General features: G+C 45.1%; 2 protein-coding genes across 2 annotated transcripts; both read right to left on the bottom strand.

The window, feature by feature from the left end:
• Positions 1-2,222: 2,222 nt before the first annotated feature.
• On the bottom strand, positions 2,223-3,227 carry LOC135361887 (melanoma-associated antigen 9-like). The gene has a single exon (XM_064573643.1). It carries the CDS (start codon positions 3,225-3,227, stop codon positions 2,223-2,225), a length of 1,005 nt encoding a protein of 334 aa, XP_064429713.1.
• Positions 3,228-31,428: 28,201 nt separating this feature from the next.
• On the bottom strand, positions 31,429-46,529 carry GABRQ (gamma-aminobutyric acid type A receptor subunit theta). The gene is made up of 10 exons (XM_045882933.1): positions 46,381-46,529; positions 44,221-44,309; positions 39,427-39,494; positions 37,510-37,730; positions 35,819-35,901; positions 35,205-35,342; positions 34,516-34,668; positions 33,010-33,260; positions 31,776-32,232; positions 31,429-31,712 (listed from the first exon to the last, which is right to left on the bottom strand). The coding sequence occupies exons 1-10, from the start codon at positions 46,527-46,529 to the stop codon at positions 31,429-31,431; spliced, it is 1,893 nt and encodes a 630-aa protein (XP_045738889.1).
• Between the last annotated feature and the right edge of the window lie 25,560 nt (positions 46,530-72,089).

Here is a 72,089-nt window from a genome sequence, read left to right as displayed (position 1 = left end):
CAGGCCGTCCCCTCAGTCTCTCAGAGACCCGGATGCGGATGTCCAGACTCACCACGTGTTCCCACCCCCCCCCCCCGCCCCGCCACGGAACTGCCGTGACTGACATTGTGCCGGGGTTCAGGGTCCCACAGTCGTCCCTCTGCATCCCCACCATAAAGCCCAGTAGGGCCGGGGCCTGCCCCTCTGCCCACCAGAGGGAGGCCCTGCTCCCTCGGCCAAAGACCCCAGAGTCTCTGAGACCCGGATGCGGAAGTCCGGACTCACCACGTGCTCCTATCACCCCCCCAACCGACCTTCCCTGACTGACGCTGTGCTGGGGTCCGGGGACCCTCTGTCCTCCCTCTGCATCCTCAGTGAAGAAGCTCATCAGGACCTGGGCCCGCCCCTCTGCCCACCAGAGGGAGGCCCTGCTCCCTCGGCCAAAGACCCCAGAGTCTCTGAGACCCGGATGCGGAAGTCCGGACTCACCACGTGCTCGATCCCCTCCCCCACGGACCTTCCCTGACTGACGCTGTGCTGGGGACCCGTGTCCTTGGTCCTGGGCCCCGGCGGGAGGGGCTCAGCGGGACGACGCCGTCCCTGCCCGGGGTCTCTCGGGGCTGCCGGCATGGGCCACCTGGCTCCTGGGGGTCCCCCCACTCTGTGCTCCCGCACGGGCGGGCCTACCTGCACGCCTGGCCTGGCCCGACCGAGATCCGGCCTCGCACACACGGAGGTGCTGGCGTCGCTCACGCCTCCGAGGCGGAAGTCGGCGCTCGTCACATCCGGACCCCATAGGAAGGGGTCCCCTAGGGCTCACAGCACGTCGGGCCGACATGGGTTCCGCGCTGGGCTACGTGGGGGCAGGAGACGGGAGCGGGCCGGCCGGGGGTCCCTCGGGCCTCCCTGGGCTCCTCACCTGGACCCCGCCCGGCAAGGTTGGGGCCCCGCCCCCGGCACCCCGCTGAGCCCGTGCCTGTGCACCTCACACACAGGCTCGCACCCTGCCCCCCGCCTTCCCTGACACGGAGGCAGAGACGGGACTCTGGCAGTGTCGCCACCCAGCTTGCCGGTGACTAGCTGCACAGAAGCAATCTCGGGGACCCTCTGGTCACCCCAGCCCCCCATCCCGGGCCGGGCCGGGGGCATTTGCATTGCAGTGCTCGCCCCGGCACCCGCACCCCCCTCACCCTGCCTCCGCTTCTTCTGCGGGTCTCAGGGCACCCCTCCCCACCTTCCTGCCGGGACTGCGGCTGCTAGACACGGTCCCCTATGGCTGGGACGAGTCCTGCTTCTCCTAGTGTCCTCACTGCTCACCCACAGGGCCTTCCAGAGAGCAGAGCTCAGCCCATGTCTGGGAATCAAGGAGCCAGTGAGTAGGGCTCCCTCTGTGCTGGGAGGACGTTTCCCCCCCTTTCTGGAAGAACCAGGCCAATGCACTAGCACGCGTGTGCGCCCATGCTTGCGTTTCGCATTTGCACAATGATGGCCGGGAAGGCCTCAGAAGCAAGAACCAACAAACTTTTATTTCTCCAGCTTCTGACCCCCGTCCCCTGCTTGTTCCATTCTTTCGCCTTTCCAACCCATCCCTAGGCCAATTCCCTGTGATTTCGGTCCAGAGGCCAAACAAGTAGGCAAGGTGTCCAGGCTGGTGTCCAGGACATGACAAAACTCTTTTTTTCTTAAAGGTGTTTATTTATTTATCTTTTTTGAGAAAGAGCACACACAGAGGGAGAGAGACAAGCAGAGTCTCCACTGAGCAGGGAGCCCAATGTGGGGTTCGAACCCAGGATCCTGAGATCATGACCTGAGCCGATGGCACATGCTTAACCAACAGAGGACCCAGGCGCCCCCAGAACATGATAAAACTCTTTAACTCTTCAACTGGGTACGGACAAATGCTGGGGGGTGGATGTCACTCACACGCTCCGCCGCTGAAACGGATGAAACCTTCTATGGCAAGGAACCCCACAGGACAGCTTCCTCAAGGACACCAAGCTCTGGATGTGGGGGTCATCCTAGGGAACAAGAACTCCCACCCTCAGGAGGCTCCTTGCCCTGCTTTCTTCCCCCAACCCTCCCTGGCCCTGCACTCCTTAAAACGCCCAGGGCTCTGTCTTCACGCACACACACAAACACAAACAGGGAATGACCAACAAGTGGCCTCACTTCATGCCCAGCACTCTGTAGGAGAAGCTGCTGACCCCACCAAAGCCTGGAAAGGGCCTGGTGGACCCTGGGGCTCAGGCCCCCTCTTCCTCATCTCTCACAGCCCCTTCAGACACGGCCAGGGAGGAAGCCGGCTGCCCGAGATTGAGCCGGAGGAAATACGCCAGCATTTGCAACTTGCTGGTTTCGGCATGGGCCCTGGGACCCCACAGGAACTCGTAGCGGGCAGGGTCGCTGCCGGGCACCTGCCGGTACTCCACGTACCCTTCCTGCACCCAGACATTGGTGAGGAGCTCCCTGGGCTCCCCATAGATGAAGTGCTCCTGGCCGGCATACACCCCCATGACCTCCAGCTCTTCCCACACCTCTTCCTCAGGGGCATGGTCGTTCTGCAGGAGGATCAGCCCCAGGACCACCACTAGGAGGCTGGTCTTGGGCATGCCCTGCCCACCACTCAGCATCCCATCCCAGGTGAGGCCCAGGACGGGGACCAGGATGTAGGAGTGGTCGCCGGGGTCCACTTCCTTCACATCCACACCAAAGACCAGCTGCATGCACTTGGAGGCTTGGCCCAAGAGCACAGGGAAGGCATCCTGGTTATCCTCGCCGACGATCTCCAGCATCTCTGCCTGGCTGGTCGGCTGCTGGGTGCGATACTTGAGGAGCAGGAAGGCCACCAGGTGGACTGCCTTCATGTGGAGTGTAGTTTGCAGCAGGGGCTGGGCCACTCCTAACTCCAGCCCGGGGCCGGGCTCCTCCTGGATGGATGAGCTGGAGCTATATTCAGACAGGCTCCAGGGAGTGGGTGCCCCGGCACTGGGGGAGGGGTGGGCACTCACAGAGCTCTGGGGAGGACTCTGGAACCCAGCAGCAGACCCCTCCTCCGAGGGGACCAGAAACAGGGCAGAGCAGGGGACAGATGGGGTAGTGGACTGGGAGGAGGTGGAGGTGGAGAAGGAGGAGGGGGCGCATGGGGCCTCCTCCTCCCCAGCCCCGGATGGCTGTGCCTCCACCAGGCCCTGGGCCGGGCCTGGGTCTTCCTCCAGCTTCCAGAGCTCACCCTTCTGACCCAGGGGCATGGCGTTTGTGTCGGGCTGAACCTGAAGAAAGATGTGGGACGGCTCCTCAGGGTGCAGCCCAGGCAGCAGAGGCCTGAAGTCCCGGAGCTGACAGTGCGCTGCGTCGGGCTTGGGTGCTGAGGGGTCCCCTCTGGGCTGGGATGGGCGAGCCCCTGGCTCCATGCTCAGAGCAAGTACCTCACCTTGACCACCGGCACTCCCCTGCACCTCCCCTGCTCTGGGACCTTAGAGCCTCCTGCCTCAGACCTAGGCCTCAACTCTGACTTCCTGAAGCCCCGGGAGGACAAAAGGAGGGGTCACTTCAGGGTGCAGGCACAGAGCACGGCACACGGGCCCCAGTGGGGCAGGAGGGCTGGGGCGGACTCTGTGAGGTCCCCACCAGTCCAAGCTGGGCGGTCCCCTCCTTGGCCTCTCAGGGGACTGCTATTTCCCCTGGCAGGGCCTGGGCCCCACCCCCACAGCCTCAGGTCAAAGGGTCACAGCAAGACCACGCAGCCCCGAGACTCCACGGAAGGTAAGCGAGGGGGCCCACATCTGCCCACGCCTGCCAAAGCTCTAAGGGCTCGTCACGGAAACCCAGGGATGGCCAAGCTCGGGGTTCCATCTGTGCTGGGATGGGCGCTCCTCTCCGTCTATACCTTGACCCCACGGAAGGCCTGGGAAAACTCCCTGTGTTAACCTGAGGCCATTCTCCTGGTGCCGAGGCCTCATCTCTGGGAGACATCAGAAGGAAAAGTCAGGAGAAATAACTTGGCTCACCGATCGCCCATCTCCCCATGGCTGACAGAAGCGGCAGGGTAGGCCTGGGCCCTAAGGATTCTGCTGTGGGAGGCATGCCCTCATTTCTCATCTCCCCCCCTCCACCATCAGGGCCAGACCCAGAACCAGGGCACCTGCCTCCTCTGCTACCTGAGTCCAGACCCTCAGGCCCTGGCCCTCCCCATCCTGAGAGGAAGGATCTGTACAGGAGGAGGGACTCAGCCTGACAGGCCCCGCCCAGCGTTCCCGGGGAGGCCAGATAGGGGCTGGACAGATTACTGGGCCATCACTTCCTTGTCCCGAGGGGTGGGTTGGGAGTCACTCACTCCTCCCTCGGGTGCCCCCACATTGACTCTTGGCAGGAGCAGGGACTCCTGTGTGTGTCCAAGGTGGGCTTCCCCAGATGACCTGACCCCGACCTCTCTCAGCGTGGTCCTCACCTCCCTGAGAGCTCCGAGAAGAGGGTGAGGGGCCACCCCGTCCTCGTCCACGGCCACGTCTACAGCCCCCACCCTCAGCCCCCGGCAAGATCCGAAAGGGCTGGCAGTAGGGACCGGCCCCTCTGTCCTGGGGTGGGGATGCCCTCAGACCCCCAGGACACTAATCCTCTTTCTTCCTGCCAGGGCCTGCCCTTCTTTCAGGTCCCCAAAGTGAGACAGAAGCCATGTGCCCCACAGACCAAGACCTCAGTTCCCTGAGGACTCCCACCTTCTGGCCCATGAGACAAATGAGCAAGCATGCCACTTTGGGCCACCGCTGACCGACCCTGCCTGGATCGGGCACGGCCAGATTCCGGTGCACTGGCTTCTTTGCTGAGATGGGGTGGAGGGGGTACGGCCAGTCCTCCCCCAGGGTCCTCACCCTGACTCCCAACCGGACCTGTGCCCCGCTGCCCCCGACCCCACCCTCCACCCTCACACACACACACACAGGCCCGCTACACCCCAGGCCCGCTCCTTCTCACCACAGGCCCTCAGTCTCTAACAGCCAGATGTGGACCTCAGGACAGGAGGCATGGGCTCCTCCTCCACAGGGGCCTCCTCCCTGGCCTGAACGTACTGCGGCCCAGGCAATCCTCCCTCTAGTCCTCCCCTTCCATCCTGGCAGGCCCGGGGTCAGCCTGGGCAGCCCTGAAGCCTGCTCCTTCCACCCAGACCCCAGGCTCTGGGAGATGTGGCTGGGAAGTCCGGGCACGCCCTGTGGGATCATCTGGCCCCGGGGCCTCCCGGGACCGAATCTGTTTGCTGTCCCCAAAACCGCAGTCCGCCTTCTGGTCCTCACATTTCCGCCCAGCAACACGTGGGCCATTCCCCCCACCCCCACCCCCATGCTTGAGGCAGTGCTCCATCCAAATGGCCATGGGTTCTCGGATGCCCTGAAGCCAAAGTGGCCGTGCACTGTGTGGGCGCATCCATCCCAGGAGACTGCGGTGGCTGAATCAGGGCCGCGGTCCTGTGGGCTCCCTGGGGACTCCCTTGGGGGTCCTCGCCTCGAGCCCTAGCAGGTCCTAGGCCCCTTCGTCTGCTGTAGCCGCGGTCCTGTGGGCTCCCTGGGGACTCCCTTGGGGGTCCTCGCCTCGAGCCCTAGCAGGTCCTAGGCCCCTTCGTCTGCTGTCCCTAGGCCGTCCGCCAACACCAAGGCCCTCCCTGCCCTGAGCCCACCGGGTTACGTCTGTGGCCAACTCCTGCAGCCACGAAGCCTAGGGCTTCCCGGGGCTGAGAGCGGGGCCTGAGATGGGGCGTCCAGGTCTCTCGGGCCTTCCTTGATCTCCACCACGACTCCCTGGGTGCCTATGCCTTTGCCTGTCTCTACTGCCTACGGATCCGCTCCCGGGCACCGGGGCATCCAGCCTGTGGGAGACCCAGATGGGCAAGTGGGGGACACACAAATGCACGCACGGACACAAACGGGGTGTCCCCATCCTCCACTCGGGCCTCTAGGGACTGACTCTGGGCTGGGGTCCAGGGTCTCTCAGTCCTCCCTCGGCAACTTCAGCGTGAAGCCCAACAGGACCTGGGCCCGCCCCTCTGCCCCCCTGAGGGAGGCCCTGCTCCTTCAATCCGTCAAGACCCCAGGTTCTCGGGAGTCCCAGATGCAGAAGTCCGGCCAAACTGGCCACGTGTCCCCATCCCGCCCAGGGGGGGCCTCCCTAGACTGACGTCATGGGTGGGCTTCTAGGGGGCTCCCCTCTGTCCTTCCTCAGGGTTTATCCCTGGCCTCCCCACGCCCCCCCTCCCACCCCCACCACTGGGTCACCAGGGCCCTCCCCTCTGCCCACCTGAGCATCTGCTCCTTTCATCAGGCCCTCGCCTCAGCCTCTCAGAGACCGGGATGCGGATGTCCGGACTCACCACGTGCTCCCATCCCCCCCCCCCCCGCCCCGCCACGGACCTTCCCTGACTGCCGCTGTGCTGGGGTCCGGGGACCCTCTGTCCTCCCTCTGCATCCTCAGTGAAGAAGCTCATCAGGACCTGGGCCCGCCCCTCTGCCCACTTGAGGGAGGCCCTGCTCCTTCGGCCAAAGACCCCAGAGTCTCTCGGGAGACCCGGGTGCACCAGTCCGGCCGCACTGGCCGCGTGTCCCCATCCCGCCCGGCGGCCGTCCCGGACTCACCCTGGGGCCCGACCTCGCTGAGGTCCCCTCTGGCCTGAGCTCGAGAGTCCCTGGGTCCTGGCCGCGATCGATCCCCACCCCGTCCCCACCTGGACACCCTGGGGCTCCGTGCGCCCCCGCCGCTCCCCGACCTGGCGTCCTTCCCCGCTGACCAAGGTCCTCAGCTCCCTCTCAGCCCCGAGGCGCCTTTCAGCGGACGGCCGCCACCTGGGGCCACCCTCCCCGGGGGGCCCCCAGGGCCTGGCCGCGGCAGGGCCCGAGGGGCTGGACCTGAGCGGGGAAGAGGGGCCCCCACAGTCCTCCGTGTGCCCCCGGAGCCCGCTCCAGGGAGGGCCCGGGCCCGTCCCTCTGGGGACCCGTGTCCTTGGTCCTGGGCCCCGGCGGGAGGGGCTCAGCGGGACGACGCCGTCCCTGCCCGGGGTCTCTCGGGGCTGCCGGCATGGGCCACCTGGCTCCTGGGGGTCCCCCCACTCTGTGCTCCCGCACGGGCGGGCCTACCTGCACGCCTGGCCTGGCCCGACCGAGATCCGGCCTCGCACACACGGAGGTGCTGGCGTCGCTCACGCCTCCGAGGCGGAAGTCGGCGCTCGTCACATCCGGACCCCATAGGAAGGGGTCCCCTAGGGCTCACAGCACGTCGGGCCGACATGGGTTCCGCGCTGGGCTACGTGGGGGCAGGAGACGGGAGCGGGCCGGCCGGGGGTCCCTCGGGCCTCCCTGGGCTCCTCACCTGGACTCTGGCAGGGTGGAGCCCCCGCACTCGGCAGCCCTGAGTCTGTGCCCCTTAGACCAAGGCTCTCAGGCTCCGACATCCTTGAGCACTTGACGGATGGTTTGCGGGGCTTGTGCCTCACCTGCTCACAGGGCCCGGGGTCTCTCAGGGCCGCTGGCAGGGACACAGCAGGGTTCGGTGGCCCCCAGTGTTCTGGGACATGTGACCTCTCTATCCTCACCCAGGAGGCCCTCCTCTACCCTTGTGTGACACACACAGTCATGGGACAGATGCCTGATGTGAAGCTGTATGTTTACCGTCTATTTTCGGAAATGGAAGTTCTTACTTTTTACTATGAACTCATCTTGAATTACTTTAAAAGACTTTTCTTAGGGGCACCTGGGTGGCTCAGTCAGTTGAGCATCCAACTCATGATTTCAGCTCAGGTCATGATCTCAGGGTCCTGGGTTCGAGCCCCATCTCCTCAGCTTCCCGTGCTCAGCAGGGAGCATGCTTGGGATTCTCTCTCTCCCTGTCCCTTTGCCCCTCCACCTGGTCTCTCTCTCTTTCTAAAATGAATAAATAAATCTTTTTTTTTAAAAAAAAGACTTTTGGGCGCCTGGGTGGCTCAGATGGTTAACCGTCTGCCTTCGGCTCAGGTCATGATCTCAGGGTCCTGGGATTGAGTCCCGCATCGGGCTTCCTGCTCCTTGGGAGCCTGCTTCTCCCTCTGCCTCTCTCTCTCTCTCTCTCTCTCTCTCTCTGTCTCTCATGAATAAATAAATAAAATCTTTAAAAAAAAAAAAGACTTTTTGTTTACCCACTGATGTGATCAAATATTATTATTTCCTGTAATTTGTTAAAGTAGGGAATTACAATTGAAATTATTTTCATCCCTTAGACACAGACTGTTCATTTAATTCACTGCTGTGTTGAATATGCTATTAATTTATTTAGGATATTTGCTGCTATATGAATGAACTTGGCATAAGTATTCTTTTTGTGGTATGTCCACATTTAATTTTTGAATCAAGAATACCTAGACTGGGAGAATAAGTTAAACAGTTGCCCATCTTTGTATAGATTTGGAAGAGTTGACATAAGATGGTGATTAGTTTTCCCTGATATTTTGTAGAATTGGCTCCCAAAACTGCCTGTCCTGGAACTTTTGAGGGTGACTTCAGTTTTGAATACAGTTTCAGTTTGTATTGTTAAGGGTTCTTATTTCTGTATGCTATGGGCCAATTTGCTCATTTTTCCCCCTAAAAAGTGGTCAGTTTCATTTAGGATTTCAAATTTAATGACATAATAATTATAATGAAATGTTTTCTTATAGAAAGTTTAAAATATATACAATAGTAGAGAGAATAGTATAATGAACCCATTGTACCTGATCCTCAGCATCAAAAACCTTAATACATGGCCAATCTGGTTCCAATTATTTCCCCACCTACCCTGCATCTCAGCTGCTGGAATAATCATTTTATGTCTAAATATTTCAATATACATTTCTAAAAGATAAAGACTTTAAAAGATAAACCATAAAGTCAATACAAATATCATTTCAAAAAAATTAAATGTCATTAATATCATTAAATGTCCAGTTATTTTTCATATTTACCTGAGGGCGTTATACTTTTTCAAAAATTTGAATTGGTGTCCAAATATGGTTCACAGGTGTGATTATTATGTTCCTTAAGTCTTTAAAAATCTATAAATTCCCCTCACACATCATATCTTTTTCCTTACAATTTTTTTGTTGTTGTTGGAAAAAAGAAAAACCAAGTCTTGTGTTGTGTCTGGTTTCTTAGTGTAGATTTTACTTAATGTAACACCTTGGTGTCCTAACATGTTTTTTAGTCTCTTGTATTTCTTTTAATTAGTGGTTAGGGGTAAAAGCTTGATCAGGTTAAGATGCTTGTGTGTTTGTTTTATTGTTGTTATTGTTGTTTTGTAAGACATTAGGCATCACGTATTTTCTGGTATAGTCTCTGTGGGAGGCTGGCAGTCATTAATAGTTACTACCTTTACCAATTAATCCTTTAGGGATGGGACTTCTCTCATTCTCTCTTTCTTAGTTTATTGGCTGGAATACTTCTACATGTTATGTTAACCTTAATAAAACAACCAAGTATTTTACCAGCAAAAATGGGTTTATTTGGGAATAAAAGAGAATTGCAACTCAGGACGCGCAAGCTATGGTGAAACCATAGGCAATGCTGGAGAACAAAGCAGGGGTTGTCACTTTTATAGAGAAAAGGGGAAACTTAGGAAGGTGCTTATGAGCAAAAAAGCCTATGGGAGTAAACTGGGAGTTTGAATTATAGTGGCTTTTGATTGGCTAAATTGTGACCTTCTCTTATTGGCTGGGCTGTTGTCAGGGGATAAGGAAACCTTTCTTCCTCTGCTGGGATAGTAACGTAGTAGCTAAAGTAGAATCTACTTGCAAGGTGGGGCTCTTAACTGTTGGCTCTGTAATTGACTTAGCCTGGTAGGGTGTGAGAGCTCCCCCTACTGGCCTTCTGACTCCGTTTTAACCGAAGTTTCCTTAGTTTTCACAGGAGAAAGCTTTCCTTGTTCACATCCACCTTTGGTTATACCGAGGGAAAGGTGTAACATATTTGTAGCGTTCTCTTATAATATTTAAATCTCTTCTGCATCTATATTTTGTACAGTTTTATTGAACTTGTTTATCTGTGCTTTTTTCTTCAGTAATTGATCATATTTGCAAAAAGTATTTTCAAAGAACTGGCTTTTGTTATCTAGCTCTACTGTTATTTGTTTCATTATTTCTGCATTTATATGCATTATTTCTAACTCTCCACTTCTTTAGGTTTATTATAGTCTTCATTGCCTGGCTTCTTGAATTGCTTGGATGCTTGGATGTTTTAAATATTTCTTATTTTTTCACACATTCAAGGGTATATATTGCCAGCTAAGTATCGTTTAAACAATATCACACAGGTAGTGCTGTATAGCTTTATGTGTATTACTTAAATTTTTTACAAGTTGTATCACTCTATTACTTATGATATTAGACTTTTTTTGACATACATATACAAAAACTGGAGAGTATAAAAATTATTTTTATTTATTTATTTTTATTAAGACAATATTTTAGAGCAGTTTAAGGGTCATAGCAAAATCAATGGAAAGGTACAGAGATTTCTCATATACCCACTGCTTGCACACATGCATAGCCTTCCCCATTATCAACACTCCCTACAAGAGTGGTAATGCCCTCAGTGTTTTTTTTTTTTTAACTTCAGTTATTGTATTATTCAACTCTGATTGGTTCTTTTATATATTTTCTATCTCTTTATTGAAGTTCTCACTCATTTTTTCCATTCTTCTTTCCAGCCACATTGGTATCTTTATGATCATTACTTTTTTATCAGGCACATTATTTATCTGTTTTATTTAGTTCTTTTTCTGAGTTTTTTCTTGTTTTCTCTTTTGGAACATATTCCTATATCCCTATTTTGCTTGACTTTCTGTGTTTGTTTTTATGGATTAGGTGAAACAGCTATTTCTCCTCAACTGGAAGGAATGTTCTTGTGTATGGTCGTTCCCTATGTTGACTGTGTGTGCTTGGTAAATTTGCTGGCTGGCTGGAGCTAGGTTGGCATGGGCTGGGGGCCCTGGGGTTTTCCACATAGAGGGTGCCCTATCAGGACTGCTAAAACTGAAGTGGATGTAGGTCAGGGTGTCCCAGTGTTCTATGTGCTGAGGAAACTCCAGCAGATCATTGTAAGCTGAAATGGATGCAAGCTGGAGTGTCTCAGGGTGCTCTGTGCAGGGGGTGTCTTGGTGGAGTGGCTGGAGTGGCTTGAGCTATGTGGTGTGTGGACCAGGAGGTCCTTGAGCTGTTGTATAGAGGATGCCCTAGTAAGATAGCTGAAACTATGGTGGGTACAAGCTCAGGGGACCCAGGGCTCTATATACGGAGGGCACTTTGGCAGGATAGCTGAAGCAGATGTGGAAGTAATCGGGGATGTTTCTGGACTCTCAGCACAGAGTGCCCTGAAGGGGCAGCAGGATCTAAGGCAGGGTACAGGCTAGGAGGTCCTGTGGCAAGCTATGAAGGGGGCATCCTAGCAGTACAGCTAAAGCTAAAATGGGCACAGGCTGATGTGGTCCCTGGGATCTTCATGCAAAATGTGCCCTAGCAGGACAGCTGAAGCTGAATTGGATGCAAGCCATGGTGTCCCAAGGTGTTTAGCGCAGTCGGTGCCCCGGTGGAGCTACTGAAGCCAAGGCCAGGTGCAGGTGGGCATGTTCCAGGGTGCTCCATGTAGGGGGTGCCCTGATGGGTTGGTTGACACTGATGCTGGCGCAAGCCTGGGGTTCCTGGGGTGCTCCTCTTAGGGGACACCCTGGCAAGGTGGCTGGATTTAAAACAGACATCAGCTGAGGTGTTCCAGAGAGCTCTGCACCAGGGCTGCCCTAGCAAGCCATCTGAAGCCAAAGTGTGTGGGCCTGGAGTGTTCTGGGGTGCTTTGTGCCTGTGTCACCTTGGCATGAAGGCTGGGGCTGTAGTGAACACTAACTAGTGGTGTCCCAGTGTTCACTGCTCTTTGGCCACCGTGGTGGGTCAGCTGGGGCTGGTGTGGGCTAGGGGCCTGGGGTTCACTGAGGCAACAGGCCAGTTAGGGTGCCCAGACTATGCACTGGTCTGTGATTTCAAGGTGGAGGTGGAGGTGGAGTGTAGAATGTGTCTGTTAGCCCCTCCCACCTGGGGATTGTTCCAGCAGCCCCCGCCACTGGTGGAGTTCTAGGGCTGACTCTTAATTTTTTTAATTTTTAATTTTTAAAGATTTATTTATTTTATTTGGGGGGGAGGGGCAGAGGGAGAAGGGGAGAGAGAATTCCAAGCAGACTGCCAGACAAGGGCAGAGCCTGTCTCGGGCTTGAACTCACGACCCTGAGATCATGACCTGAGCAGAGATCATGAGTCTGTTGCTCAATGGACTGAGCCACGCAGGCATCCCAGGCCTGACTCTTTAACATGATAGTTGATATTTAAAATTGTGGCTTTTTAAAGAAAGAAAATAATAATATAAAATAATTTTTAAAATAAATAAAAGAGAGAAAAGAAAAAGAAGCAAAAAAGAAAAGACAAAACAAAACTAAAAAGAACAACAACGAAAAAACCAAACAAAACAAAAACCAAAAACCAAAACCAAACAAACGAACAAAAAACCCCAAATAACAACACACCCCATGGCTTACTTTCTGTTACCCAGTGCTACTGGGGCTGGTGTGGGCTTGTGGACTCTGAGCTCACTGTGGTCTCAAGCTCGCTGTGATGACCAGAACTGCCAGTTATGGCAGTTGGACCCTGCTCCCTTCTGGGCTTTTAAGCTGGAGCGGGAATGTAAATGTGTTTTTTTCCAGTCTCTCTGACCTGGAGAGTGTTCCCACAGCTCCTCCACCATTTGGCAGAGTTCTAGTGGTTGTCTTTTTTACATGCCAGTTGCTTTTGTTTTTGTTTTTGTTTTTGCTAATTGCTCTTTTAAACTGTGGCTTTCGATAGTATGTACCCTTGATATGATGTCATGAGAGTAGCACTTTCTCTTTGTGTTATTCCTCCCCAAAAACCATAACCCCAGTATCTTTATGACAAAATCATCAGAAGAATTTCAAGAGTGGCATCCTATAATATACCTGGCCAGTAGTCCTCAAAATTGTCAGTCATAAAAAATAAGGAATGCCTAAGAAACTGTTATAGTCAAGAGTATTGTAAGGAGGCATGATGACTAAATGTATTGTGGGATTCTGGATAGGATTCTGGAACAGAAAAAGATCATTAGATAAAAACTAAGGAAATCTTAAAGAAAAAACTAAGGAAATCTGAATAAAGTATGAATTTGTGTTATTAACATTATAACGATATTGGCTCATTAGTTGTGACAAATGTACCATGTGAATATAAGATGTTAATAAAGAGGAAACCAAGTATTGAGCATATGGAAACTCTTTATACTATCTTTGCAAATTTTTTGTAATTCTAAAACTATTCTAAAATAAAAAGCTTATTAACAAATGAATAAAAGGGAAAATTTAGCCAACTAGATAAAGGATATGTATGAAAAATCTACAGTAAACATCATACATGTATGAGGAAAAGTTGAAAGGTTTTAATTTGAAATTGGGAACTAGACAAGGATACCTGCTGTTACCATCTATTCAATATTTTGATAGAAATACTAGCCAATGCAGTAATGAAAAGCAAAAAAAAAAAAAAAAAAAAAAAGACATAGAGATCAGAAAAACAAGAAACAAAGCTTCCATGATTAACAGATGATTAGATTGCATGTGAAGAAAATTCAAAAGTACTAAAGTTAAACTATGCAGTCAATAAAAGTGTACATAAAGGTTGCTGGGTTTAATATCAATGTACAAAAAGTAAACTTTTTTCCTACAACAACAAACAGAGAAAAATGTAATTTGTAACCTCTCATACCAAAATATCAACTAACAAGAATAATTCTAGCCAAAGAATATCTAAGAACTTCATGGAAAAAAAAATACAAAAATGCTATTTAGATAAATTAATGAAGAACTACACAAATACAAAATATAATATGATCATGGATGTGAAGATTCAACAAGTTAGTTCTCCCTAAAATTAATCTATAGATTGACTGTAATTCTAATACAAAACCCCAAATCTGTGGGTGAATGTGTGTATTTATGTGTATGTGTGTATGAAACATGACACAATGATTCTAAAATTTAAACTGAGGTGCAGTAGGCCATAAATGGCCATGGCACTTTTGAGATAATAGCAGATAAGGGGAGTTACACTACTAGATATGTGAGAATTGTTAAAATGCTATAGTAATTAAGTTTGTGGTGGATGCAGGGGTTAACAAATAGACGAATGGAACTGAATAGAGCCCTGAAACAAAGATGCTTATTATAGGCCCTTGATTTATGAAAATGGTATAATTTCAGAGCAATGGGGAAAGGACAGTCTTTCAAATAAATGACAACAAAACAATTGGATATCCATATAGAAAACAAAATGCAATTGGAACCCTCCTGTCTACACAAAAGTCAATTACAGAGGAATTAAAAACCTCTATTTAAAATTGTTATTTTTTAAAATTTATTTTTATTAGTTTCAGAGGTAGAATTTAGTGATTCATCCATTGTGTACAACACTCAGTGCTCATTCCATCAAGTGCCCTCCTTAAAGCCCATCACCCAATTACCCCCCCATCTGCCCTCCAGCAACCCTCAGTTTGTTTCCTAGAGTTCAGATCTCTTATGGTTTGTCTCCCTCTCAATTTTCATCTTATTTTTCCTTCTTTTCCCCAATGTTCATCTATCTGTTTCTTAAATTGCACATATGAGTGAGATCATATGGCATTTGTCTTTCTCTGATTGACTTATTTCGCTCAGCATGATACTTTCTAGCTCTATCCATGGGGTTGTAAATGGCAAAATTTCATTCTTTTTGATGGCTGACTAATATTTCGCTATATAATATTCCTATACACACACACACCACCTCTTCTTTATTCATTCATCTGTAGATGGACATCTGGACTCTTTCCATACTTTAGCTATTGTGGACATTTTTGCTATAAACATTGTTATTATAAAAATATTCAACTGCACATATAAGTATACACAACAGTAAAATGATCCTTTATATTTCTATAATCTGGAGAGCCGGCAGTCCCGGTCAAGTAGGACATGGATAGTGCTGGAGAGGAAAAGACTAAAAGAGGCTGGGGATATTGGTCAAATCAGTAACAAAAAAGGTGGAGATTATATGAATTAGGGAGGAGGAACGAAAATGGTAGCCTCTTTTGCCCCTTTGTGGCCAATATTGATGGCTTTGCCACCTTCATGGGCCTTTGCTTTCAAAGAGCAGGACCTGGTACTTAGCAGTGGCTTGGGAGAAAGCTACCTGGGCCAATAATCTGTTTATTGGGCCTCCTACCAGACCAATCTTTCTCCTGATCTCTGGAGCTCTGGAGAGTATGTCTTGACACACTCATACATGTATGACTTGACAGTACAATTCCAGAGACTCATGGCAATGAGATGTTGGGCTGACTACAGACACCCTGAACCATCCCACTGGTCCTTTACTGACTTAGAGTCAGTGCCAGGTTGATGACATGTGATGGGAGCAGAGTCCTCCCTCCCTCCCCACTTGGATTAGAGCTCTTGCTAGGGGGAAGGATTTGGACGCCTTGGCCCCACTACTTTTTTGCTCTGGTGAAGGTGACCTGCAGATCCTGTTGTCTTGTAGAAAACCCTTTCTGTAGACCCCCACTACTGGGGCTTGGGGGACTTAATGGAGTAATGGAAGGGTCTCGCTCCTCCCTGAGGTCAGGAGTACTCTAAGTGGGGAGAAGATAGGAATCATGTAATGATTCCACAGTGGTCAGGGAGCTAGTAAGAGCACCTCCCCTTCTACCACATGAACTACCACCAGTCTGGGCAGGATGTCATGGAAGTGTCTAACAAATCCCTCCACCATAAAAATAGGATTTGAAGCTCCTAATTGGAAAGGCTTCAGGCTCACAATCTTATTGTCTAAGAATGGCATTACCCATAAATAGGGCCATAAGGTTATTAGCTGAGGGGACCCCACAGGAGGAAGGAGTCCATTTTGATTATTTGATTCACCCATGGGGAGTTGCTACTCAGAAATGAGCCCATCCCGTTGCTGCTCTACACACCTTTTTTTTTTTTTCAGCTGCTCTCACTCTTGACAGGACTCACAGAAGAATTCAGAAATATTCAGAAATCCTGAGATCCCAAAAGAAGTTTACTTGTAGTTTTGTCAGAGATTTCAGATTTCAGTGGAGGCTTGAGTTATCTCCAGGTCTACTTTGCTCAGGACCAAGTCAGCCCAGAGTGGGTGAAAAGACAAATTGGAGTCCTGTCCATAGGGAAGGGGAGGATACAACTTCCTCCAGAGGCCAGAAGGTTCTCCTGTAAGAATGGCAAACACTCGGTTGCAGGCTGCCCCTCCAAGAGCAGAGGCAGCAAGAGGATGTGTGTGTCTTGCACAGGTCCATGTGGGGAGAGCAGTGGGGACGGAGACTGGCACCACCTTCTGGTCTCCAGATGTCCAAAATTGGAAGGAGAAAGATGGTGGAGGAGTAGGAGACCTAAATTTCGTCTGGTCCCAGGAATTCAGCTAGATAGGGATCAAACATTCTGAACACCTATGAACTCAACAGGAGATCAAAGAAAAGAAGAGCAGAAACTCTCTGAACAGAAAAGCGACCACTTTCTGGAAGGTAGGATGTGAGGAGAAGTGCATCTGAGGCGATATTCGGGAAGATGGACCACGGGGGAAGGGAGCCTCTGTCGGCCACTACCAGCAAGTGATAGAGCAGCGGAGCATAAAATTGGAACTTTTAGAAGTCTGCTCCGCTGAGGGACATCACTCCAGTGGCTAAGCAGGGGGTGGAACCCTCGCTGGGACAGTGTGGTCTCAGGACCCTCGGGGTCACAGAAAGACCGGGGGTGCCTGAGTGCGGCAGAGTGCCCAGGTATTGGAGCAGGGAAGCCGGCCACAGAGACAGAGCCGAGGAGTGGGCTTTCAGCTCAGGGTTGCCATAGACCATGATCTGCGGCACAGTTGGGCCACTGCTCTTCCAGCAGGGACCCAACAAGCGGCAGATCCGGGGACACTCCCCTTCCTCCCCCGGGAGGAGTGGCACGGTAGCACACCGCATGGATCTGCTGGGTTTGGAGTCTCCACACGGGTTTGGGTGCCAACGATAGAAATCCTTGGTAACAGGCCGGGTGAGCATGGAGTGCGGCTGGAGACGGGGGAGACAGGAGTGATTGCTTTTCTCTTGGGGTGCACTGGGGAATGGGGCCCCGAGTTCTCGGCTCCTCTGGGGTGGAGATGGGGAGGCCACCATTTTCACTCTTGCCCTCCAAAGCTGTGCTGAAAGCTTGCAGGGAACAAAAGCTACGGAAACCAAACCCGAGCAGATTATTTAGCCTGGTCCCAGCAAGGGTGGGGCAATGCTGCCTCAGGCAAAGGCATCTGAGAACCACAGCAACAGGCCCCTCCCCCAGAAGATCAACAAGAACAGCCAGCCAAGACCAAGTTCACTGAACAATGAGAACGGCAGAACTCCAGCGCTAGGGGAATATAGCACATAGAATTTATGGCTTTTTTCCCCCCTGATTCTTTAGTCTCTCAAAGTTAATTTTTTTAAATTTTCTTTTTTTAAAATTTTTCTTTTTCCCTTTTTCAACCAACATCTTATCAACTGCTTTTTAAAAAATCTTTTTATTTTTCATCTTTAGAGTCATATTCTATCTCTTCATTGTAGTTATCTTTATTTTTGGTATACATATATGTTGTTCTCTCTTTAAAATTTTGGGATACAGTTTCTTCTAACAGACCAAAATATACCCTAAATCTTTAGTGTATGGCTTTGTTCTAGTCTCCTGCCTGATCACATTCTCTCCCCCCCTTTTTAAACTTTCTCTTCTTTCTTTCTTCAACCAATTTCTTATCTTATAAATTCCTTTTATAAAATCTTTTATAATTTTCATCTTTACAGTCATATTCCATCCCTTCATCGTATTTACCCTTATTTTTTACATATATAAGCTTTTCTTTCTTTAAAATTTTGGGAGGCAGTTTCTTCAACAGACCAAAATATGCCCAAAATCTAGTGTGTGACACTGATTTATTCACCAACCTGGTCATATTTGATCATATTCTTTTCTTTTTGTATCTTTTTCTTTTTCTTTCTTTCCCTTTCTTTTCCCCAGGTTTCAGGTCTCTTCTGATTTGTTTAGTGTCTATTTTTCTGGGGTCATTGTTACCCTGTTAATTTTGTTCTCTCATTCATCTATTCTCCTCTGGACAAAATGACAAGATGGAAAAATTGACCCCCCCCCAGAAAAAAGAACAAGAGGCAGTACCGACTGCCAGGGACCTAATCAATATGGACATTAGTAAGCTGTCGGAACTAGAGTTGAGAATGACAATTATAAAGATACTAGTTGGGCTTGAAAAAAGCATGGAAGATAGTAGAGAAACCCTTTCTGGAGAAATAAAAGAACTAAAATCTAACCAAGTTGAAATAAAAAAAGGCTATGAATGAGGTGCAATAAAAAATGGAAGCTCTAACTGCTAGGATAAATGAGGCAGAAGAGAGAATTAGTGGTATAGAAGAGCAAATGATGGAAAATAAAGAAGCTGAGAAAAAGAGAGATAAACAACTACTGGATCACGAGGGCAGAATTCAAGAGATAAGTGATACCGTAAGATGAAACAACATTAGAATAATTGGGATCCCAGAAGAAGAAGAAAGAGAGAGAAGGGCAGAAGGTATATTGGAGCAAATTATAGCAGAGAACTTCCCTAATTTGGGGGACGAAACAGGCATCAAAACCCAGGAGGCACAGAAAACCCCCCTCAAAATCAATAAAAATAGGTCTACACCCCAACATCTAGTAGTAAAATGTATGAGTCTCAGAGACAAAGAGAAAATCCTGAAAGCAGCTCAGAATAAGAGATCTGTAACCTACAAGGGTAGAAACATTAGATTGGCAACAGACCTATCCACAGAGACCTGGCAGACCAGAAAGGACTGGCAGGATATATTCAGAGCACTAAATGAGAAAAATATGCAGCCAAGAATACTAGATCCAGCTAGGCTGTCATTGAAAATAGAAGGGGAGATAAAAAGCTTCCAGGACAAACAAAAACTAAAGGAATTTACAAACACAAAACCAGCCCTACAGGAAATATTGAAAGGGGTCCTCTAAGCAAAGAGAGAGCCTAAAAATAACATAGACCAGAAAGGAACACAGACAATATAGAGTAACAGTCACCTTACAGGCAATACAATGGCACTAAATTCATATCTTTCAATAGTTACCCTGAATGTAAATGGGCTAAATGCCCTAATCAAAAGACACAGGGTATCAGATTGGATAAAAAAAAAAACAAGACCATCGATATGCTGTCAGCAAGAGACTCATTTTAGACCCAAAGACACGCCCAGATTGAAAGTGAGGGTGTGGAAAACCATTTACCATGCTAATGGACACCAAAAGAAAGCTGGGGTGGCAATCCTTGTATCAGACAAATTAGATTTCAAACAAAAGATTATAATAAGAGATGAGGAAGGACACTATATCCTACTTAAAGGGTCTATTCAACAAGAAGATCTAGCAATTGTAAATATCTATGCCCCTAACATGGGAGCAGCCAATTATATAAGCCAATTAATAACAAAATCAAAGAAACACATCAACAACAATACAATAATAGTAGGGGACTTTAACACCCCCCTCACTGAAATGGACAGATCATTTGAGCAAAAGATCAGCAAGGAAATAAAGACTTTAAATGACACACTGGACCAAATGGACTTCACAGATATATTCAGAACATTCCATCCCAAAGCAACAGAATACACATTCTTCTCTAGTGCCCATGGAACATTCTCCAGAATAGACCACATCCTAGGTCACAAAACAGGTCTCAACTGGTACCAAAAGATTGGGATCATTCCCTGCATATTTTCAGACCACAAGGCTTTGAAACTAGAATTCAATCACAAGAGGAAAGTCAGAAAGAACTCAAATACATGGAGGCTAAAGAGCATCCTACTGAAGAATGCATGCGTCAACCAGGAAATTAAAGAAGATTTAAAAAAAATTCACGGAAACAATGAAAATGAAAACACAACTATTCAAAATCTTTGGGATGCAGCAAAGGCAGTCCTAAGAGGAAAGTATATAGCAATACAAGCCTTTCTCAAGAAATAAGAAAGGTCTCAAGTACACAACCGAACCCTACACCTAAAGGAGCTGGAGAAAGAACAGCAAATAAAGCCTAAACTCAGCAGGAGAAGAGAAATCATAAAGATCAGAGCAGAAATCAATGAAATAGAAACCAAAAGAACAGTAGAATAGATCAACGAAACTAGGAGTTGGTTCTTTGAAAGAATTAATAAGATTGATAACCCCCTGCCCAGACTTATCAAAAAGAAAGGAGAAATGACCCCAATAAATAAAATCATGAATGAAAGAGGAGAGATCACAACCAACACCAAAGAAATACAAACAGGTATAAGAACATATTACGAGCAACTCTATGCCAGCAAATTAGATAATCTGGAAGAAATGGATGCATTCCTAGAGGTGTATCAACTACCAAAACTGAACCAGGAAGAAATAGAAAACCTGAACAGACCTATAACCACTAAGGAAATTGAAGCAGTCATCAAAAATCTCCCAACAAACAAGAGCTCAGGGCCAGATGGCTTCCCAGGGGAATTCTACCAAACATTTCAAGAAGAATTAATACATATTCTTCTGAAACTGTCCTAAAAAATAGAAATGGAAGGAAAACTTCCAAATTCATTTTATGAGGCCAGCATTACCTTGATCCCAAAATCAGACAAAGATGCCATCAAAAAGGACAATTACAGACCAATATCCCTGATGAACATGGATGCAAAAAATTCTCACCAAAATACTAGCCAATAGGATCCAACAGTACATTAAAAGGATTATTCACCACGACCAAGTGGGATTTATCCCTGGGCTGCAAGTTTGGTTCAACATCCACAAATCAATCAATGTGATACAATACATTAATAAAAGGAAGAACAAGAACCGTATGATCCTCTCAATAGATGCAGAAAAAGTTTCTGACAAAGTACAGCATCCTTTCTTGATCAAAACTCTTCAGAGTATAGGCATAGAGGGTACATACCTCAATATCATAAAAGCCATCTATGAAAAACCCACAGCGAATATCATTCTCAATGGGGAAAAGCTGAGAGCTTTCCCCCTAAGGTCAGGAACACAGCAGGGATGTCCACTATCACCACTGCTATTCAACATAGTACTAGAAGTCCTAGCCACAGCAATCAGACAACAAAAAGAAATCAAAGGCATCCAAATTGGCAAAGAAGTAGTCAAACTCTCACTCTTTGCAGATGATATGATACTTTATGTAGAAAACCCAAAGACTCCACCCCAAAACTGCCAGAACTCATACAGGAATTCAGTAAAGTGGCAGGATATAAAATCAATGCACAGAAATCAGTGGCATTTCTATACACCAACAACAAGACAGAAGAAAGAGAAATCAAGGAGTTGATCCCATTTACAATTGCACCCAAAACCTAGGAATTAATCTAACCAAAGAGGCAAAGAATCTGTACTCAGAAAACTATAAAATACTCATGAAAGAAATTGAGGAAGACACAAAGAAATGGAAAAATGTTCCATGCTCATGGATTGGAAGAACAAATATTGTGAAGATGTCAATGCTACCTAGAGCAATCTACACATTTAATGCAATTCCTATCAAAATACCATCCACTTTTTTCAAAGAAATGGAACAAATAATCCTAAAATTTGTATGGAACCAGAAAAGACCCTGCATAGCCAGAGGAATGTTGAAAAAGAAAAGCAAAGCGGGCAGTATCACAATTCCAGACTTCAAGCTCTATTACAAAGCTGTCATCATCAAGACAGTATGGTACTGGCACAAAAACAAGCACATAGATCAATGGGACAGAATAGAGAGCCCAGAAATGGACCCTCAACTCTATGGCCAACTCATCTTTGACAAAGCAGAAAAGAATGTCCAATGGAAAAAAGACAGTCTCTTCAACAAATGGTGTTGGGAAAATTGGACAGCCACATGCAGAAGACTGAAACTGGACCATTTCCTTACACCACACACAAAAACAGACTCAAAATGGTTGAAAGACCTCAACGTGAGACAGGAGTCCATCAAAATCCTAAAGGAGAACACAGGCAGCAACCTCTTCGACCTCAGCCGCAGCAACTTCTTCCTAGAAACATCACCAAAGGCGAGGGCAAAAATGAACTATTGGGACTTCATCAAGATAAAATGCTTTTGCACAGCAAAGGAAACAGTCAACAAAACCAAAAGACAACCGACAGAATGGGAGAAGATATTTGCAAATGACATATCAGATAAAGGGCTAGTATCCAAAATCTATAGAGAACTTATCAGACTCAACACCCAAACAACAAATAATCCAATCAAGAAATGGGCAGAAGACATGAACAGGTATTTCTGCAAAGAAGACGTCCAAATGGCCAACAGACACATGAAAAAGTGCTCAATATCGCTCGGCATCAGGGAAATCCAAATCAAAACCTCAATGAGATATCACCTCACACCAGTCAGAATGGCTAAAATTAACAAGTCAGGAAACGACAGATGTTGGCGGGGATGTGGAGAAAAGGGAACCCTCCTACACTGTTAGTGGGAATGGAAGCTGGTACAGCCACTCTGGATAATAGTATGGATGTTCCTCAAAAAGTTGAAAATAGAGCTACCCTATGACCCAGCAATTGCACTACTGGGTATTTACCCCAAAGATACAAATGTAGTGAATTGAAGGGGTATGCGCACCCCGATGTTTATAGCAACAATGTCCACAATAGCCAAACTATGGAAAGAGCCAAGATGTCCATCGACAGATGAATGGATAAAGAAGATGTGTTATATATATACAATGCAATATTATACAGCCAACAAAAAAATGAAATCTTGCCATTTGCAATGACATGGATGGAACTGGAGGGTATTATGCTGAGCGAAATAAGTCAAACAGAGAAAGACATGTATCATATGACCTCACTGATATGAAGAATTCTTAATCTCAGGAAACAAACTGAGGGTTGCTGGAGTGGTGGGGGGTGGGAGGGATGTGGTGGCTAGGTGCTAGATATTGGGGAGTGTATGTGCTATGGTGAGCGCTGTGAATTGTGTAACACCAATGAATCACAGACCTGTACCTCTGAAACAAAGAATACAGTACATGTTAAAAAAATAGAAGATAGTAGGAAAGGAAAAATGAAAGGGGGAAATCAGAGGGGGAGATGAACCATGAGAGACTATGGACTCTGAAAAACAAACTGAGGGTTCTAGAAGGGAGGGGGGTGAGGGGATGGGTTACCCCACTGATGGGTATTAAGGAGGGCACGTATTGAATGGAGCACTGGGTCTTATATGCAAAGAATGAATCATGGAATACTACATCAAAAACTAATGATGTAATGTATGGTGATTAACATAATATAATAAAATTAAATTAAAAAAAAGATGTCCAAAATTATAAAAAAAAAGAATGGCAAACACTCTCTCTGATGATTGGCAGTATTTTGGAATTTTAATGTATTTTGCTGGTTCATGTGTCAAAGTTAAAGATGAGAAAACTACTACAAAGGAGGGCATAGGTACCTCTGAGCGGTGAGAAGAGCAAGTAATATCCCTGCAAAGATCAAGGGAAACTCCCAATGGTTGTCATTAGTACTTCTCAGTGATATGTGGTTCACCTCTCCTGGGTACATAGCAAACTAAATGTCCTGGCTATTCATAGTTATGTCAGGGTATAATCTCTAGTTAATGAGTTGTGAGTACATGTGTATCCTTTTTGAATGTATCATTTAATCACTAGTGTGAGACCCCACCCCCAACTTTCCCTTCCTTCCACTACAAAGATTGGAGAAGCACATGCCAGTGATGCCTCTGTCAGCTTGTCCTCGAGTGGCTACCATGAGCAGAAGTTCCCCTGATGATGTGCATTGGACACACAATATGAGATGGAAGTACAGATATTTTGGGCTTAAGTTACTGGGATTTGGGGATTGTTATTACAAGCAGCACTCACCTAACCTTTCCGCATGGATTATCCTATAACTAGACATTACATGGCTAGCCATTCTCTGGTGGTGTGATGGGGTGGAGTCCCTTCTACTCATTGACTCATTGGACAGGAAGGTGGGGGTCTCACTTCCCTTAGCAAAGTATCCACATATTCCTCTATGTAGAGAGTGCCAGGATGGAGACTCTCCTGGAGCCCTGGTCTATGCCAAACCACAAACAGAGGGTCTTTGGTGAGGTGCAAAATTGTATGCTGAAAGAAGTATACCAACATTAGTAATAGTAAAATGTGTTTGTATTGTGGCCATGGAGGTGTGCCACTCAGATGTTTAGCAAGAGAATCTATTTTAGGGGGGCATAGTTACTTGCCATCCTCAGCTGCATTTGCAAGAAGGCTGCACTTCTCCTGGGCTGTTCCCATCCAATGATAAAGCATGGTAGATATAATAGTGCTGGCCTGTTTCAGCCTAAGTAGTACCAGAGGACTCAATGACCTGAGCAAATAGCTCAGACCCCCATACCACCCACTACAGTTGCACCTATAACGATATGGGATTCCTCTAGGCCCTGGCTGGTTTAAGCATGGGCTGGTTTAGTATGTGGGTGTAAGCTGAAAATGGATGGCACTTGGGGGTGGTCTTGAAAGAGTGGGAAGGGAAAATCTTAATGGGCAGAGCTTTGAGCAGAGCACCAGGCCTAGGGTAAGAATGGGATGGGAAAGGAGAGGACTGGAAGAGGCCCCCAAATGAACAGGGTCTTGCCCAAGGGCACACAGAGTATTCTAGACAGAAGGGGGACTGGAGTCCACTATCTCCAATAAATTTTTAACCTCTGTCCCCCCATGCGATATTAAAGGGAGACTTTCTAAGAGGCTGATTTGGTTTTTCTTAAAAAATTTTATTTATTTATTTGAGAGAGAGAGAGGCAGAGGGAGAGGGAGAAGCAGACTCCCTGCTGAGCAGGGACTTCCCCCCTCCCCCGCCCCACCTGCCCCACCTGCCCCACCTGCCCCACGGCTCGATCCCAAGACCCTGAGATCATGATCTGAGCTGAAGGCAGACACTTAATGACTGAGCCACCCAGGTGCCCCTAAGAAACTGATTTGTAATTGAAATAGAGAAATCTAGAGTCAAGGATGCTGAACTGCATTCTGTTGCAGCAAATCTTAGGTTGGCCATGGGAAGAGTTCATGTTCAAATTCTGGCACTTGCACATTGCGGGTAGTTTCTGAGCTGCTTTCAGACCATTGGACAGGAATGCATTTAAATCTCATGATAGTTTCTTATCCCCTATTACTTTTAAAAATATCAGTATAAAATGCACTTAAGGTTATTAAAAAATAAAACAAATCTGCTTCAGTTCTGTGTTCCTTGCTAATTCTCTTGAGATTCTGGTCCGGAGGCAAGCTTAGGAGAGACTTGGACTGGGTAAGCAGTACCAGGGCAGTACCAAGGGGCCCCTGGGAGGCCCTGCTAGGGATTAGAGGAAGCTGAGCCAACATGGGAAGCTGGGAAGACAGGCCTTGCCGAAAGCCTAGAGAGATTGTGGCAAGGGCTCTTTTACCCTAAGGGAAGCTGTAAAGGGAGAGGGAGGCCATATCCCCCTTCTTCCACCCTATCCCTTAAGGTAGTTGCATGATCAGTGGGCGGCAAGTGACAGTAGAACCATTCAAGGGCAGCAAGCTCCACTTGGGGTCGCTGGCCACCTTCAAAGCCTGACTTATAAAAAAGTATACAAAACCTGACTTGTGGCAAGAACTTAGGCCCAGAACTCAGTAGCTAACAGTAGGCTCCAGGTGTGCTGTGAAAACTCTTTCTTACCTCCACATGCATTTTCTCCTGTGTGTACCTGTAACAACACCAGGCCCCTCCCACCATGGGCAGATCAGCAAAGCAGGGTGTGAAGGCACTGCTCTCCTGGCTTGTTTGGGCACAAAAGGGACCACAGAGGAGGAGCTATCAGGTTAGGGTTCCTGTTGTAACTCCAAGGTTTTCATCAAAAGGTGGTTGAAGGTGGATGCACCAGCAGCACGCTACCTACACTTGTGAGCTCATTGGCCAGCCAGGGGCCTCAACCCCAAGCTCTAACAATGTTCAGGACTCTACAAAGTTTTTAAAACCTGAGCATGCCCTCTTTGCACCCCCATAGGGCTTTCTTGCTCTCTATTCTGTACATCCACATTGGCAAAAGAGATTTTTTTAATGTTCTTAATAAAGATCCCCCTGCCAATGGAAATAAATGTTCACTTGTTTTACAATTTCTGTTTTATTTATTTATTTATTATTTATTGACTTTTATTTTCTATTATGTTCAGTTAGCCAGCATATAGTACCTCATTAGTTTTGAGGTAGTGTTCAACGGTTCACTAGTTGCGTGTAACACCCAGGGCTCATCAAAACACGTGCCTTTTGTTTTAAATGATTAAATGATTAAAATAGCTTGTGTGAAAGTGTAAAGTAATTTCAGTTGTATATTACTACTTCCACTCTGCTTGAAAACCATGGAGTCAAATATCTTAGGGCATGAGTAGGTCAATGTGCAAAGCCTTGGGGAGGCTAAGGTGAACAGTGGAAACCAGAGGCTTCCTGGGCCCAGGTGGAACTCCTTTCCAATCAGACAGAGAGGAAACACAACAACCGGTAAGTGTATTTGCCATTATATATATTTATTTTCTCCTTTTGACTATTTATAAACCTTTATTTCAGCATATTTTTCAGAAGCATAATTTTATGTTTCTTCTTGTTTTCCTTCTTTGAAGTCCAGCCTGGTCAAGGTCTTTTTCATGCAAAAATGTACATCTAATGAAGACAAAGAGGGAACTGGGTCATCTTGGGGGGGGGGGTCTCTGCTGTTCTGCACCCTTCTGCAGGTCAGGCCAATAAGACACGTGGGTCTTGGTCCTCCTCCTCTCTTGGTTTCCTTAAAGACCTCCATGTTTGTGGTGTTACTGTATTTCATCTGCCTCAGAATGGCACGGCTTTGCCTATCTGAAGAATTCTCTGGCACTGTCCAAAGTCAGGCACCACAGCCAGTCTCACTACACTCGGGCACCTTCAGTTCTGCTGACGACTCCTGACCCCAGGGATACAGTCCGGCAAGATATAGTGGGTGCAAAGTCTCACACATGTTGAATTAACAGAGGTGGCCCTGACCAACTGGGCCTATTTTATAATTGAAATATACCAGAGAGACACTGTAACACCCTCCCCCCTCCCTACCCTGAAAACCCAACACTGATAATAGAGATTTCATATTGATCACAGGACACTACACAACAAACACAAACACACTGCACTTTCAGTAGGACAAGTCACAATTTCCTTTGATGCTCATTACCACGGCAAGGCACCATGCAGGTTGATAGCTTAGCAAATGCATTCATTAGTTAATAGCTCAAAGGGTTAGTTCTTTTATGTACAGAATAAAGAAACCTCATTAGGAATGGCCACAGTCTCAGAAAGCTCAGTTCTAAATATGCAAAGACATTACAGCCTTGCTATTAACAAGATGACACAGACTGTAAGAATACATTTTAGAAGCTCCAGTAAGACCCAACAGATCATCCGTTATCTCTGTAAAGGCCCAGGTCCTTAGAACAAAATGCCGCTCTGAAGAGACAGAGGGTAGCCTTCCTGTGGTAGTGGTGGAGAAGGAATTCTAGGGGGAAAGTTAATGGGATGGCCCATGTGAGGAAGAGGAAAGATAGGTAGAAAAGTGAAGTGAGGGTTGCTCCATCCCGGACTCAACGAGATCCTTCCTTCTGCCCGAGCTCCAAATTATCTCACCACAAGCACTCTCTGATTGGCTGGGGCTGAGAAAGTCTCTGTGGGCTGAACCCTATTAGTGCCCTGCCAGATGCTCTGCATTTCCAGAGTTATTTGGTGCGAGTGAGGAGTGGGACGGGATGTAGGCAGCTAGCTGAGGATGGGGCTCCATAATGACGCTGACAACAGAACACACAGAACACAACAAGGGGAGATCTGGCAATTTTCAGGCTAAAACAACCAAGTCCACGACAAACTCAGAAGGTTCAAATTTCAGCAAAGCTGTCATTGCCAAACCTCCACCTCACCTTGACACATAACCTCACACAGTGTGAGTTGCAGTCGAGTTCAACTGCTCTCATTGCAGCACTTTAGGGCAAGATGTTCTTTTTAAGATATAAATATTTTTATCTAGCTACATGGATCTACAGAGATATTTACAACTGGCCTCTCTGCCCCTCTTCTGTGCTTGAACCTTCCTGTGCTTTGCTGTGAGACACATCTTCAAACTTACTTTCTGGTCCCCACTGCTCCAGTCTCTTTGTATGACATCACCCCAAGTAAACCGCTCATTTCCCACGGGGCTCAAAAGCCCCCCAGGGTTCTGGAAACCCAAATCCCAATCAATCAACCAATGTTCAGGCTCCAGGAAGCAAGTCTTTCAATAGTCATGATGGGAGCCTCAGATGTGGGGGTCATTTCTCTCCTCCCAACCTGGATCTTTCTGTGAGAGGTGTCCACAAAGAGAGAGGCAATCTTAGATATTCCAGTGGCAACTTTTTTTATTTTTAGCTGTTTTAAAAGTTTGTGTGTGTGCATGCACACGAATATGAGGGTAATCGTGTGTGACTGTGCATGTGAATATATATGTGGCTGTGAGCGTGCATGTGTTTGTGCATACCTCTGTTTGGTGCTGAGCGTGAGTGCCCACATGTGTGTACATGTATGCGTGACTGTGTGGGTCTCTGTGGGCGTGTATGTGTAGGAGGCTATATGTGTATGCTGTGTGTATGGAAAAGAAGAGAGATGGCAAACTGGGCTGATCTAGGTAGTCACACCCTGGGGCTCCTTTGCCCCTCTCTCCTTGGTCAATCCTCTCACCCCTCTGATGATCCCTTTCCCTGGAGTGGGTGGGAGGAGGGAGTTCTGGACTCCAAATCCAAGGCCATCCCAAGATGCAGGATGGGTTACTACAGTGCTCCTGCCCCCGAAAGGGCCCACCCCCACTGTCCATGCCTGCAGCCCTCTCCCAAACACCTTTGGTTCTCTGCATCCAGTGCTGCAGTTGATACCCTGGGCTATTTCCTCACATCACCCACATGCTTTTGGCTGCCTTCAGCCCCCACACGTGTCGGGCTTACAATGTGATTGCAATAAGGGGATGAGTTACAAAGGCTATACACAAGTCCCTCTCTAGTTCTTTAGCTTTCCCCACCCATTGTCTACATCATATATCTGTTCTTAATGCATCTTCAAGGCAACCCCCCCCGACACACACCCAAACCCTGCCTTTGTTACTCAAACATGTCGTTTCAGGACAAAGCAAAATGCTCTACACTCCCAGCTTATCCCATGTTTGAGCACTTCCTATCTCAAGGCACTAAACTGTCACTTCCTGGGACTACATTCACTTCTCCTGTGTCTTCTGTCCAGGAGACAGCACAGATGGGTGGAGGAAGGAGGAGAAGAGTGATTGGGGACCGGGAGACACTGCCCCCTGGAACAGGGAATTGGAAAGAAACAGTCAGTTAACCAGCCCGGCCAAATATGGCCGCCCACTTAGGTGAGAACAGGCCAAAGGAATTCAGGTGGTTCTAGAAGAGCCACCAACAGGAAATACATATGCTTTTGGGTGCATTTCCTTTCACACTCATTCAAATCAGATGAATAAACATGGGTGTGCACATATGCTCTCATACACACATAGCATATACCCACGTGCATACACACAGGCACACACACTCTTTCCCAGGGGTGTGCATACACAAACACGCATCCACACGTTGTTATATATACACTCTTATACACACCGATATAGATTTACATCGATATCCATAGAGCTGTACAGCTTCTCAAAACGGTTGTATGTACATACAGAATTACTCAGCTATACACAGAAACACAAACACAGAAACACAGTTAAAAGGGTAGGTGGCTGAGGGGCTGCAGGAGAGGCTGCCTAGGCAGGAAGGAGAAACATAGGCCGAGTGCTTGGCAAGTCTTGTTCCCCCATGGCCTCCATTAAAGAGGTGGAGCTGCTAGGAAAGCTGGAGTGCAGGCTACTTTCTATTTCCCTTCGTGGCCCCACTGGGTGGGCAGTACCCACGTTCCATGTGCTTGGTTCACACTCACTGGCTGGTCACTGGCCACTTCCTGCAGAGATGTTCCAGGTGCTATGTAATGAGGTCTGGGGCCTGGCAAAGAAGCAGAACCTGATGGAGCACCCCCATTTGTAAAGAGGGGAGGAGAAAGGGGAGCACTTTCGTTGAGAGAGTTAAGAGGATAAGAAGAAAGAAGAGCAAGTGGAGTGGCTCTACCACTTACTACCTTACTACTTCTACCACTTACCGTCCTTAGGCATGATACATAAGCTCCATTTTTTCCCCTTGGAACACTGGGGACAATGTGCTTTGCCTTCCCTGGCTTACTGGGCTCCTGTGAGGGCATAACAATGTGATGGGTCAGTGAGCTTGTTGACATTTGCTATGCACTAGACACACAGGGTTACTATAGAGATTCACAATTGTTCGTCTGCTGTTCTAGACCAGGTGATGAAATAGCAAGTCAGAAATTTCCTGACCCTCGTCTTCATTCAGCAAGTGCTTGCTCTGTCACTAGTGATCAAGTCAGCATCTGACCTAGACAGACGTACCCAGTACCCAGTCTGTATTATCAAGAATTGTGAAGCAGAATTATAGACAAGAGAAGTTCCAATCCCTCCATAGATGCCAGTTCAATCTGGGAATCTCCAACTTGACCTCATCACCTCCTGCAAGCTCCTGCTGGAAACATGATCTCTCACTTACCCTGACATCTCACTCAGTACCCCTACCCACCCACATTCCACTCCCAACCCCACACCACAACACCACACTCGAAATACAACAGAAAACAATAGTGGGGAAGAGATTTCCCCAAGTTGCCTAGAGCCAGCCCCTTGCACTTTCAAGCCATGGCTAGTGCTTCCCCTGTGTACCCCTGCTCAGCCCAGCTTGACTTTCTCCTGTAAAACCTTAATCAGGGGGTGAGCAAGGACTAAATTCTTAGGAGGGAAAAACAGAATAAAAAAAGTAATGAAAAAGAAAATTCAACACATGGTCGGGGGCAGCAAAACCCTCAGAAATGTTTATGCGCAGGGCTTGGATCCTTCCTCTGTCTCCCAGCCTGGCTTTCTCCTCCAAACATTTCCAGGGGCTTTTCTGTGCTTCACAGATATTAGAAGTCTTTGAAAAGGTGATAGTCTTCTAGCAAAAAAGGAAAATCAATGTGCTATTTACCTCCAAGTCCTCCTCAATCCCTTTCCTTCCAGCTAGAACACATCCTTTTCAACTACTTCCCACCTCATGTTTATAAAGAGAAAGGCAGAACTAATTCAACTGCCCAAATAACCACAAAATAAAATGAACCAAGAAAAGAAGGCAAAATGGAATCAAGAGGAACCATGAAAGGGGCACTATGGGACTAATTGATATGAAATGCCCAGTAGACAATGTTGAACACCACAAAGGAAAGAGGGAAGAGGATCCGGGACCACCTGTCAACCTCAGGGACATAGTCAGGGTCAAAGAGCTTGGAGGAGAACCCTTCACTGAAGGAGCACCCAGGACTCGGGGGGCAACTGTCATCAGACTCTGAGTTACTGTCCTTGCCTTGGTCAAAGCCCATGAAATCATCAACATTAAGGCTCCAGGTACTGTTAAGATCACACCTGAGTTGCTTCTCAAGGTCAAGGTAGCCGCTCTCAACTCTGATGTCATCAGGCAATCTACGGATCTCATCAAGGTTGCTATGAATCTCATTAAGGTTGCTATGGATCTCATCAAGGCTGCAGCTTGCTTCCTGCACACACCTGTGACCATAGACAAGCAGATGCCTCCCACTAGGGCCATGGCCATGACCCTCATCCGAGCTCGTGTTCTCTTCAGGGTCTTCTGGGTCACGGGTATCAGCATGGCCGTGGGCGTCAGCACGGTTGCGGATTTCAGTAGGAATAACACTGTCATCAATCTCAGAACCATTAAAGCGAATGCCATAGCTGGGCAGGGCCTGCTCTGAGGTGGAGGGGAGATCACTCAGGCTTTCTCTAGAGGCCAGCCAGGCCTGCTCTGAGAGAGAAGATAGTGAGCTGAAGCTTTCTGAGTTGGCCAGTGGGGCCTGCTCTGGGATGGAGATCAAAGAGCTGAGGCTTTCTAGGCTTGCCAGGCAGGCCTGCACTGGTCTGGAGGAAAGAGAGTCACTTTCATCTTCTATGCTAACCTGGGCATCCTTCAAGGAGATAGTAGATAGATTTCTGAAGTCAGGAGGTTCATATTCTACATGAATAAGCACTGGTGGTGGGGAGGAAGGAAGAGGGAAAGGGCTTTCCTCATCAGCACTTGCAATGTGACTGTTGATCTCTTCCACTGACAGAATCATCTCTTCTTGGGATCTCCGGTGTGCAAGGGGCTGAGGAACAGGACCAAGAGGCTGTTAGCATGTAAGGGAAATCCACGGTGGCTGCCAAGCCTGGGTCTTCCTGGGGCAGCTGCTCTCTCTGGAGTGCTATGTGGTGGATGGAGGCAAGGCCTCCTCAGGCAGATGTGGCTGGGCTTCCTGGGAAGGAAGGGGGCACTGCTGGACATTAATGTACTGCCAGCAACAAAAGTCTCAGCACGGCTTTGGGAATTGAAAGAGCAAAGGAAGGAGGGGTAGGCTAACCCCTCTGGTGTCTTTCTCTTCCTTTCAGCCTCCCTGTGCTCCTTTGCCCTCTGGGTCCTTCACCTGCCCTTGAAAATATGCTAAGTGGACTGGATTTGAAGTCAAAAGGTCTGGGAAAATCTAGTTCTGCCACTTACTGCCTTGGGACCTTGCAACAATGATTTGACCTATAAAGGAGTGATGATAAATTGTTCTATTTCTTTGCTATCTGATGTGTGCGTGTGTGTGTGTTGTGCGAGGATTAAAGGAACGAAGAAATGTGAAAGGGTCAAGGGCTAAGCTTAGGCTTAAGAAGGTGCCTAATCCCTAATCAGGGAAAGCTGATTGTTAATCAAAAAGCCAAACCTGCAGCATCACTTCCCGGTAGCGGTAGCGGGCCATGACTCTTTGGGCTCTCCTGTGTCGCCTTTGGTTGCGCCGGGATCCTCCTCGGCTGTAGAAAAGATAGTTGATGTAGACATACTCCAGCAAGGACAGGAACACGAAGAAGAAGCATACGACCATATAGATGTCAATGGCCTTAATACAGGCAACTTGGGGGAGTTTATCCCGCAGATGTGAGTTGATGGCATTCAGGATGAGCATTGAAGTCAGACCTATAAAGAACATGGCGCAGGGTTAGCCTCCTCAGGTGGCTGAAGTTCTTGGCAAGCCATCAGGCCCACATCCTACGGGAAGGGAGCAACCATCATCTCTGGAGCGGGGAGGGCCCTCAGCAAAAGGCCTTCAGTTCTCTAGGCCTGGGGACTTCGCTCAAGTGCTCTCTTTGCTCTTCCTCCCCAGCTCTACACCCAGCCCATGCTTTGATGATTCCATGACTTTCTCATTGCTCTTCGGATCAAGTCCAAAATCTCCAGCCATGGTTTCACAGTGGGACTTATATCTCCAGCCTCTTTTGCCTTCCAGCACATAGGCTTTCTTTTAGATCACATCCCTCAGAAAGGTTTGTGAGCCTTTAAAAAATTACACACATATTGAAGGTTTAGTCCAACATGTGCTCCTTAAGAAAGAGGCTGAGGAGTCTGCCCCAAAGACGGTGAAGGAAAAACCAGACCTGGATGTGGGGCACACTGGGACCAGATAAACTTGGGAGCTGATTCTCTAGGCCCCTCCCTGGTACTGCTCAAAACCCTCTGGTTCTCCCCATTGCTTGGACATGAAGTTCTAACTGCTTAAACTGGAACTTCAAGGTCTTTTCAAGTCACTCCTCCTGTCTCTCTGTGACTCTCCCTATTTCCCCACAGCTCCTGCCCTAGGCACCCTTTGACTTAGTCCCCTTTTAGGGCCCCTGTGCCTTTTAATAGTGATTTCCTATTTTGGTGAATGACAAGTCTTATGCCTCTGCCTCCTACAAGTCTTGAAAATGCAGCTTGAGCAAGACTTTTTTGGTGCAGTTTTAGCCAACAAGATCTGGGTCGTTTCCTTCTTTGGCATCTCACAGTATCTATCCCAGCATTCCACCAGATACTCATTGAGGACAGCTTCTCTGGAAGTCCTCTACTGCCATTTTGATGGGCATTTTGATATGTTGCTTAATCAACGTTTGTTGTATTGCATTTCTGATCTAAATTTATGACGTGTTCATTCATGTATCCCGCAAATAATGCATTCTAATACTTTGGGTCCAACATACCAAGATCCCAGCCCTGATGTTTTTTTCACACTTGTCTGCAATATCGGTCTCTCTGCTGGGGATTGGCTAAGCCCCTGGATAAATGCCTGCTGGGCAGGCACCATATTGCTTCCTTGCCCGTGCAGTCACATACCACCCCAAGTATTCCTCTCTTACTCTTGACTTTTTTTCTGAGCAAGATGATCCAAGTTCCTCCCTGGGATGAGGACAGGACCTACCAACTGTCACCCTGGCTGCAGAAGATTCATAGTTCATCCAAAACGATATCCAAGAGACAACAGTGGTGAGAACAGTAGGCCAATAGATCTGCACAAGGTAGCTGGTGACTTCCCTCTGGACCAGGAACCTCAGTATCAGGCGCACATAGGAACCTGGCAAGGAGACATCCTGGTATTAGGGTCGCAGGGCTGAGGGGATTTTCAGGGTCAAGTACAGGATGGAGGAGGGGAAGCCCCTAATATTCCAGCCTGGGCAGCCTGCCAATCTGACCCTATTTGCCTGCCGCCTTAAGGCCCGTGACAATGGCATATCAGTAGGCCCATATGGCATGGCAAGTCTGTTCTCTCCTCCTTCCTTCCTCACTTGTTTCATGTCAACTGGAGATTCGAAATGGGAGATATAGTAAATATTTCAAAGTGACAAATGGGGGCGGGGGGGAGGCTGGCTCATGAGAGGAGGCCTGTTTTTATCAGGAAGAGCATGAACATTTTACACCTGTAGAGTGTCAAACTTGGCCAAGTGCTTCCACACCCGTTTCTTCATTTGAAGTGGGTTTTGGAAAGTGTCTAGAGCCAGAAGGAAATAGGACAGGAGGCAACAGAGAGTGTAGAGGTCAAAGGCAGACAGATGTCCAGGAATGTACCAGGGTACAAAAGAAAGACGAAATGGGAGAGAAGATCAGACCCACCTGTGTAGAAAAACACCTCTTTGCTAGTCATTATCTTTCCCAGGAAGCTGAACTGAGGAATGTGCAGCTTCTCAGTCCCTTGGATGGCATTCCCATTGCCTTCCCAGTATAATACGATGTCTTCAACCGTGTAGCCATCTGGGAGAGGGAGAGAAACAGAGTCAGTCTGAGAAAGCAGGCATAGGCAGATTTCACACCAGGGCAGGCTGTGGAAACCAAAGGATGGTCGGAACCTGCACTCTTGGGGCACCTTTGAGGTTTTCTGAGTCTGAGCACAGAGGAGAGGGGCACTTGGAAAGGGAATTCTCACTTTGGAGCTTCTTAGCCAGGAAAGAAAACAGAGCAAAGAGATGTGCTCCTATCCACTAGCTTGTACATAATTTCCCAATAGCAAAGTACAATTTCCCCGGAGGACTGACTATTCACACATGAAAGGCCACCTTCTCCCAGACGTTTTGTATATACTTCTGTCTGTTCATCTATTGAACAGAGAGAGAATGGGGAAGAAGGGAGTAGGGGAATAATGCCCTCCCTGTCACTGTCTACTCTGCCTTTGGTTTCTGGATGACTGTGACCCCAGGTAGGAAAGAAGAGGCCTTGGAAGATATACGTACAGCTCTCCACTTCCAGCTTGCAGGTCTGCTTGTCCAGAGGGAATTTTTGCAGATCCAGGGAACAAGCTGCTGTGGTGGTAAGTCTGCAGAGGAAAAGCAAAAGGAAGGGAAAAGCGAGTCAAGTCCAGGCAAGCAACCGTTCCTGAGAGAACTGAGAGGTACTCCACATACTGACCCACCTAACACTGTCCCAAACTGCCTACACTCGAACTGGGTCTTCCTTTCCTCCCTCCAGTTTTTCTTTCCCTCTTTTTCCTCTTCCTTTCCTTCCTCCTAGAGGAAAGCTGGGTCACAGTTGTGTAGGAGGAGAGAGGGAATGTGTATGTGACAGAGAAACCAAGAGGTCTGACAGGGAACCTCAGGGCAGCAGAATGGGAAGGGCCCTTGAGGAAACTGGATGGAGGGACAGAAAGTGGACCTTCTTGCTGAAGAAGGAGCAAGGCTGTCAATAGGAAATGGTGCCACACTGAAGCAGCTGAGGTGCCCGATCCAATGTGGAGTGCCCGTATGGATGTGAGTCGTAGCCCAGGCCCTCCTTTGGCTGTGGGGCCTCTGCTCCCACAGCGCTCTCTTCTCTATGTGTCTGCCCGTATGCACATAGGCCACTGGGGCTGAGCAACACGACAGTAGGAGGTATAAATGGGTAGGAAGTATTAACATATCTAAGGTGGGCTGTGGAGTGTTGGGCAGGGGCTTCAAGATGCCACATGGTGGGTCTGTGAGGGGAATCTGAAGAAGGATCTCGGAGGAGCTGCGGAAGTGGGAGAAGGGACCCACCACACAGAAGGGAGACGAGGCCTTGTCCCTTTCAACCCTTGAAGTGATTTCCATTTTGTACGCTGGGTAGGGGGTGTGTGTGTGTGTGTGTGTGTGTGTGTGTCCCTTCCATGAATCCTCCACGCAGCATTTATCAGCTGAGGCCCCCTTTAAATGAAACAAGTATGACCAGTGACCTTGTTCTCTGCAAGCTTTGTTGTTGTTTTCACTCTAGCACCTTGCACCATGGAGAAAGCAGAGAGAAACAAAGGGATAGAGCAGGAGCACCCCAGAGAAAGAGAGACTCAGAGACAGGGGCTGAACCCTGGTGCCACTACCTCTTGGAGAAATTTTCTGAGCTACACTTATCTCTTACGCTTGTCTTAAGTGATAGTTTGTAAGAGATGATGCCGTGAGGAGAGCCTCAGTGACTATAAATAAACCAGGGAGGATTTCCAGCGTGTGTGTATCCCATGTGCAGGGAACCATAGACAACAGACATATATTGCACACCCTGGGCCCCCTGCATGATGCAGATATGACCAACGACAGAGATTGGGCCCCCTCCCTCAGCATTCATTTGTCTCCCTCCCTCACATCATGGGAGAGAAAAGAAACAAAGATAAATAACAGAATGTGTACAATGCTAAGGTGGAGGGAGAGCTCTTCGAATTGAGAAAATCAAGGAGGGTGTCTTGACAAAGAGGGCATTTAAGTTAGGGACTGAAGGATGGGCAAGGTGTGGGGACAGGAGAGCCAAGGATGGCTGTGGGAAACTCTGAAGGTTTCCCTTTGACTACTGGATAGGATGGGTGAGGGGGCAGTGCAAGACAGCAACAGGGTCCTTCGTGTGTCCCTTACAGTGCATTCATAGGCTACTCAGGGGGAAGAAGGAAGCCTGCCAGGATGGTCCCCAAGCCCCTGGGGAAACTCACCGGATGCCATACCGCACTGTTCCATCTGGGTGAAGCTGAAACACGCGATTTTCCACAGTCACATCATGCACAAAATCATCCTTGCTATTTAGAAAGTAGCAGTCAGGGACCCACAACCTCTCCAGCATCCGATAGTCCAGGGTCAAGTTCAGGTTGGTCTCATGGTATGCTAAACGTGGATCTTTCCAGGTTTGATGAAAAAACATCGTGATCGTATAGTCCTGAGGAGAGAAAGGTAACTCCCAGTCATAAGTGGGGTTGTCCAGCTCTCCATCTTCAAAGAGTGTGTGTGTGTGTGTGTGTGTGTGTGCACGCATGCAGGTGTAAAAAATACATCCCAAATATAGATGAGTATTGGAACATGCAAGAATGTTAAATGTTAAGAATAAACTGAGCTTCATGTAATTAAAATCCAGGTTAAGAAATCAAATATTACCAATAACTTTCGAGTTTCAATGTGTTTCTTCCAGAACATATTCCCCACATCTACCTCCCAGCAGTATCCATTATCTTAGGTTTTAATGATAATAGCTCTGTTGCTTTTTGTTAGAGTTTTATTGCCTATGTCTGTATTTCTAGGAAACATATTGCTTACTTGGACCTATTTTTAAATTTTTCTTCCAAATGGAATTATACTGTATGTATTCCTAATTTGTTTCTTTCGCTCAAAATTCTATTTGTGAGATCCTTTCATGTTGATGTCTGTAATTAAAGTTTGTTCACTTGCACTGGAGAGAATATTCTCTCATGTGAATATACTATGTATATACTATTATGTGAACAGACAATACGCACCAAAATCAACATGAAATAAAAGTAATGACATGAACGTTCCACTTTACCCCCTCACCCAGGGCAGATGAGAGTTCCCAATACTGGTATTGTCTGACTTTTGACTTATGCCAGTCTGGTGGGATGGAATGGATTCTTGCTCTGGTCTTATTTTGCATTTCATTGATTAATAATAAAGTCAAACATATTTGCACATGTCCATCTGCTACTTGGTTTTCTTCACAAAAGTGAAGTTCCTGTTCAAATTTTCTAAACATTTTTCTATTGTTTAAAAAACATTCTTATTGGGATGCCTGGGTAGCTCAGTTGGTTAGGTGTCTGCCTTTGGCTCAGGTCATGATCCTGGCGTCCTGGGACTGAGTCCCACATCGGGCTCCCTATTCAGTGGGGAGCCTGCTTCTCCCTCTGCCTGCAGCAACCCCTGCTTATGCTCTTTCTGCCTCCAATAAATAAATAATTAAATAAATATTCTTATTAATTCACAGGAATTATGTATATTTTCAATAGCAGTTCTTTCTGTTGCATATATCTTAGTCCACTCTGACTTATCCTTTTACAGCTGTTATACTGGTTTTATTTGTCTGGCAAAACAAAAGTTCTAGAAGTTTTGGCTAGATAGAATTTTTTAAAGATTTTATTTATTTATTTGAGACAGAGCACCAGGTGGGTGGGGAGGGGCAGAGGGAGAGGGAGAAGCAGACTCCCCACTGAGCAGGGAGCCTGAGGTGGGACTCGATCCCAGGACCCTGATATCATGACCCGAGCTGAAGGCAGATGCTTAACCGACTGAGTCACCCAGGTGCCTCTAGATAGAATTTTAATATAGTTGAAATTACCAGTATTTCTTTTTATGGCTTCTGTTTCCTATGACTTTTTAAAGAAGTCCTACCACAAAGACAGTATTCTATATTCTCTTTTAAAAACTTCATAAGCCTTTAACCTTTAGGTTTATAACTCACTTGGATTTATTTATGTTTTGTTCCAGGTGGCTGTAGTTTCCCAAACCTACCATGTTCATTTATGTGGGCTCTGTTGCAGGTCAGAACAATTGGAGTTGGCTTATGACCCTGCTCCTTGCCCCATGTTCCCCGTTCCCAGGCCCATGGCTGAAGCTGGCACACTTACCATAGTCATTTCTGAGATCTGTTCAATACTGGAGACATAGATAGATACTCCCACGGGCACAGGGGCACCTACAGCACAGGAAGACACTATTACATGCAGGGTATGATAAAGCATGGACTCAGGAGCCAGACTGCCTGGGTGTGGGTGTAAATATGTGGGTTGTCTATGGGAGCCTGTTTACCTGTGAATGTATTTGTCAGCAGGTCCACGTTTGAGTAGATGCATGTTCATGTTTGTATGTTAAAGATGCTTTTACATGAGTGTATGTATGTTTGTGTACTGAATGGATGGGTCTGTGTGTCCATGTGTATGAGCATATTCATGTGTAAGTCTGTGTGTGAGCACGTTAAGTGCATGTGTGAGGGAATGTGTAAATGAAAGTGTTTGTGTGAGTGAATGTTGGGGAATGTAAGTGAAATTCTGAGTGTGTGACTTACAGTCAGTGTGAGTGAGCATGTTCGTTGTGTGACTATGTTTGTGTGGGTGACCTTATTTGTATGCAAGTTATAAATGTGATTAGTGATCATGTTTACATACTCACACTCATCACACTTATATATGTGGGTGTCTGAGTGTATACAAGCACCTTTATGTGCTTGAGTGGATGTGTGAGCATGTTTGTGTGTGATTAAATATGAGTGTACATGAGTGTGTTTGTGTGTAATTGAATGTGTGACCATGCTGATGTACAAGTGAGTCCATGAGCATATTCATGTGTGTTCATGTGTCACTGTGCAGGTATGAGTGAATGTGTGAGCATGTTAATGTGAGTGTGTGCATGTGGATGTGTACGTGTGTTAATGTGTGAGCCTGTTCATATATGGGCATGTCTGTGTGAACGGGTAAATAGGTGGTTATGATTGTGTGCGCATGTTCACGTGTGTGAGCAAGCTCCTATATGAGTGAATGCATTAGCCTGTTTGCATGCAAGCATGTTAATGTGCACGTATAAGCCTGTGCAGATCAGTGTATGTGTGTAAGCATTTTTTGCATGTGGGTTAATAGGAGTTATTTATCTGTATGAATGAATGTGTGGACATGTCAATATGTATGTCCATGCATGTGAATATCCAAGCATGCGTGTGTGCATCTTTGTATGTATATAAGTGAATTTGGCAGTGCGAGTGTAAGTGAATGTGGGAGCATAAGCATGTGAATATGTCTGTGTGTATGAATACATTTTTTGAAAGAGTTCATTTATTTATTTGAGAGAGAGAGAGCACGAGTGGTGGGGAGGGGCAGAGGGAGAGGGAGAGGGACAAGCAGACTCCCTGCTGAGCCGGAAGTTTGATCCCAGGACCCGAAGATCACGACCTGAGTGGAAGTCAGACACTTAGCCATCTGAGCCACCCAGGCAGCCCTGTGTGTGGATAAACTTTTGAGTGTGTTTGTGAGAACATGTTCATGCGTGTATGTGTACACATGTTCGTATGTACACAGATGTGTGAGCATGTAAAAATATGTGAGCAGGCGCATGTGAGGGTAGGTAAGTGTGTAGACTGAATTTGTGAGTGACTGAATTTGTGAGTTTGTTCCTGCGAGTGCATGTGTGAGGGTGTCTGGGTATGTTAATATCTGAGTGTGATTGGAATGTGTGTCTGAGTGTCTTTCTGTCTCCGGGCTTTCTTTTTCAGTCCCAGGTGTTAGCACTGCCCACTCAAATGTGATAATGGATTTGAAAATATGTAGTAAACTCTAAGGTGCTGTGGTAAAACACTTTTTGTTGTTTCCTGTTGGCTGAAAGCTGTCTTTACCTAGCCCCACAGCTAAGCCATTATTCTATATGTGTTACGCTATGGGAACATGCATGACATAAATGCATGACACTTGCAATTTAGCCTGCTGGCTTCACTGCAGGCTGATAGCCCAGGAGCTGAGCTGCCAAGAGGGAAAAGTGTTATTCCTACCCCAATGTTTCAAGCAGTGACATGGGGTTGGGCATCAGCATACGAATGGCAGCTGAGAAGTAAATGGGCCCAGACTCCAGCAATACACGTAGTGACAGGGGTTTCTAGAAATGTAGTTCTTTCTTATTGCCTTTCAGGCTCCCTACATGCCTTTAGAGGGTGAAAAGCATGTTAAGCAGGCAACAAGCTCCAGAGGGGCCATGCAGCCCTCCCCGCCCCCACCTCACTCTTGGATCAGACTTCTCATCTTAGACCACTTTGTGCTACTCAGGCAACCCCATCCCTTACAGTGGAATCCTGGGGGACCTGAACCCTAAAGGGCCAGGACACAGTCCTGTCCAAGGGCCCTCAGTGGAAGGGGTATGTGGGAGCTGAAATGCAGTCCACATTTCCCTCACCAAGCTATGAGTCCTGGCCTGGGGATGTAGCCTGGAGGAAGGAGACCTGGGGCTGTTTTCTAATTTACCCATCTAGTGGGGACACCTTATGAGAGTTTAGCCACGGTATTCCATGGAGGGGGAACAAGAAATTTCCAGATAAGGTGTCTAAATTCTATCTCTGTTTTGATGGCCTCAGCCTCACATCCCTTTGTTACCCTCCTGATGGGCTCAGGAAGGCAGAAAGAAAATTTCGCTCTTGGAAATTTTGCTACCACAAGCCCTTGTCCTCCTTAGCAGCCACCAGAGTAGCAGAGGAAGAACAGATAAATGAAGGAATGATGAAGATGTCCCCCTCATTCCTTCACTCTATACCTAGGTCATGCCAGGTGCTGAACTAGGTGAAGTACTCAAGGGCCTGCCTTTGGCAACACTGTGGAATCCCACTTCTCTTGTCCAGAAAGAAGCAGCTGGCCCTTTCTCCTCCTCCTCTCAAGGAAGTAATGAGGCTCCCACAGCCTCATTACTGACCCACCGAACCTGACAATAGTCAGGTGAGGCCTCTGTATGTGGTGTGTGTGTGTTGTGTGTCCTTGAATCTCTATTTCACTTCAGACAGAGGGGAATTTGATTCTGTGTCTAGTGGGAGGCATTAAAGGGAGTCCTGGGCTACCCCAACCCTGAAACCCCTGACCCAGTGTCCCATTGATCGGCACCCCCCCCACCCCAGCCCATATAACAGTCCCAGATGGAGGATGTAGTGCCTCCTTCTCTCTAAATGCTAGACGGTCCTGCACTGTCCTTGCTCTGCCACCTTCATCAGGGACCCATCTTTTCTCATATGCTCCAGGTCTACATGCCCATAAAGTTTAGTGTAACTTAGGAGGTTAGGCATTGGGTGTAAATAAATCCAAGTTAGCTCAAAAGACGGTGGTGAGGTGCCTTGGAGCTACTGTGGACCAGCCACACCTGATAATCCCCAGAGGCTGGTCCTTGCCCCTGCTCCCTCCCCCTGGCCCCGGATGTCTGCGGAGATGGCAACCGGAAACAGTGGAAAGGGTGTGCTTGGTGTACTTGAATGGCTGTTGGTCAGCCTTTGTTGAGAAACGTGAAAATGAGGAAAGCAGAAAGTGTAGTAGAAACCAGTGTCACACAAGGTGCTGGCTGTGCCCTAGCATCTGAATCCCCACACTGAAAGCGCCTTCCTTCTGCCCTCTCCACTCCAGCTTTCTAATGCCCAGTGCACACTCACCTTGGATCCAGGACTGTACCTTCTGTCCCCACACTCAGAGGGAGCAACACAGCAAAGGTGACACCAGTTAAGTGTCCCACTTCCAAAGCTTTGGGGCTTTGGTTTTCCAGGTGGCCCTCCAGGCAAATCACAGAGCCCCACACTGGTCTACCACACTGTAGACCTCACTGGCTGTGTGCCCTTTAGGGTGAAGGGATTGTGTATTCGGAAGACCTCTATTCATATGTGCAAATGTGAACCATTAGCATTCATTAACTCTTTAGAGCAGGTGTCTAGTTCTACCACCTGCAGGAAGTGGAGTGCTTTCTCCAACTTAGCCACTCTGATTTTTAGCTCTTTCTCTGTTTCCTTTGAGCCGAAATGTGACTAACTTCTATTTAGTACACCCTTCCTTTTGTCTGTCCTTGGTCTAGGTTTCCTGGGTGGCCCCTGGGCCAAAGAATGCTACTCCTGTTCTGTGGGGTTGGAGCAGATTGCTTGTCCCTTAAAGCTGTGTGATTGAGCCCAGTCACCCTTTTGAGGGTGGAGACAGGCAGGAATTAAAGGAGAAACTGATCTATGGGCTTCCTGTTTCAGTTTCCTTGTCATTTCTCATCTCTGTGCTTGAGGTCTGAGTGTGAGGCTAAGGAGTTTGGATTATACCTGGCAGTTAAATAATGCCATCAAAAGTTCGTGAGGTGATCAGGCTGGATTTATAAAGATCACACTGACTGTAGTGTGTTGAATGAACTGAACTTGGTGGGAGCTGAAGGCTTTGGGAAGGGGTGGCAGAGGTGGAAGTGCCCGGGACCCCGGTGGGAAAAGTAAACTAGACGGAGAAGACCATGCCCTTAGTTTTGAACTAGCTGCACTAGCTAATCACTTTGCAAGTGTCTAAGGTGCAAAGAATGTGTGATCAAGTAGAAGAATGTGTGCCCCTCCCATAGATGTAGCGGAAAACTGGAGAGCCTGTGAAACCCAGCAGTTTTGTCTGTGGTTACTGCTTCTCCAGCCACACCAGGGAGCGCACTTCAGGCTGTTGTAAGGGAGGGAGCAGAAAGGCCCCTTGCATAAGAAGGCGAAGAAGTGGGAAATTGCCGGGGCAGAGCAAAAGGCCTGGGGGTTGGGGGCCTGGAAGTGCTCTGATGCAGGTTGTCCACAGTGGTAGGAAGGTAGGGAGTGCCACTGGTCAGCGTCCTGAGTGGGGGTGTCTCGTTGCATCAGTCTCAGCTCTTTTCCCACCTAACACAAAGGCTTCTAGTATGTGGACGGGTCTTACCTCCAAAATTTGGCCTCAGACGGACATCATATCTTGACAGCACCCTGTCCAAAATCTTGTGAACCACAGCTTCATTTGCACAATTTTTGCTGAAACAGAGAAGTCATCAGTAAATGCCACATTGCTTCTCAGGGAACAAACAACAAAGAACACCCCAGGTATCAACATGCCAGGGCCTTCTTTGCTCCCGCACACATGCAGACATGTACAGTCAAACCTGTACCCATCTCTCCCTGCTCCTCTCCCTCCCTACAGTGAGTCAGCCAGAAGCGCAGCCCTGTCGCAGGCTCTTTTTCCCCTCCCCCCTTCCGCTTTTATCTAGAGAATGGGGCACAAAGACTGGATACTTATTACCAGGCAGGATTGGGGAGGAGGGGGGCATGAGGCGGGGAGACTGTAGGAGAAGTGGAGAGGGGAGGGAGTGGGCAGGTTCAAGCCCTGAGATAAATGCCTTACTTCAACCCCTTAAGAAGCCCCATCTTGCCATCAGCCTGGATGCAGCTTTCTAGGTCGGTGGGAGTCCTTCCAGGGGCACCTGCTTGCCTCAGGAAAGGTCATCTTCCACCCTCAGTGTCCCCCTGAGCTGAGCCAGCCAGTTCGCATTCTCCAGCTCAGTCACATTTCCCCTACCTAGGCTAGGACTGGGCATTTTGTTCTCACGTCTATGTAAATCTTGTGTTTATACAACTCTGCTTTTTAAGACTTGATATATGGCACATGACGCAGAGAGAGCCTTGCTCATGTAGCAGAGATTAAAGACCCTCACCCAATCAAACCATTTTAGATTTTGGGGGCCCAAGGGCTGTCCTCAAAAAGACATGTATTCTGGGAACAGACATCTCTCTGGCTAAGCATAGGCTTCCAGCCTAGACGTGTTTTGGGTGAGCCCATGTAAGTGGACCCAGCTCAGCCCTGCAGAGAGCTGGCCTTTCTAGAAGTCTCTGAAGCTCAGCCAATTCACCTAGACATTCAGTGGGGCTCTTTTCCCCAAAAGGGGTTTGTGAATGAGAACAGGCCCTGGGCTTCACTATGACTCTTAGGATCTTTGACGCATTGACCAGGGAACAGACATCAGTCCCTGCAAATCACAGTGTGCACGTGTGTGTGTGTGTGTGTGTGTGTGTGTGTGTGAGAGAGAGAGAGAGAGAGAGAGAGAGAGAGAGAGTTCACTAGCGCAGTCTGGTATGTCGGGTGGAGGACATTGCAGGGCTGTCTGCTGGAACCTTGCCAGACTATACGCCCCCACCCCCCACTTTTTTCTGAATACACGTTCATTTCTGGCTTGTCATTTAAAAATTATTTCTAATCATCTTTAATGACAAAATTTCATTTTGCATCATTCCAAAGTGTACACATGTACTATTCCCGAATTAAAACAACGCATTCCCGCCTGTTTAGTACCACACATTACCCATAGGACAGCGCTCAGGATCCGTGGCTCCTGCAAATACACATTTTTGTATGAGCTACATGTAAAGTCTGTTTGTTTTAACATCTCTTCAGATATTTGCAGACCCAAACTTGAAATCAAACACAGAAAAAACCCGTTGAATCTTCAAATGTTTTCACAGGAGTAAGCACAAAAGCACACCCATCTAAGGCCACACAGCTGTACGGTTATGCAGCCACTGATTGCACTGTCTGGGCTCCGATGAGGTTGAGTCAATAATTTCTATCTGCGGCACTGGAAAATGTCTCTCACCGCTCAACACACACAAACATACGCACGCGCTTCAGGGAACAGACGAAAATCCGGACTCAAACAGGTGTCTCTATACTCTCTCTGTTTTGTGAGTTGTCCATCACTCTGTACTGCCACCACCCCAATCCCACAGGTGCCAATGGATATGACTGGGAAAACCTGCCCAGGGCCTTGGCAGACGCTGGGGTGAGGGCACCGTCCTCCCCCCACCCTCAGGGCTGCAGTTTGGGCACACGCGGGGCTCTGTGAGGCGCCGCTGTAACAGGTGGGCTGAAGCACAGAGCTCTCTTTCAATCGGCCACCCCCACTGCCACCCCATCCCCCTCCAGGGACCGGCAGGCAGGACCCAAGTGCCAGGGCTCGGCGAACCGGGTTCAAGTTACCCCAGCCCGCTCCGTCCAAGAGGCCGCCCGCGGGTCCCTGTCGCCGCCATGCCCAGGCTGGCGGTACCGGCTTACCAGCTGAAGAGGTTCAAGATGACCTCGGGCACGGTAGGGGAGAGCTCGAAGTGGAATTTTGGGGTAGGACTGCGGTCGTTGCCCTCCGCGAGCCAGGTCCTGATGAGGAGCAGGAGCACGGCGGCTCGCAGCATCGCTCTGATACCCATGGCCACACTGCTCCGGGCTAGAAGGCGCGAGAGACGGCAGTCTGCGGCGGGGGAAAGGGATGGGATGGAGGCAGTGCGGGGCGAGAGGGAGCTGGGGGGTCGCTAGGAGTCTCTAAGGAGACACCAGCGAGGGTATGGGAAGCAGGGAACGCGGGGGTCGAGCTGGAGCCCAGAGCCCAGAGCCCAGGAGGAGCAGCCCCCCAGCAGCTCTGCCCCACGCAGCGGCCCCAAGGTGCACCTGCAGCGGCGAAGTGCGCTCCGTCTGCGACCGCTTCTGGCTGCGACTGGCCTCCAAGCCCGGCGCCCGGCTGGCTCCGCCCACTCCGACGGCAGCGCTGACCGAACCAATCCAGCAGGGGCCAGGAGCCGCACAAAAAGGCGCGCGCTGCTGCCTCCGCCCGCCGCCTGCGCTCCGCGCGGCCCCCCGCCCCTTCAGGCCTCTGCAGTCCTACCCCGGCCAGCTTCAGACACTGGCAGGGGCGGGGCCGGGGGGGGGAAGGGGGCGGGGGTGGGAATCTGGCTGCTGGGGGAGGGGCACAGATCCGCGCCTTGGGGCACCCAGTGGGTCCTACTCTTCCTCTCTGCAAAAATGCGAAATGTGCTTTTTTCTTGGAATAGCGTGTGCCCAAGAGTTTGTTCGGGATTTTTGTTGTTGCTGTTTGTTTTTTGCGGTGACAGGAGTGAGGTGATTTGAATGCCCTGGCTGAATCTGCGTTCTGAAAGAGCTGGACACATTTGGAGCTAGAACATAACTGACTGCAGCTCATTCCCAAACCCTTGACGCACCAGTAATCCCGCGTCCCTTGCCTCCGGGTGGAGTGGTGGGGGATCACCAGTGGGTTTTATGACAGAGCTCTAGCCATGCAGGAGTGCCCCTCCATCAGGCTGGAAATTGGATTCCAATAGCCCAAGAGTTTCTTAAAGACTAATTTTTCGGAATGCCCTTGCCCCAAGTTTAGGTCCCCAGGACAAAGTTCAGGGAACTGGAAGGATTCACCAATCAGGATCACTCTGAGATGTGACTCTGTCACACAGCCAGCATGCAGAGTTGAAGTGAGGATCCAGGGCTCATACCTTGAAGGGGAAAGAAAGCAAAGGCCAGCGTTTCAGATATTCGAGGGAGTTAGCCTTTGAAGAGCCGTCCACTGCAACGCTTTTGCATTCTGGCCCCACCGTGTGGAAAAGCCTGGCATTTTGACTAGAGGGCTCTTATTCTTCCCACTACCCTGAATACTGTCCTATGAAACAAAAGGATGTCAGAGGATAAGGAAATTCCTCCACTTAATCCCTCTGTCTTTCCCATCTTTGATACATGACAAAACAAGTTCAGAAAGACGGCCCTTGAACCCATGGGCCAGATGGGCAAGCAACAAATAGACCTCAGTCACTTTTACTAACACTGAACCTCTTAAGGAGGGTTGCAATGAAAATGAATTTCAAGGTCACTCTTGGTTAGCTAGAACATTCACACAGAAATACAGCCCTCTCCCACTTTCCCTCAATATTTGGTGAAGTGAGTTGGAACTGCTTGTGCCCAGCAAAGCTTCAGTTGCCGGGTTAGCTGTTTCCTGCAGCTTTCTTAACCATTTTAGAAGCAAACTTTTAAAAAATGTGTATCATACTTCCCTGTTTTCTTTTAAGAGCAGAACACCCTCACACCTTCCTTTGCCATCTCCTTGCCCCCTCTTTCCCTTGCCATTGCAGCAAATGCTCTCCTTTCCACATAGGTGCAGAAATAAAAAAGGATGGTGGGATCCATATGTCACTATCACATACAGAAGTGGGTCAATTGAACCCACTCCTACTGCTGTTAGTTATGCCCCCATCATCCCTGCTCACCCAGGCATCCTTCTAGAGAAAATCCTTGCTTGATAAACATGGAAGGGCCATTCTAGGTCATTTTGTCCAACCATCTGGATTGTAATATAGGGACACCGAGGCTCAGAGAAGGAAAGGGGATTGGCCTGAGGTCACATAACAGTGGAGGTCCAAACTATAATCCTTGTTTCCAGGTTTGTCTACTTCCAGAACGTTGTTTTGTTTTTTGGTGTGATTCAACTTTGGCTGGATGTTCAGGCAATCGCCAGCAGGTGGGAGTAGATTTATTTAGATGCAGGATGTTCCCAGCACCCTGGAATCAAATTTCACAGGCAATCCATCTCTCATTTTTCATGAAAAACAAGCCTGAAGCTTGAAATTTTATTCCTAGGTGCCCCTGTGACTATGAAGATTGACAAAAAGTTGATGATGGTGATGAATTCACTTCCAGACCTCACATCCCAGGGGATCTTCCCCCCACTTCTGCTCTCCCTAGAGGTAATGCTGGGTTGAAATTTCTTTTTTTTTAAGATTTTAATTAATTAATTAATGGTTTAATTGGGTCAGAGGGGGAGGGAAAGGGAGATGGGGAGAAGTTAGTTAGACCATCTGTGTTCTGGACCCAGGTCTGCCACATGACAGTGAGTGTTCCAGTTCGACTGGAGTGTAGGTAAATTTGGAGTAAGAAAGGGGTAAGAGAGGTAAAAGGCAGGAGATTAAGCAGAACCTGCCCTAGAGAGGACCACCCACTCAGTGTACAGTAAATAAATGGAGCAAGAAAGAGATATTTGGACCTAATTGTACAAACTAAGAAATTCGATTTTCATTTTAGAATCAACATTAAGCTTTTGAAGGGTTTGTGCAAGGGAATGACTCAATCAGAGTGGTATCTTGGAATAATCACAGTTACTTTGTAAAGGAGGAACTGGAAAGAAGAGAGACTGAGGGCAATGAAAGCAGTTAGGCGGGTATTGTATATCTCTGCTGCTTGTAATGTCAGTCTAGGTAATTTGGACTAACAGTCCCAATGAAGACAAGTAAATAAACTGGATGAAATATAGGAAGAAAAAACTAAAAATAATGAAACTTATCAAAATTCCAATGGCATTTTTCACAGAAATAGAAAAATCCTGACATTCATACAGAACCACAAAAGACCCCAAATAGCTAAAGCAATCCCGAGAAAGAACAAACCTGGAGGCATCATAATTCCTGATTTTAAAACTTTAGTACAAACCTACAGTAATTGAAAGAGTGTTACTGGCATTAAAAATAGATACATAGACCAGTGGAACAGAATTGAGAGCCCAAAGAAAAGCTCTTGCATATACAGTCAACTAATATTTGACAAGAAAGTCAAGAAGACTTAATAGGAAGGGATAGTTTCCTCAATAAATGGTGTTGGGAAAACTGGATAACCGCATGCAGAAAAATGAAATTGTACCCCATTTTACACCACTGATAACTTGAAATGAATTAAAGACTTAAATGTAATACCTGAAACTGTAAAACTACCATAGAAAACACACAGAAAAAGCTCTTTGGCATTGGTCTTGGCAACTATTTTTTGGATATGGCACCGAAATTACAAGCAACAAAAGCAAAAATCAACAAGTGGGGCTATATCAAACTAAAAAGTTTCTTCACAGCAAAAGAAACAATAAGCAAGATAAAAAGGCAACCTACAGAATGGGAGAAAAATATTTGCAAACCACACATCTGATAAGGGGTTAATATCCAAAATATATAAGGAACTCATACAGCTCAATAGCAAAACAAAGCAAAACAAAACCCAAACCCAACCCCCCCAAATAAATAAATAAAAAACAAAAAACAACCATAAACAATCCAACTAGAAAATGGGTAGAGGAACTAAATAAATATTTTCCCAAGAGATACAGATGGCCAAGAGGTACATGAAAAGGTGCTCAACATTGTTCATTATCAGGGAAATGCAAATCAAAGCTACAAGGAGGTATCACCTCACACCTGTTAGAACGTCTAGTATCAAAAAGACAAGAGATAACAAATGTTGGTGAGGCTGTAGAGAAAAAACAACCCTTGTGCCCTGCTGGTGCAGCCACTGTGGAAAACAGTATGGGGTTTCCTCAAAAAATTAAAAACAGAACTGCCATATAATCCAGTAATCCTGATTTTGGATATATATTTGAAGAAAATTAAAATCAGGATTTCAAAGAGATATCAGTATTTTCATGTTCATTGCAACATTATTTACAATAGGCAAGACACAGAAACAACATGAGAGCTCATCAATAGATGAATGCATAAAGAAGAGGTGATACACACACACACACACACATACACACACACACACAATTGAATATTATTCAACCATAAAAAGAAGAAAATCTTGTCATTTGCAACAACATGGGTAGACCTTGAGAGCATTATGCTATGTGAAATAAGTCAGAGAAAAATAAATATTGTATGTTCTCACATGTGGAATCTAAAAAAGCTGAACTCAAAAAGATAGAGACAGAATGGTGGTTGCCAGGGGCTGGGGTTGGGGGAAATGGGGAGAGTTTGGCCAAAGGATACAAACTTCCAGCCATAAGATGAATAAGTTCTGGGGATCTAATGTACAGCATGGTGACTATAATTAATAATAATGTATTATATATTTGGAAGAACTTAAAAATTATCACCACACAAAGAAAGGTAATTATGTGAGGGGATAGAGATGTTAATTAATCTTACTGTGGCAATAATTTCACAATATATATGTGTATCAAATCATCATGTTGTACACTTTAAATTTACATATATGTCAATAATATCTCATTAAAGCTGAAAAAAACCCTCATAAAGCTATGAGGCTAAAATGTAGAAGAAGACAAAAACCCAGAGAGGTAAGTCAAGCACTAGAAGCCATTTTTGCTGTGAGGGCATTTAATTAATCAGAAGAGAGTCATGAAACTTAGCTCTGGTTTTGGTGACCTCATGAGCAAAGGGGACAAAAGTTTAATTTCAAGGCCCAAACAAGTGGGAGATTTGATAAGCCTTCAAGATAATGGTGAACCAAAGGTAACCAGCCCTTGCAAGGACTTTTAGCCTAGATACCCATCACTTAGGTGGTCCCAGGAATCTCAAGCCCTGAACTTAAATTAAAGTGGCCTTGGACAGGTAGTAACCCCTGGTGAAACAACTGAAGAGAGAATTATTGAATTGGAAGGTAGGTCAAAAGATATTGTCCATGTTTCTGTTTGGGGAAACAAATTATATGGAAAAAAGAAAAGATGGATAAGAGACACAAAGAATATAGTGAGAAGACTAACATATATTTAATTGAAGTCTCAGAAGGAGAAAAGAGAGAAATGGGGAAGAAAATGATGGCTAAAACTTTGAATCCACAAATTTAAGAAGCCCAATGGATTCTACGTAGGATAAATAATAAGTCTACTCCTAGAGACATCATAATGAAAGTGCAGAAAATCAGAGACAAAGTAAACTATGATCAAAGTCAGAGATAATGAGGTCCTAATTAAGGGCACAAGCAGGAGACATTGAGACAGGGGGATGGGGGTTAGACCCTGGTTTTTAGAATGCTTTTTACTCAAATTTTCCATGAAAGACAATTTAATAAAGGTGCTATCCACTTCTTTCTCAATCAATAAAATGTATTTTTAAAAATTGGATTACTCAGAACAACCTGACTTAATAGGAGCCCTTCCCACTTGCCATGCATGGAAGGCCATCTTCCCATGTCTTCCTTATCTCATGGGCCATGAAAGAGGCAAATGTTCTCTATGGGTCTGAAATGCTAGCTGCAGTTGATTTCTGAGGCTGGAAAAATGTGCTTCTATAAGTCTTTCTAAGACTAAGCATAATAAAATGAATCTTTGTAGAAAGGCTTCCTTTTGCTTACTCTTTCCTAAATTTTCACTTTAAGGAAAGGTTTGTAAAATAAACAATTTGTGCTTTTCAGGGTATCTTAATATACCCTTCAAACATAAACATGTATACTCACTCACTGGGCTATCTGATGCTGGACTGCAGTTAAATTCCTGCAGGACTTTATATTTCTAACAAACAGAACTAAAAATGCAATGGACTGTATTCTGAGAGAGTGAACTCCTGACTTGTAACCAGAGCTTTTCATACAAAGACTGACTGAATGGTTGCCTGTCAGGGATGGCCAAATAACATCAGAGTTTATGTGGTCTCCTATACCTCTGAAATTCCCTGACAACTACCTAAGTTGAAAATATCTGTCTATAATGGCTTCTAAGAGGAATTTTGAGTGTTTTGGCTCAAACTCCTTCATGCATTTCTTCTATTTGAAGGACATTTGGAGGGCTGGCAAGTTTTTTCTATTTTCTAACTCAAGTCAGTCAGAAAGTTGTCCAACAGCAAAGATGTAAACCTACCTTCATTTGTGGCATGCAATATGTGAACACCAATTTTGACCAAATGTCGTTAAGAGAGGAGTTTCTGGGACTTTGATTCTGAGTTTTCAGGGTTTATTCACTTTTGCTGGGCATTCACAATTTGTGTGCTTAACAGCTTCCCCCCAAAGTATGCAGAAGCCTGCTTTTTAATATATGGCATCTTAGCTTTGAAAGGAAGGAATAGGGAGAATGCTCCACTAACTCATTTATTTCCTCGGGAACTGGTTGTAGCATAGTGTGCTAAAAGGGCATTTGACTATAAATCTGAAGATCTAGATTAAAACTCCATCATCAGCTACCTAAGCATGTGCCACTGCCTCTGAATTTCAGTTCGCTCATCTGAAATATGGGGTAGTAATAACGTCTACTTGTTAGTGGAACAATATAGACAGAAGAGAATCCCTGTCCATCCCAACTTCCTAGCCCTGGGGCTTCACCTCACTTCCTCAATGACCCCACCAGGTTTCTCATGATCCCCATCCGGAAGGACTGCTGTAATTACCACTGCTAGCCACCAGGGGTCCTTAGCTCTTAGTCTAATTGTGGACTAACCTTTCTATTTATCTAATTGTTTTCCTGAATCCAGGTGAGTCAGGCTACATTTACATAAGAATTTCTTCAAAAGCTCGGTGAAACAGTGGGATAAGCACAGGGAGCAGAGATTCTTCTGAAGGAAGGAGTTCTAATGCACAAGTGGGTGGACCTCTGCTTCTACACTGGAGTTCTAGCTGCCACAGGCTACTTTGCCCTTCAAAGGGACTGCTGATGGCTGGTCTCAGGCACCTCTGCTCCTGTTCCCAGGGGATGAAAAGCAGGGATCCTATACAAATGGTGAATGGGTAGCTCCTGGAGTTGTGCAGGATGCAGCCTGCATGGCTGTATGAGGTGCCCCTATTGAGAAGGGCTCCTCTCTTAAATGTGACTCCCAGAGCCCTCCTGGGTGATAGAGGGCCTGCACTAGTTCTGCACCAGTCCTCAGTTCCTTTACAGTTCCATTGTTTCCACCCCCCACTTTTGACTCCTAATTATTGCATATTTGTGTCCTTACCATGTTCTCTTCTGCTCCTCTTTCAGGTTACATTCTATCAGAGCAGGAGATTTTCTTTTAGATAGTTTTACAATCTCAGTCTAATCTGCATTTGTGGTAACAGCACTAATTCATAAGGCATTTCAACTGTCAGCAACTCTTACACTTCCCCAAATTGCTCAAAACAGCCCTTTTCTCCATGATCTCGAGACAGAGTTGGTAGTGCTTACCAAGTATTCCAGGTGCTGCCTGCATTCCCCAGCCCCCTTTCAGTTGGTTGGGTGGTGTGACTAGTTCTAGATAATAAAATGCAAACATTTAAGAGCCAGTGTATGATCCATTAGCTCGCTCTTCCCTTGACCTAGTGATGCCAAAAGCCAGATGTTGAAATGGTGATGTCAAAGTTGGAGGACCGAGACCCTGAATCCTCAGGTGGAAGAGAGAGCTGATGACTTGGAACTGATCTTGTATGATTTGGAAATCAAGCTTTGTTGTGCTAAATTGTTGAAATTTGGGGACTTTATTATTTCAGTAAAGCCTAGCCTATCTTGATGAATACATTCCTTGTCCTGCACTCCTTTCAATACCTATACCATTATTATAAAGGCCCATGGGCAATTCTTTCTGTATGGTTCATAGTTTCTTTGAATCCAAAACACTCCAAGATCATTCCGGTCCCCTGTAAATATGGTCCTTTTTGAGTATCCTTAATCTCTGTGAATTGATACGCAGTTGTGACCTGATGGTGACCTAGAAGTCATCTATGCCATTTCCTTCTATCTCTTCATCCCAATATTCATTTCTTCATTTATCAGCTATTTATTGAGTACCTATTATATGCCAGATACTTATCTGAGAACTGGGATATAATAGTAGGAAAAACAAAAAACAATAAAAAAATCCTTGCCATCATGTAATATGATGTACATTCTAGGAGGGGAAGGCAGAGAACACACAAGTGAAATGAGTAAAATATTTTGTCTGTCTGATGATAAGAACAACAGAGCAAAATAAATCAGAGAAGGAAGTAGAGAATGCTGGGCGAATGGGATGGTGGTGGTTGGGGGATGAGGATGTCATTTAAAATAATTTGATCAGGGAAGGACTCATTTTTAAAGTAACACTTGAACAAAAAGACCTGAAACAGGAGAGTGTGGGGAAAGAGGATACTAGGAGAGGGAACAGCATGGGGAAAGGCCTGAAGGTGGAAGCATGTTTTGTGTATTCTAAGAAGAACAAGGAGGCCACCGAGGCTGGAAGAGAGTGAGCGAGGGGGAGAGAAATAGGAGATGAGGTCAGAGTAGAAACAGGGAGGACAGGTCATGTGAGATCTTGCAACCCATTGTAAGAACTTTGGCTTCATGGAGTGAGCTGGAAAGCCACTGGTGGATTTTACACACAGAAGTGACATGATTATACTTATGTTTTAGAGGGATCACTCTAACCACTGTGTAGAGAATAGGGTGTGGGGGGAAAGGACAGAGGCAGGGAGGTCAGTTGGGAAGCTACTGTAATAACCCAGGTAGCAGATGATGGGCTTGGACCAGGGTAGTAGCAGTGGAAGTGGTGAGATTCTGGATATCTTTTTGAGGTAGAACCAAAAGAATTCCCTCACAGATTGGATGTAAAATGTGAAAGAAAGAGGGAATAAAAAAAGACTCTAAGAGTTTTGGCCTGGGCAGTTGGGATAATGGACTTAACATTAACAGAGCTGTGTAAGACTCTGGGAAGAAGTTAAAGGTACATGGGAAGCCAAGGATTTGGTTTTGAACATCACAAGTTTCCTTTGACTATTAAATGCCTAAGTGATGATGTTGATTTGAATATATGATATCCCCCTTCTCTGTACTGTGCCTTCCTACTCATCCTTCAGCCCAGCTGTTATGAAGCTTTTATCAACTAGCCAAGCAGAAATAGTGACTCCTTCCTTCATGCTCCAAGAGCACATTCAACAGTCTTCTAGAATAGCATTTTGTTCCTGTATTGTCTTATTGCCTCTCATCTTTCTTCCATGATGGACTGAGAGCTCCTGCAGTCTGGGGAATGTTTCTTATTCATCTTGTGGCTGCTTAGAACCCAGTCCAGAGTCTACCTTATAGTATGAGCACTCAAGAGACATCTGTTGAGTGAAATATCTCAGAAATGAAGAAAGGGGAAAATTTCCCAAAGTCGGGGCTCATGGAGGATGAGGGTTTGAAAGGGGCCATCATACTTATTGGTTAGAAGGCTCAAAACTGACACCTGGGATTGTAGAAGCCTAAGGGCCACATGTTGAGGAGTCAGGCTTTGAAATGTGGTCTTATTTGGCTTTCATTTTGATGAAAGGGATCCAGAAGATTTGTGTCCCTAACTGTACCTCAAAGAGGACATCCTTTTCCCAAAAGGGACATTATAACTCTGTCAATGGGTAGGATTTACAGGCAGACAGATTTTGGCTTAGATTTAGTTCTAATGGAGGAAGTGTTAGATAGATTTAGGGGCTGAAATCCCAGCTCTGCCACTCACCATCTGCATGACCTTGGACAAGTCATTTTCTCTATCTGATCCTCAATTTCTTCATCTGTAACATTTGAGGATTAAATGAGGATTAAATGACATCAAGATGGTAAAGCACCTAGAGTAGTTACTGACACAGTAATTGTTATGGAAGGGTAGATAAAAGAGAAACAATATTTAGGACAAGCAAAAGATGGAATGAGTTCCACATCACTGGAGATGTTCAAGGACAGACTACATGACCACTTCATGGGAATATTATGGAGAGAATATTAATGGTTGGGTGAGCTGAGCATGGAGGTCCTTTCCAGTCTTGAGTTTTATAATTCTAAGAATCCCAAGCAGTAGAAATGCATACACAAAGGTAGTTACTGAGACCACTCTGCTAATAATAGAGTGCTCATGCCCAGATGGGGTCTTTTTGGAGAAATTGGCCTAAGGGTGAGAGTACGTGCCATCCAAGGGTCTGTGTGTATGCAACAATGTTCAGGGGGGTATTAGTACTGTCTCAAATTTGAGAGTACATTCCCGGCTGTGTTGCTTGCTGCTACACACCTGGCATATTGCCTTAGCATTACATTTTCTTCCAATAATCAAATAAGCACCTAAAGTGACTGCATGTTCCTTTTACTCCTTGACTCAGTCAACTGGGGCTTTCCATACTAATCTTTCATTTACTCTTCTGCAGTTTTATTATAATTGACTCCTGTTTTATGAGAAGATTTTAAGAGCTGATTCAGGGAGATTGTTTCTTGATTATCTTGGCTTTTCTGTGTGACTCACTATATCTTTTTCAACTTGACTTCAAAGCTTTCTCCATGATGCTTCTCCCCACTGTGTCCTTCTCACACCACTGCTCTCATCCCTCCAGTTCTTGCCTTCATGCTTGACTTGGACTCTTGCAATAGTCTTCTAATTGGTTTTCCCTTTTGTATTAGCTTTCTCTTTAATCTATACTGCATTCAACCCATTTACCATCTGATTCCAACCTACCCTTCTAGCTCTATCCTCCCACTAACTTCCTGTCATGCATACCCAGCTCTCATCCAGAGGGGCTACTGGCCTTTCCCTGAACAACCTCCTTTTGGTGGAAATTCAGTTTGCTACCTACATCTGCCTAAATCCAATCTATTTTTTAAAGCCAAGATTATATACCCTTCTCCCCAAAGCCATCTGTGAGGGCTCTGACTGCATGCCCTGATCATGTAGTGTTTTTTTATTAGAGCTCTGTGTATGCATGGCTTATTTCCCTTAAAAGTCTGTAAGCTTCATTTCTCTCATCATTAGCTACATTCCATCAATATCTCTTCTCATTTTAAAAACAGATTCTTTTTGCCCACCATGATTTCTCCCCTGAATTCTTACCTCATTTAACAAATGAACCCAATCATGATTTGTGTGGGTGTACTGAAAAGTAATTTTAACACCTGACATCCTAAAAGCACAAATTACATGTCATTTTAGGTACTAATTGACAATGTAGAAATCTGAGTGAAAAAACAATAGCAACGCAGGCTATAAATGATGGATTCCACCAAATGTTGTGTAAGCATTCTTACTTAATCAACAAGGAACCACATTTGCTCCCCCAGCACCCCTTTCTCTCTTTTAGAAATGCTAAAACCCAAGGGAAAGTTTGCTTACACTATTTATTTGATTTATTTCTCAGCTTTTGAGCTTGACTGGCGTAAGCCTTTTGGTTTGCTCTTAGGGATTATGGGGTTTTTAAGAATTGAGCCATTCTCTAGTTTGCTCTTCAGAATGTGGACGTATTGCATTCATTTGATCTCTTGAATTTACAGAACATAGAAACCAGAGGTGAGTATAGCATTTATTTTGGTGTCATGAATTTCCATAAAACAAGATGTCAGGAACCCACTTCAGTTCTTCTGATGGCTCTCGTGTTCCTCGTGTTGTTTATGGGAACATTGCCCATTATAGTGAATTGGTTCCTCTAGATTTGTTTCTCCCACATGGAACCTATTAAGTTGAGATGGAGCATGAGGAGCCAACATGTCTTAGTGGATGAACAACTACCAAGGATATGCTTGCTAACATCAACACCACTAGAGTGGGACAAAAGGCTTTCAGAACAGGGTATGCACATATTCAAGTGCATAAGCTTATTCCACAAGTTACTAGGTCCATGAAAGCTTTTCTGTGAGTTTATAGATGTTACTTAAGAGTCAGTTTTGGAAATGAAGTCAAAGTGACCCTTCTTGTGGTCCATTAAATATAAATATGTTAAGAGAGCTTCTTTCCAATGAAATGCATTATTATGGAGCTATGTTTATGCAGAACTTCATTTTATGTTCACTTAGGTTTATTAAAATAAATGGAAATTCTTGTTCTAAATTATGTCTGGAACTTAATTTGTTAAATGTACTCCAAATCCCAGCCCACTTGGCAGAAAAAGGCCACCCTGCTCCAGAGGGCTAATGATAATAATTTAGTCCTCACAACAACCCTGTAAGCCAGGTACTGTTTTTCAGCCAGGAGTGGAAAGGATATGATGGAAGTCAGATCTTGGGCTCTGAAGCCAGACTGCCTGGGTTTAAATCCCAGCTCTGACACTCACTTGCTGTGTGACCTTAAGCAAGTTACTTAACATCTCTGTGCCTCAGTTTCCTCATCTCTAAAGTGACATAACAGGACTTCCTCATAGGGTAAAATGAATTAATAGGTGGAAAATATCTAAAACAATTGTGGAGCACATACTCAAGGCACAAGCAATGTAAGATCTTCTGGAATTAGCTAACCATTTCTGGCCAACCAGTAGGACAAGTGGGATGAAAGGAAGGAAAAAATGTGAGTCATTGGGAGCAGGCTGACCTTACACAGTTTCTTGAGATGATCTGTGCGACTTTGGTAAGGGACAGAAGCAGATGTATAGAAGGGTTGCAGAATGCAGGTCAGGGGGATCCAGCTCCTGTGATGTGTCCCAAATGTGTCTGCCTCCCTGGAGTTCAGGAGATAATAAAAGGCCTTTTCCTACATCGACCAGACTCCAGGAAGAATTTAGAACCTCAAGGAATAAATTGCTAAGCATATGAATGAATAAATCACACTTCATTTTAAACTACTAATTTATCTTCTTAATTTAGATGTGGTAATTTATGAAACAGCTGACCACTCATGATAGGCTTTCCCTGGGGGACCTGGAACACAGTTGCTGGTGTATCCAGTAGGGTTGTCGAAAACCTGAGTCACATGAGAATTATCATCTTACACCGGAATTTCTAATGATTTCACCTGGTGTTTTATTGTCATTGTATAATTTAGATGTTTCAAATATGATTGTGTTCAAAGCTTTCAGTCCATGTTGGACTAATTGATGCCTCCCCTTTACTTTCTAGAAACACGTTCAGGGCGGTTTCTATAGCAGTGGCTTTGGCATTTATATCTTGATGTCAGCAGCTTCATCTCAGATATGTGGACATGGCTCTGTTTCATAATGATTCACAAAGCCAAAATACAGAATTTCTTCATGTTTCTGATTTGGCATAATGAGGTATAGTGTATTTAAAGAGACCATACATTCCCCTGGGGAGAAAAGGGAAAATTCAGCCCAACATAGTGTTTTTGGCTCAAGTAAGCCTGATCACATGTTTTTCACTTGGAGTTGAATTCCAGTTTCTGACTACCCAAAGGATTTTACAATGCATGCTGAAAGATGTAGCCCCATCCAGCAACACAGGCAATAGATGAGAAGTCATAAAGGCCCCTTAATAGAGAGAGATTCACCAGGCCACTGAATGGATAGATTCAAGGTGATATGGTATTCCTTCATCCATTTCTTTCTTTCTTTCTTTCTTTTTTAAATAGCAGCTTTATTAAGATATAGCTGACATACCACACAACTCACTATTTTAAAGTGTACAATTCAATGGATTTTAGTATATTCACAGTGTTGTGTAATCATCCATCTATCTAGTTACAAAACATTTTCATCACTCTTGAAGAAGACCCTATAACCATTAACAGTCATTTCCCATTATCCCCTCTTCCCCCCAACCTTGTCAATCACTAAACTGCTTTCTGAATCTATGGATTTGTCTATTCTGGACATTTCTATCCAAACAGAATCATACAATATGTGACCTTTTGTGATTAGCTTCCTTTGCTTAGTATAATGTTTTCAAGGTTTATCCATGCTGTAGCATAGAACAGTATTACATTCCTTTTCAAGGCTGAATAATGTCCCATTGTATAGATATACTCTATTTTATTTATCCATTCATCAGTTAATGGACATTTGGGTGGTGTCCACCATTTGGTTAGTGTGAAAAGTTCTGCTATGAACATTCATGTATAAGTCTTCACCTTGTATACACCTTGTGAAAACATTTGTTTTCAATTCTCTAGGGTATATTGAGAAGTGGGAGTGCTGGATCATATGGTGAATCTACACTTAACTTATTCAACAATCAGCACCCTTGAATTCCTGGGATAAATTCCACATGGTCATGAGATACACTTTTTAAAAAATGTGTTGCTGGATTCAGTTTGCTAGTATTTTGCTGAAGATTTTTGCATCTATGTTCATAAAGGATAGTGGCCTGTGGTTTTCTTTTCTTGTCTGGCATTGGTATCAGGGTAGTGCTGACCTCACAGAATGTGTTAGAAAGTGTTCCTTACTTTTCTATTTTCTGGGACTTTGAAAATGATTGGTGTTAATTCTTTAAATGTTTGGTAGAATTCCCCAGTCAAGCCAGCTGGTCCTGGGCTTTTCTTTTTTGGGATGTTTTTGATTACTGATTCAGTATCTTGTTACAGGTCTATTTAGACTTTGTATTTTCTCTTGAGTCAGTTTTGGGTGCTTGTGCATTTCTAGGAATTCGTTTGCTAATCTTTTTCATCCATTCTTAGAATGATGTTTATTGAGATTACACAATGTGCCAGGCACTATACCATGCACAATGCTCTGCTCCTGGGGAAGGGAAAATTTGGTATAAATATAGATGATAAAAGAAGAGATTCTGATACAGTGTGATGCTATGATATGCATAAGAGGGTCTCCTAAACCAGGCTTGATGGTTCAGGAAAAATCCTCAGGGGTGGCTGGGACAGGAGTGGTTGGAACTTTATATCTTTTATATACTCTTTTATATCTTTTTATCAACACTGCCTCGATCTATAAAGAAGTCTTATCTTCATAGTAAAATATTAAATCCAACCATTTTTCAAACCTTTACCTTTTTCCACTCTGGTTCAAATTATCATCAACTTTTCAGGGGGATTCTTTGTCCTTCAGTGTGCCTGCAATTGTGGCAGAGAGGCTAATTGCAGGATGCTAGGCTGACTGCCAGCCCCACCCACCAATGAGCCTGCAGCAGCCATAGCCAGGCCTCTCAACAGTGTGGGGAGCAACCCTACCCAGTGTGCCCAAAGCAGACAAAATGGATCATTATAGTTGACTGAGCTGAACGCAATGATGATTTTGCCACAATAGGAGGACACACACAACCCACATAGGGGATACCCCTTGAGGTCCTGGATCTGCTGACCAAGGGGGATTGCACCATAGGGCACCAATGACCTCTTCTATACAAAGCCACTATTTTCAAGACCAGAAGATGTAGCTGACCTACCTAATACATAGAAATAAACACAGAGAGTTAGATAAAATGAGGAGACAGAGGAATATGGCCCAAATGAAAGAACAAGACAAAAATCACAGTAAAGGAGCTAAATAAATGAAACAGGGATAAGCAATATGCCTAATACAGAATTCAAAGTAATGGTCATAAAGATACTCACTGGACTTGAGAAAAGAGTGAATGAACTCAGTGAGACCTTCAACAAAGATATAGAAAATATAAAAAAGAACCAGTCAGAATTGAAGAATTCAATGAATTGAATTGAAAAATGAATTGAACTAAATGAAATGAAATGAAATGAAATTGAAATGAAATGAAATGAAACTGAAATGAAAAATACGCTAGAGGGATTCAACAACAGATTAGAGGATGCAGACAAGCAGATCAACAATCTGGAAGACAGGATAATGGAAAGCAACCAAGCTGAACAGCAAAAAGAAAAAAGAATAATACAAAGTGAAAATAGATTAAGAGTCATCATCAAGTGTGACACCATCAAGCACAATAACATTTGCATTATAGGGATTTCAGAAGGAGGAGAGTAAAGGGGGCAGAAAACTTATTTGAAGAAATAATAGCTGAAAATTTTCTTAATCTGGGGAAGACATCTCCAGACATCCACTTGCAGGGAGCATAGAGAGCCCCTAACAAGATGAACCCAAGGAGGTCCACACCAAGAAACATAATTAAAATGGCAAAATGTAATGATAAGGAAAGAATTTTAAAAGCAGCAAGAGAAGAGAAAAGTTACATACAAGGGAAACCTTATAAGACCATCAGCTGATTTTTTAGCAGAAACGTTGATGGCTAGAAGGGAGTGGCATGATATAGTCACTGTTGAAAGGAAAAATCCTACAACCAAGAATATACTACACAGGAAGGTTGTCATTCAGAATAGGAGGAAAGAAAAGAGTTCTTAGACAAACAAAAATTAAAGGAGTTCATCACCAATAAACCAGCCTAACAAGATGTGAAAGGGAATTCTTTAAGTGGAAAGAAAAGACCATAATTAGAAGTAAGAAAAGTAAGAAAGGAACAAATTTCACAGGTAAAAGCAAACATATAGTAACGGTAGTAGATTAATTGCTTATAACACCAGTATAGAGATTAAATCACAAAAGTAGTAAAATCAATTATATCTACAAAAATTAGTCAAGGAATACACAACATAAAAAGATGTAAAATGTGACATCATGTGCATAAAGTGTGGTGGGAGGAGTAAAAATATAGCACTTCTAGAATGTGTTCAAACTTAAGCTAACATCAACTTAATATAGACTGCTATACAAATAAGGTGTTATATATGTGTTATGACCCAGCAATTGCACTATAAGGTATTTATCCAAAGGTCACAAAAATACTGATTCAAAGGGGCACATGCACCCCAGTGTTTATAGCAGCATTATTAACAATAGCCATATTATGGAAAGAGCCCAAATGTCCATGGACAGATGAATGGATAAGGAAGATGTGGTATCTATATATCTATATCTATATCATCTATATCTCTGTAGATACACACACACACACACACACACACACACTGAAATATTACTCAGCCGTCAAAAAAGAATGAAATCTTGCTATTTGCAATGACATGGATAGAGTTAGAGTATTTTATGCTAAGCGAAATACATTTGTCAGAGAAAGACAAATACCATATGATTTCACTCATATGTGGAATTTAAGAAACAAAACAGATGAACATAGGGAAAGGGGGAAAAAAGAGAGAGGGAAGCAAACCATAAGAGGCTCTTAACTGTAGAGACCAAACTGAGGGTTGATGGAGGGAATGGGTGCGGGATGGGCTAAAAAAAGCTGGGCACTTGTTATGATGGGCACTGTGTATTATATGTAAGTGATGAATCACTAAATTCTACACCTGAAACGAATTTTACCATATATGTTAACTAAAATTGAAATAATAAAAAAAAAAAGAATAGAAAGCAAAAAAAAAAAAAAAAAAAGACAAAGCATGATTGAATGGATAAACATCCAAGACCTATCTATATGCTGCCTACAAGAGACTCACTTCAGAACTAAAGGTACATACAGACTGAAAGTGAAGGAATGGAAAAACATATACCGTGCAAGTGCAAGTGAAAAAAATAGCTTGGTTACCAATACTAATATCGGGCAAAATAGACTTTAAAACAAAGACTGTATCAAAAAACAAGGAAGGGCATTACATAATGATAAAGGGGTCAATCCAACAAGTGGATATATCAATTGTAAATATCTATGCACCCAACATTGGAGCACCTAAATACTTAAAACAAATGTTAACAGATACAAAGGGAGAAAATTGACAGTAATATAATAATAATAATAGGGGAATTTAACATCCCACTTACTTCAATGCATAGATCATCCACATAAAATCAATAATGAAATGGTGGCTTTGAACAATACATTAGACCAGATGGTCCTAACAGATTAAATATACAGAACATTTCATCCCAAACTAGCAGAATACACATTCTTTTCAAGTGCACGTGGAACATTCTTCAGGATGGATCACATGTTAGGCCACGAAAAAGTCTCAATAAGTTTAAGAAGATTGAAATCATATCAAGCATCTTTTCCAACCACAATGGTACAAAACCAGAAATCAAGCAAGAAAAAACTGCAGGGATTGATTCCGAGGTATCTTACGGTTTTTGGTGCTATTGTAAATTGAAGTGATTCTCTAACTTCTCTTTCTACAGTTGCATTGTTAGTGTATAAGAAAGCAACTGATTTCTGTGCATTGATTTTGTATCCTGCCACATTACTGAATTGCTGGATGAGTTCTAGTAATTTGTGGGTGGAGTCTTTTGGGTTTTCCGCATAAAGTATCATGTCATCTGTGAAGAGAGAGAGTTTGACTTCTTCTTTGTCAATTTGAATACCCTTTATTTCTTTTTGTTGTCTGATTGCTGTTGCTAGGACGCCTAGTACTATGTTGAACAACAGTGGCAAGAGTGGGCATCCTTGACGTGTTCCTGATCTTAAAGGAAAGGCTCTCATCTTTTCCCCATTGAGGATGATATTCACTATGGGTTTTTCATAGATGGATTTTATGTACTTGAGGAAAGTTCCCTCTATCCCTACACTCTGATGAGTTTTAATCAGGAAAGGATGCTGTATTTTGTCAAATGCTTTTCCTGCATCAATTGCGAGGACCATATGGTTCTTCTCTCTCCTCTTATTAATGTGTTCTATCTCATTGATTGATTTGCAAATGTTGAACCACCCTTGCATGCCTGGGATAAATCCCACTTGGTCATGGTGGCTGATCCTTTTAACGTATTGTTGGATCCTATTAGCTAGGGCAGAAGACTTGAACAGACACTTCAAAGAAGACATACAAATGGCTAACAGACACATGAAAAAATATTCATCATCATTAGCCATCAGGGAAATTCAAATCAAAACCACATTGAGATACCACCATACACCAGTTAGAATGGCAAAACTCGACAAGGCAAGAAACAACAAATGTTGGAGAGGTTGTGGAGAAAGGGGAACCCTCTTACACTGTTGGTGGGAATGCAAGTGGGTACAACCACTTCGGAAAACAGTGTGGAGGTGCCTCAAAAAATTAAAAATAGAGCTACCCTATGACCCAGCAATTGCCCTCCTGGGTATTTACCCCAAAGACAAGGATAGTGAAAAGAAGGGCCATATGCACCCCAATGTTCATAGCAGCAATGTCTGCGATAGCCAAACTGTGGAAAGAGCCAAGATGCTCTTCAAGAGATGAATGGATAAAGAAGATGTGGTCCATATATACAATGGAATATTACTCAGCCATCAGAAAGGATGAATACCCAACTTTTACATCCACATGGATGGCACTGGAGGAGATTATGCTAAGTGAAATAAGTCAAACAGAGAAAGTCAAGTATCGTATGGTTTCACTTATTTGTGGAACATAAGGAATAGCATGGAGGACACTAGGAGAAGGAAGGGAAAAATGAAGGGGGGAAAATCGGAGGGGGAGATGAACCATGAGAGACTATGGACTCCGAGAAACAAGCTGAGGGTTTTAGAGGGGTGGGGGAGTAAGGAGATGGGTTACCCTAGTGATGGGTATTAAGGAGGGTACATACTGCATGGAGCACTGGGTGTTATACGAAAACAATGACTCATGGATCACTACATCAAAAACTAATGATGTATTGTATGGTGATTACCATAACATAATAAAATTAAATTAAATTAAAAAAACTGCAGGAAACAGAGGAGGAGGCTCACATGGAAGCTAAACAACATACTAATAACAATCAATGGGTCAATGAAGAAATCAAAGAGGAAATTAATAAATACATGAAGAGAAATGAAAATAAAAATACAATGGTCCAAAAATTGAGGTGGAGTATTATAATAGCCTCTAACTGGTTTCCCAACTTCTGATATTGTCTCCTGTCACAAACATCATGTATTAGCTTACTTGACCTCATTCCAACCCCAATCATAGCATACCTTACTAAATGATAGAGGTTGGAGAGCTAAGTTTATATATCCAGAAGTTTCTCTTGTCTGGATTCCACAGGTAACCCTAACCTCTGCCAAGCAGATGGATCTGCATGTAATTTGAAAAAGTAGGTGGAGAAGAGTTCATGCTTTTGCTTCTGCAATTTCTGGTTTTTGATAGTGAGCATGGTCTTGGAAGTTTTTGCTTTTTCTGCATGAGCAGTAACAGACGTCCCAAGGTGTGGTTCCTAGTTTTGTGGGCATCAAAAGGCAGGTCATGGGGTATCCACTTTATTTAGATAGAGAATGAGGCAATGTGATCTTGGAGCCAAGATTTGTATAATCTCAGCAGAGAAGATGTGGTCCTGGAAGCAGCTGTGGGGATGGTGGCTTCCTGAATCTCCAGCTTCCTGATGGTGCCAATTATTTGATGTTATTATGGGAAATGGTTCTGGCAATTTAACCGAGAGTATGTTCTTCTGATTCTTGCAACACTTTTGTAAGCATCTAATTCCAAATCCTTTCTGTTTAAATGGGTGAAAGCGGTTCTGTTATCTGTAACATAACTCTACAGTCTACTCTCTACACAGAAGCTAAAGGAAATGTTTATGAAATAGAAACCAGATGCTATAACTTTGTTGCTCAAAACCCTCCAATGCCTTCCTGGGCCACTTGCAACAAAATTCATACTCCTAACTTCCCCCCACTCTCTCCAGGCTCACTTCACTGAAGCTTTACTTGCTTTCTTGCTATTCCTCAAACTCACCAAGTACACTCCTGCCCAAGGGCCTGGCATTTGCTGATCCCTCTACCTGGAATACTCCTCTTCCAGATAGGTGCATGGGTAAACTTTTCAATTCATGCCAGACATCTCCTTGTAATCTAATATTATTCCAGCTTCACTTTCTATGACATTGCTCTCTTGATAGTCTTCAGAACATGCATCACTCACTGAGATCATTTTGCTCTCTCTTCATCTGTCTCTCTTCACTGGAATATAAGTTACATGAGGGTAGGGACCCTGTCTGACTCTTTTAGTGAATTTGACAGAAAAGCCGTGACCCATACACATTGAGAAAATCACAAGGAATTCAGGAGGAGGAAAAAGAAATAGAAGACACTAGGCATTTCTGAGCACTGCTGGGATGTTTAGGGAGTGTCAGAAGGCAAAACACCAAGGACTGAAAACTCAAATCACTTGAGAAAGGTGGTGATTTCTGAAGAATATTTTTGCAATTGTGAAATAGAAATTATATATGCAAGCAGTGTGAAGAACAACCAGACCTGTGTTTGTAATAAGTGTCATTACATCATTGATATCCAATTAGAAGTCTTGTTCATGACCTGCTCTGCAGCTCGTTTAGGATTTTCTTCTATAAAAGCATGTACTTGGTCTGGTTTGGTCATCTGAGGAGTAATAAAACAGGGTGTTGAGGTTCATGTCATTTTGAGGAGTAACAAAACACTTTGAAATCCTCTGCTGTTTATTCAGTCCAGCACTAGCCATTCTGGGATGGATCTGAGAAAGGCAAAAACCACAGACTCTACCTGCAAGAGAGAAGGGTAGATAATATGTTGTCCAATGAGAAGGAACTAACTAGGAGAAGATTGACCTGTAGGAATCAGATAGGGTGGGTTCTCTGGAGAGGGAAGAGGATAGGAAAACAGAGAATCAGAAACCATGCCATCAGTGAACAGGAGACCCTGAAGTGCTTTGGAACTAGGGAAGAATTCAATGCCCAACTTCTCAGCTTCTATTACCAAGAGCTGCTAGGCAACTAAGAAAACAAGTATCAATTAAGCTATTCAGGACCACAGCCAATGCCCTGTATCTCACCTCTGTCCAGGGCCTCAGGTGGCTAAAGCTTGTTTGCTCATTGCTGCCAGCCCCTGTCACATTGACTCTATCATTATAAATTCACAATCAACAGTTTCATCTGGATCTTCAACATTGCTTAGTATTCCTACTCTGTTTCTCTAGCCACCTATCTCATCCTCCCCCTACAATTATTTTTATTTTATATGTGCTCTGTAAGCATTCTCTCACATAGAAGATAAACTTACCCTTCATTTTCATGGAGAAAACAGAGAACTCCAAACTCTAAATGGGAATTCCCTCAATTTCCTGCCATCAAACTTCCAGTTGCTTACATCAGTCTCCAGCCTCTCATCTCTCTAGCTTGGACATGATAGAGGCTTTCAGGCTGAGTTTGCACAGAGTACTTCTGGGGTCACTGACTGGCTGTGACCAAGTCCCCCTATCAGTGCAACATTCCACTGTCTTGGTGCTTTTGTTCATATGAACAGATCTCCTTTGGGACTGAATTGATCAGATATTTTTTATTCATGCAGCCAGAATGGAGGGAAATATCAGGTTCTGCAGTGTTGATTTCCCATGTCCCTGGATCACCAGCAATAGAATCTCAAGGTGTATTTATTCAAAATGAAGATTTCCTCTTCCCGCCCCTTCTTCTACTAAGAATGGCTCCAATGATTCGACAACTTAACAATCTTCCCATAAAGGAATTTGTGTGTTCACTGTTTTGAGAGCCACTGATATTGGCCATAGCTAATTTGTTAAGTGAAAAGTTCTGGAATGGGTTTTTCATCATAAATCAGGGTTCTTTAAAAGGTGTTTCTTTAAAAGGTAGGATCCATAAGAAACCAGGGGAATCCTCTTAGACCATTTTCTTGTGAGACAAATTTAAAAATGGTATGTCACATACTATATCCCACTCCACTAATTCCATCTCCACCAAAACACACATACACATCCAGAATGTACTCTAATGTGGAACATGCTATTTCCCAAATTTAACCCAGTAAAATGACTCAGCTGTGAGAGTATTACAGTACTATACAATATTTAAGCTATTTTTGTGAACTATAACACATCTATAGAAAAGTGCATAAAATATAAATATATGGTATAAGGAATAATTATAAGGTGGACATTCATGTAAGCACTGCCTAATTCAAAGAAAACATGACTTGTCCTCCAGAATCCCCCCATGCTCATTTCCAACACGAGCTCCCTGGTTATTGTGTATCAGTTTTATAATCTACTTATGCATGCCTGCCTTTAACTTTATAAAAATGGTCTCATACAGTATATATTCTTGTGTGTCTGGCTTCTTTGACTCAGTATTTTGCTTATGAGATTCATCTAGGCTTTTTACATATGGCATAGTGTGTTCATTTCCTTTACTGAATGATATTGAATTTATAGATATACTGCAATTTGTATAGTCACTCAACTTCTTTTGGTATTTGGATTGTGTCCTGTTTAGGACTGTTACAAGTATTGCCACTCTGGGTCTTCTGGACCATGTCTTTGAGGGCATGTGTGCATGGGATTCTCTAGGCTAATGGAATTTGCCTAATAGTGGTATTGCTGGGTCGCAGGGTAAGCATATTTAAAATGTTATGGAATACTGACATAGAGTGTTTTTATTAATTTCTAAATATTTATTAATTTCCAGTGAACTTCTCTACCTCATATTAGCCATGCTCTCCCACAGACACCTTCTGGGTTTATTCTCCACCAGAAACTACTCTACCTCTGAATGCATACATTAAAACATCACAGATCACAACCTCTTAGCCATTCTGCTCTCTCATTCTTCTTCTACATCTCTTCTCTGATCTTACTGAGATCTCTGTAACTTGACATTTCTATTTCCTGCCCATCTGTCCTCTCTTTCCTCTCCCTCATCTCCTCGTTGATTTGGTGCAGTGAAATTCTCTTCTCTACTTTCTTTTCCTGTTTACAAGCAGACTTACTAAGTTATCAATACATCCACTACCACTTATCTCCCTGTAATAGCAACATCTCCTCTATCCCTACATCTAGTCATGGCCCATATGCAATCAATTGTTTCTAAATTCTATGTACTTCTCATTGTGTCTTCTAATACTACTTTCAGTATTTCTCACATAAATTTTGCTGTAGTTTGTAATACATTGTTGCCCTTTGATCCTTTCTTCACATTGCTTCTGGAATGACACTTCCAAAACACAAATCACTTCCCTAATTGAAGCCTTCTAATGGCTTCTTTTTTTTTTTTAAGATTTTATTTATTTATTTGACAGAGAGAGACACAGTGAGAGAGGGAACACAAGCAGGGGGAGTGGGAGAGGGAGAAGGAGACTTACCGTGGAGCAGGGAGCCCAATGATGCGGAGTTCGATCCCAGCACCCTGGGGTCATGACCTGAGCCGAAGGCAGATGCTTAACGACTGAGCCAGCCAGGTGCCCCTCTAATGGCTTCTTATAGCCTTAAGGATAAGTCCAAATTACTGACTCTGGCATCCAAAGCTCCTTCCTGCCTCTTTACTCTTGTCTTCCACCATTCCATCTCTCAAAATCCTTTGGTACACTCACACTGAAACATTGGGAGTACCCCAAATGCATAGTACTCTCTCATGACTCGGATTTTCTTTGAACATGCTCTTCCTTCTGCTTGGAAATCCCTCATCCCTTTACCACCTTTCTAAATACTTCCTCATAATTCAAAACTTAACTTTCCTCATACTTCTGTGTGCTCACTTTGCACTATTGTGGCATTTGTCCAACTGAACTATGGTCATTTACTCTGCCAGTTGAGAGACTTTTTACCACTAGACTTTGAGCAGCTTTGAGATCAGAATTCATGTCTTGTTCTTTCTGTCCTTAGTTGTGAGATCAAGGCAAGAAAAACAGTAGGTTTTTACCCCCCTTTCTCTCTCTGTAACAGTAGCTCAGTTATTGAGAGCTTACTTGAACTATGTGCTGTGCTCAATTCACTGACTCCTTACAACCCTGAAGGATAATAATTATTATTACCTCCATTTTACAGATGAGGTGCCTGAGTTCTAGAGAAGTAAAAAAAAGTTGCTCAAGGTCACACCTCTAGTGGAAGAAGGTAGGATTTGAACCCACGAGGTTTTACTCCAGGGCTAGGGTCCTAAAGCACTATGGACCTTCCTGGGTTTGCAAACAACTTAACCATGCATTAAAGGAACAAGAATCATTTTAGGCAAATTGAAGTTACTTCCCCTAAAAAACATTAGAGTTACTACCTCAGGAGGACTACAGTTAACAGCCTGTTGGCTGGAGATGTTTGAACAGGCCTAAAACTTGATATCCCGGTGTCAGTAAATGCTCTTTTAATACATTTTTGTTGGTTGAATGAAGAAATGATCTAATGTGGTCTTAATGATGCCTTGGAAAAAGTAACACAATATTTTTTTCCAGGCTTTAGGGAATTTGTTTCTCACAAGATAGAGCTTAGTCAGAGTAAAACCTCTTATTTTGTACCTCAAATTAAATGTGAGTCAGATAGATTGCTGTAAAGGCTGTCCAGAGACCTGTCATCTAGATACAGCTTGCCAAAAGACCACCTCAAACTAAATCCTTGGGTTTATCAATAAGTCTTAAGAGAGTAAGAAACAAATTTAAATTCTTGGAAGTCTGAGTAGTTGGGATACATGATGAAGATTGATATAAAGGAGACCTGTGCAGTTTTGGGCCTTAGTAGGCCAACTCCTCCATGGTTTAAGGTACACCAGATAATGCATAGACAAAGTAGCATCAATGTCATTGACTTTCCTCAGCCACACACTGAGGAACCAAAAGCCCAGCCTCACTGAAAGACAAAGTTATTAGCCCAAGTGAAGCTGTGAGGAGACTTACAAGGTAGTCTTTTTTTTTTTTATTCTTATGTTAATCCCCATACATTACATCATTAGTTTTAGATGTAGTGTTCCATGAT

Source organism: Mirounga angustirostris, unplaced genomic scaffold, assembly GCF_029215605.1.
Source record: "Mirounga angustirostris isolate CCGP_5_RB_7025 unplaced genomic scaffold, mMirAng1.0.hap1 SCAF_11, whole genome shotgun sequence".
Lineage (NCBI taxonomy): Eukaryota > Metazoa > Chordata > Mammalia > Carnivora > Phocidae > Mirounga > Mirounga angustirostris.
Note: the sequence above shows the minus strand (reverse complement) of the source record. Positions and strands in the feature narration are given on the sequence as shown.

Bases quoted from the DNA above. Each gene is read 5' to 3' on its own strand.
- GABRQ (XM_045882933.1), bottom strand. From the start codon at position 46,529: ATGGGTATCAGAGCGATGCTGCGAGCCGCCGTGCTCCTGCTCCTCATC. The intron at 35,343-35,818 runs GTACGTATATCT...TCCCTCTCCCAG, and splicing joins CAAGCTGGAAGTGGAGAGCT to ATGGCTACACGGTTGAAGAC. The intron at 32,233-33,009 runs GTTTGGCTTTTT...ATCTCCTTGAAG, and splicing joins ACCGGGAAGTGATGCTGCAG to GATGCCCAGGTTAGCATAGA.
- LOC135361887 (XM_064573643.1), bottom strand. From the start codon at position 3,227: ATGCCCCTGGGTCAGAAGGGTGAGCTCTGGAAGCTGGAGGAAGACCCA.